The 72,089-nt window shown below is 27.3% G+C and overlaps 1 protein-coding gene and 3 long non-coding RNA genes across 8 annotated transcripts; all 4 read left to right on the forward strand.

Moving 5' to 3' along the window:
* The first annotated feature begins 4,088 nt into the window (after nucleotides 1–4,088).
* On the forward strand, nucleotides 4,089–5,802 carry LOC136079471 (uncharacterized). Its single transcript, XM_065795210.1, has 2 exons — nucleotides 4,089–5,089; nucleotides 5,169–5,802. The coding sequence occupies exons 1-2, from the start codon at nucleotides 4,089–4,091 to the stop codon at nucleotides 5,632–5,634; spliced, it is 1,467 nt and encodes a 488-aa protein (XP_065651282.1). The 3' UTR covers nucleotides 5,635–5,802.
* Nucleotides 5,803–18,996: 13,194 nt separating this feature from the next.
* LOC136079872 (uncharacterized) lies at nucleotides 18,997–31,500 on the forward strand. Its single transcript, XR_010638292.1, has 6 exons — nucleotides 18,997–20,412; nucleotides 29,305–29,548; nucleotides 29,768–29,852; nucleotides 30,267–30,341; nucleotides 30,485–30,681; nucleotides 30,757–31,500. It is a non-coding gene; the product is annotated as an uncharacterized LOC136079872 (long non-coding RNA).
* Nucleotides 31,501–31,964: 464 nt separating this feature from the next.
* Nucleotides 31,965–39,794, forward strand: LOC136079873 (uncharacterized). Its single transcript, XR_010638293.1, has 5 exons — nucleotides 31,965–36,812; nucleotides 36,946–38,557; nucleotides 38,739–39,017; nucleotides 39,487–39,583; nucleotides 39,656–39,794. It is a non-coding gene; the product is annotated as an uncharacterized LOC136079873 (long non-coding RNA).
* Nucleotides 39,795–42,363: 2,569 nt separating this feature from the next.
* Nucleotides 42,364–45,905, forward strand: LOC136079874 (uncharacterized). 5 transcript variants are annotated; one of them, XR_010638295.1, is made up of 5 exons: nucleotides 42,364–43,487; nucleotides 43,573–44,381; nucleotides 45,034–45,178; nucleotides 45,477–45,530; nucleotides 45,616–45,905. It is a non-coding gene; the product is annotated as an uncharacterized LOC136079874 (long non-coding RNA). The 5 variants fall into 5 exon arrangements; XR_010638297.1 differs by having other exon boundaries at nucleotides 42,366–42,711; nucleotides 43,430–43,487; nucleotides 43,573–45,178; XR_010638296.1 differs by having other exon boundaries at nucleotides 43,095–43,487; nucleotides 43,573–43,746; nucleotides 44,283–45,178.
* Nucleotides 45,906–72,089: the final 26,184 nt, after the last annotated feature.

Genomic DNA, 72,089 nt, shown 5'->3' on the forward strand with positions numbered 1-72,089 from the left:
AAAAAATTGTTATTTATAACTTAAGTCGTGTATTTTGAAAAAAATTTAATCTAAAGTAATAATAAAAAAATACATTTATTTAAAAATATTTAAATTCAATATACAAGAAATAAACGTTCAGCAGTACTTTTAACTAAAAGATTGCTGGCTACACCAGAACCCACGTCAATATATTTACCTGCAGCTACCCATCACACACCTTTTTTTCGTAAACCCCCCTCCCTGCTTACATAACAATTTTAAATAAATTCTTTGCTTTTTTTTTTTAACGAAAACTTGAACTAGTATAAATAAAGTAAACAACGTTTGAATTCACTGCTAACGTTAATTGATTAAAAAATTTAAATCACGCTGATTTTCTCATTGAATTTAAAATAAGGTTTTAGAAACATCAGTTCTTTCAGATTCTAAACTAATTTTCCAAATTTAACTTTAATTTTTGTTTGTTTGTTTAATATTTTTTATTAATTTAGTTCAGATTTTCTAACATCAATAACAGAGCGCATATTTTTCAGCTGGTGGGACACTATGTTTCCCACCAGCACTGTGAAATATAGTGTCCCACCAGGTGAGTGAAGCATAGAGTCCCACCAGCTGAGTGAAATGTAGTGTTCCACCAGCTGAGTGAAGTATAGCGTCCCACCAGCTCAATGAAATATACAACCAGCTCAGTAAAAGTGTACAACCAGCTGAGTAAAACATAGTGTCCCACCAGCTGAGTGAAGCATAGTGTCCAACCAGCTGAGTGAAGCATGGTGCTGAGTGAAATATGGTGTCCCATCAGCTGACTGAAATATAGTGTCCCACCAGCTGAGAACATGCATTGCTCTTTTATTATAATTCTTCTATTCATTTTAAAAAAGTAAATTATTAATACAACAAACTTACGCAATATTATTTATAAAATGGTTAACTAATATTATTTCTGAGATATAAAATTGACATATAACTTTTAGTTGTAGTTTACAGAAATAAAATTAAAAAAAGGTAGTAAATCATAAAAAAAAAAAAAAAACGTTCATTAAAACAATGCAATACAGTAGTATATTTAATAAAACTTATTAAATACTCTTTAACTTTGCAATACAGTGTTATATCATTCATAAAATAAAAATATTTATTTAGATCATTCTCTTTTAATCTATTGAACAATAAAGTTGTTCTACATTTTGAAAATATAAGGATAAAGAAAATATTGAAGATTTCTCCAAACTTTTAAAATTCTTATATTTTTAAAAAGTTGTTAAAAATGGAAAACTCTCTGTTACTTATAATTTTTGTAATTGTAAAAATGTAAATATATTGTCATTTTAATTTTATTTACTTTTTTAAAGTTAACTTATAAAGTAAGTAATTATAGATAATTATAGACGAAAGATTGAAGAAATTATTAGACAATGCTTTTTTTTTAAAAAAAAAACAAAAGCAAATTAGAAGTGGAATGATGTAATAATTTAGTTTTTCAAATATTTCTATGTACAAGTTTATCATAACTTATATAACATTAAAGTCGTACTAATAGGACCGGCGGGAAAACGTATTTTTTGGAGAGTATGAGTATTAAAAATACCAAATGATTATTATTATTTTTTAATCACTAATCAATCTAGTATAATAGCGTTGATTTCAAAGAGCCAAGTATAAAGAATATTTGCAATAGTAATATGTTTCCGACTAAATCTTCTTCTTATGACTTCAAATACCTTCTTTTTTTTTTCTCGAGTCTAAAAATAACCTTGTAAACATTAATTTTTCCGTTGTTTTACTGACGCCCAATTTTGTCCAACATATCTTTCATAGCATTTAGAATGATCAAGTTTTGTAATCGATCAGCGTGCATTGTGGATCTGAAACAATTTTTTATCGGTTTTATATTCGATCTGTAAAATGTATGATAATTAAATATCGTCTTCGAAATGGGGCTCATCTTGTACATGATGTTTTTCATAAAGTACAAGGATACTAAAAACTCAAGTCTAACTATTCCTTTAAACCTTTTTTTTTCAAGAAAATTTTAGATATAGAGGATTTTTTTAAAAAATTGACGATTGTATCCCTATAAAGCCCGTGTTGTCGGCCCTGAGCTGTAGTTCTAGTATTTCTATCTAAATAAAGGTCAGTTGATTTTCTACAAGGGTATTTATAATTGATTAAATAAACACCTTTAAAAATTTTATTGGATCGGTTCAAGTTGTGCATCTTGTCTTAGACAAATTTCTGAGATGTAGAATTTTTAATCAGTGTAAACTTTGTTGTAAATGTCTATATATCTGTATTTGTGCTGAAAGCGCAGAAAGAAAGTTGATAATTTAAAAAAAATTTAAAGTAAACCAAAATTTACCCTGGCGGTCTCAGGAGTGCACAGTGATAAATATATACTATATAAAAATAAAAATAATTACAACATTTTTACGTTAAATTGTTACATTGTAATTGTATCAAAATGTAATTTCAACATATCGTTTGATACTTGAAATACTTTTAATACTTTTTTGAACGTTTTGCTTTTCATCTTTAGTACAGCCACACTGTTTCATCTTTAATGCAGCCACACTGGACTAAAACAGACTACTTTATGACAGCTAATGTTCATTATGCTGTTTTAAATCTAAAAACTAAATAATACAAATGCTTTGATTAGAAACTTGCAATAATTTGATTTACTTAGATTAGAACCCTCTCTCCTCTTTACTTGACTTTACTTGTAGATTTATGTTTTACATTTACATTTATTTTTTTTCTTCGCAATTTTACCTACGAAAGTCCCTATAGCATGTTTTTAGGTGCCGACCAATATTCTATAATCGAAACCACTTTAACACATTTATCGTTTTTGATAGTGAAAGCTTAAGTCTAAAAACATTGTGTAAAATAAAATTTTTAAAATTAATTCATTTTGAATTGGCGACTAAAAATACTAGAATTGAGTGTTTGGAGGATGGAGGGAGGAGAGAGGGTTCTAATCTAAGTAAATCAAATTATTGCAAGTTTCTAATCAAAGCATTTGTATTATTTAGTTTTTAGATTTAAAACAGCATAATGAACATTAGCTGTCATAAAGTAGTCTGTTTTAGTCCAGTGTGGCTGCATTAAAGATGAAACAGTGTGGCTGTACTAAAGATGAAAAGCAAAACGTTCAAAAAAGTATTAAAAGTATTTCAAGTATCAAACGATATGTTGAAATTACATTTTGATACAATTACAATGTAACAATTTAACGTAAAAATGTTGTAATTATTTTTATTTTTATATAGTATATATTTATCACTGTGCACTCCTGAGACCGCCAGCGTAAATTTTGGTTTACTTTAAATTTTTTTGTTTATTTACTATTATTGGGTTAAACAAAGTATTTTAAAATAGTTTTTAAAATCTAAACTAACTTTTAAACATAGAAATTTTAGATTTAATTAATTGAAATGTCTAAAATAAATTGCGTCATTATATGATTGCATCATCTATTCTATTTGGTACAAAATGTTGCAATACCGATGAAAATTATTATTACGGTTAAAGCGATCATATAACACTAGGGTGTTTCATTTCCGACAAATTTTCGAAAATGATTACGTTACAAGCATAACGGGGTAAATAATGTGCCAAAAAAAAGTCTGAAAAATTTTCAAAATTTTAAAATGTCATCTAGAGGTCGCCATCTTGAAAAAACAGCGTTTTTTACACTTTTTTCAACTGTAAACTTGAAAAACTTAAAAAAGAATTAAATTTATGTTACGTTACTGGGTGTATAAATAAAAGGTTATTATATGAACATTTGGTGAAATTTTCAGAAAAATTGGTAAATGTCTAGAGGTCGCCGAATTATAAAGTTTTATTTTTTCAACATATTTTTTTGCTGAATAATTGCTTAAATGCTTTCACCTTAAATAAAATGCATAATTTATGTTTTGAGCATAATTGACCACTAAATGTTGTTGCGTGATTAAATAGTTTGCAAAATAAACATCTGGACGTATGTATATAAATTTCATAAATTTATTTTAAAAAATTCGTTCTTATTTCAATTAGCAAAATTGAAATATTAAAACAATTTTAAAACTAGTTGGAAAAGCGAATATTTTATTGTAACGATGAACCTAAGAAAAAATAATCAAGATTGGTTAATTGGTTACCCTGAATCCAATAAATTATCAAGTTTCAGTCGTCTACCAACAAAAAAACATGTTTTGGGTAGATACTCTCATTTACATTTTTATTCAAAAGGCGACACTTCTGCAAGAGATATTTTTAAACTTGTTCTTGGTGAGCTTAAGGAAGTTTGGGAAAAAGCTGGAGTACCAGTTCGTTCAGATAACTCTTGTCTTTCATTGCTTACCAAATTGTTTGTGGAAATGGTGAAAATAAAAAAAATTGATCACGCAAGTCGAGATGTTAAAGCTGGAAAAGAAAAAATTGTCACATTTTGTAATGAACTTGAGAAACTTTGCGACATTTCAGCAGTAAATGCATATGAACAGTTATTAGTATCACGTAGACCAAAATGGAAAGAAGATTGGGCATTTTATGAAGATCAAAAGAGTAGCAGAAAGTATCATATGGCAGGTAGCATCGATCTAGGTGTTTCAAAATTTTTAGAACGTCGAGAAGATAGACTAAGCATAGATTTTCGGAGAAGTTCAACCGAAGATCAAAAATCGAGTGCCTTTGATGTCAGTGAAATAGTTGAAAGTGCTGACGAAGAAGATCAAAAAGATACAGAGTTTACTCCTTTACCACTAAAGAAAAGAAAGGTGTCTTTAACAAATTCACTAGAGATATCATCAAAGAAGCTCTCAGAAGTAACGGCATCTGTGGCTGATCGATGTTGTTTATCAGTTCGCCAACAACTTCTATTTCAATCCACTATCATCTGCAAAAGCGGAGGCAAACTTAATGAAATTTCTATGTCAGTATCAACTGTGCATCGTCAAAGACAAAATGCGCGAAAGAATATTGTTCTGTCAATTAAAGCTGACTGGGAGATAAACAAACCTAAAAAGGCCATTTTGCACTGGGATTCGAAGCTTTTTCATTTAGACATAGCTCATAATGAAGAACGTGTAGCAGTTCTTATTAGCGGATCTCTTAACGGGTACTTATTTATTTATATAAATCCTATGTATATTTTTTATTTTTGTATTCAAAGAAACTAACTTAAGTTTTATTTGCAGGCCGAAACTTATTGGTGTACCTTTGATTAAAGATTCGACAGGTAAAACTCAATGTGACGAGGTCGTGAAACTTGCGCAAGATTGGAACATTTTGGAAAACATTGTTGGTATATGCTTTGATACAACAGCAAGCAACACAGGTAATAAAAAAGGAGCAGCAACTTTAATTGAAATTGAGTTAAAGAGACCTCTTCTATGGCTCGCATGTCGCCATCATCATAATGAGCTACACATTAAGCATGCATTTACCGCATTAAGAGGAGGTAGCAAAAGTCCAGATGAACCTATTTTTCAACGTTTCCGAGCCGAATTTTCTAGAATTGATATTGATTACTCAAACCTGAATTTTTTTAAATGGCCTACTGATATTAAATCAGAAATATTTAATCAAGCAAGTTTAGTTCTGAAATGGGCTTACCAATGCCTCGAAGAGAAATATTTCCGCGAGAAGATTATCTTGAGTTAATTGAATTAACTATTATCTACCTTGGGGGGAAACTATCAATGGAAAGAATATTCAAAATTCACAAACCAGGTGCAATTCACAATGCCAGATTTATGTCACATTCCATACATATTTTAAAAATGGAACTCTTATCTAATAAATTTATTATGTCCAATAATGAGCAAATTATGATCCTCCGCATGGCTAAGTTTATTAGTCTTTTTTATTCGATGCAATTTCTCCGCTCGAGGATTTCCGTATTTGCTCCAGTTGATGACTTCAAATTTTTTTTTGCAATGAACTGGTATCAAGAAGAAGATTCAGATATCGCAACCGCTGTGATTTCGTCGATTAACCGTCACCTTTGGTATTTAACAGAAGAGCTTGTTATTCTATCTTTATTTAATGAAAAATTGTCAGAATTTACCAGAACAATAATGGCAAAGAAACTTTTTTCTACCCCAAGACCAAAAACATTTTTAATTGGGAAACCAAAATTTCCGACATTAAGTTCTTCAACCGTTATTTATTTTTTAATTGGACCACGGTCGTGGCTTCTTTTTGATTTATTAGGACTAATAAACAACCAGGAATGGCTCCAGATGAATCCACAAGAGTGGAAATTCTTCCAAGATTATCGAACTGCAGACGATTTTGTTATACAATTAGAGGTAACAAATGATTGCGTCGAAAGAGGAATAAAACTTATTGGTGATTTCCGCGAGTGTGCACAAAATGAAGAACAACGACAATTTATTTTGCAAGTTGTCGAACAACACAGAAAGCAAAATCCATCCGATTCGAAATCAATCTAATTAATACTTTATAGTATTTTGTATGTTACTAATATCTTCTTTATTAATTATTATTCTTAGAAAAGCTGAAGCCTAAAAGTAGCCCAGTTAAATTTTTTTTAAGATTTAAAAAAATAACAAGTTTTTTAGCTTTATATTTTAATACGGCGACCTCTAGACATTTACCAATTTTTCTGAAAATTTCACCAAATGTTCATATAATAACCTTTAATATATACACCCAGTAACGTAACATAAATTTAATTATTTTTTAAGTTTTTCAAGTTTAAAGTTGAAAAAAGTGTAAAAAACGCTGTTTTTTCAAGATGGCGACCTCTAGATGACATTTTAAAACTTTGAAAATTTTTCAGAATTTTTTTTTGGCACATTATTTACCCCGTTATGCATGTAACGTAATCATTTTCGAAAATTTGTCGGAAATGAAACACCCTAATATAACACTTATATTTTTTGTCAAAAAATGGCCGACGAAAAATGTCTAATTTGTGCATGTTGCTTTATTTCCTTTGGAAAAGGATCACATAAACTTATTAAAGTAACTCCCGCATTACAACTTCACATTCAAAATTTGATTTGAAGAGAATATGATGTAGAAAAAGAGTGTTGTCCGAAAAACATTTGTAATTCTTGTAAAACAAATTTATATGCATTGAACAGGGGTGAAACATCAAAATTAAATGATTGGATTGAGAAAATATCTCAAATAAACAGACAAAAACTCAGAAGATCATCTGATATTAGTGAAATATCTGAACAGATCACAACAAATAATCAAGATATCGTTGATAAAATTGTTAAAAAGATATGTCCTTCTTGCTTTTCTATAATAGGTATGATTTCCTTAAGTAAATTAAAAATATTGTATAACTTATATATTTTAGCTAATAAACTATTTCTTCAATTATTAAAAAAAATAATTTAAATTTAGCATAGAGTCTATGCTAGTCAATACATAGTCTATGATAGACTTATTAAATATTAGTGTATTATTTTTATATGTTTTACAAATATAATAATATCAGAGTTTTTCCTACTTTAAATTTCTATTTAGGCAAAGGAATTTCTCACTTTTGCTGTAAAAGTGAAGCTGTAAAAAACCTAATTATGATGGCTGAAGGTCTTGGAAATGTATCCAGTGAGCAAGTTGCTTCTGGGATTCTCAAAATAAAAATGAAAAGAGACAATATTAAATCTGGAGACAAATTTCCTTTAAAAACCTTTGGAAACAATCTTCTTCTTGTTGTTGGCACACCTGATAATAAATGCAGCAGAGCATCCGTTAAAAAGTTATCTCTAGAAACTATAATGGAAATCTCTAATACTTTAAACCTGAGTAAAAGAAAGACTAACCTACTTTGTAAACATAAGCGGCAAAATTTAGGGAAGAAAATGTTAGAACCAAATATAGCAACTCAGATAGAGGAGCTGCATAATATATTTTCAGATTTTTATGATGTCAAAACTGAATCATTCATTTCAGGGGATGAAGAGATAAGTCGGAGTTTGGTATTTGTAAAAGACACTTCTGATTTAATTCTTCATATGATTAATGAAAGAAGTTTGAATCCTTATAGCACTATTGCTAGGATTTCCATTGATGGTGGACAGGGTTTTCTTAAATGCGTTATAAATGTTTTTGACCCACTATGTAAACATACAACTTCAGAAATTCTTGATGATTGTGGTGTAAAAAGATCATTGGTTTTGGCTTAAGTTGAAGATGTTTCAGAGCATAATGGTAATCTTAGCAAACTATTGAAACCACTAGCTCTGAGTGATGTAAAATATTCAATAGCATTTGATCTAAAATGTGGTAACTCTTTATTTGGTTTAAGCAGTCACAGCAGCAAGTATGCATGTCTCTGGTGTGAAGGGGAAAGTACTCTTGAGAGCGAAAAAAAAAGAACTTTAGGTTCAATTGATATCAACTACAATAAATTCATTGAAGATGGATGCAAAAAGAATCACATGATGGATTTTAAAAACTGTATTTCTCCTAGGGTTGCGTATCTTGATGAACCTCTAGAAACTTTAGTAGAACATCTCATTCCTCCACCAGAGTTACACATTCTAATTGGTATTACTTCTATGTTTGTAAAAATATTAATTACATTGTGACCTGATTTTGATTCGTGGCTTAAGTCGAATTATATAATCTATAGAGGTTACCACGGAACTGGTTTGGATGGTAATAATTCACAGAGACTTTTAGATAAATTAGATAATTTAGAAGTTAACCTTCTAAGTGCAGCCTCTATATTACCAAATATGATATTTCTCCAACCTGTAGTTAGCTGTCTTAGAAAGTTTTCAGTTATTAAAACAAAAGGTTTTAGCATGTTTATTGGAGAATCTATTGCTGAATCAGTTTTAGATTTTAAAAAAGCTTTTGAAAATCTGCAGCTTCATCTTCTGGAAAAGTTTAACTACCAATTAAATATTAGCTGGAAAGTTCATATTTTAGTATGTCATCTTTTTCCTTTTCTTCAGCATAGTCAGTTTGGGCTTGGTGTATATGCTGAGCAGGCAGGAGAAAGTGCTCACCACTATCACTATCAAGTATGGAAGCGATACAAGCGTCGTTTGGAACACAATGATTATGCAAAACAGCTTAAGAAAAGTGTGATTGAGTTTGGTATAAACAGTTTCAAGTAGTCCTTTTCTCTCATTTTTTAAAATTGTGAACTTTGAAATGATTGAATTATTTTATAAGGAATTTTAATATTTCATGTTAAACTGCTACATTTATTGCCTTGATGTTATATTGTTAATCTAGAATTTATCTTAATTTTATCATAAAAGATCTCATTTTTTCATTTTAAAGTTGTATTTTTTGTAACAAAAAATGTTTTAGAAGTGTAATACTCCTATAAATTTTGAAAAAAATCACCGCCCTTCTCATATTACCCCCTCCCCCTCCATATGTTATTTTAGGTAAAAACTAATTTTGCAAAAAAAATGTTTAAAAGTTATTTTAGATTTTAAAAATTATTTTAATATACTTACCTAAACCCAATATTAATGATTAAACAAAAAAAATTAGAGTAAACCAAAATTTACCCTGGCGGTCTCAGGAGAGCACAGTGTTATATGTATGACAATGTATGCGGTTCTTGATGATTCTTTTGGTCATCTGCAAGTTTCCCGCGTTCATCTTACAATTCGTATATTTACAGAAGTTTGTTTATTATTTATGTTTGTGATTATTTAAATTTATATTTATATTAAATCTTAACGAATCTTTATTATGTAATCACGAAAATGTATACTATGGAACAAAAATAAACTAAAAAAAAAGAAAAAGGAATGAAAATAACAAACGGGTAAATTCTTAAAGATAATAATATTCTGTTTTAAATTTCTTGCTTAACTCTTTGTTCACTTTTTAACCAGAGCCCTGGCTATAACATATCTAGGTGATGTTTAAAACAAAGAAAATTAAAAAAATGAGAACGCAATGATTAAAACGAAATATATAAAATTTTGATCGCATGATAAAAGTAATATTCCAGAAACTTTACATAATGATACTCGTACATCAGTTCATTGAAGTATATAATATATGGGCTAAATAATTATTACTATTTACGTATTTAAATGTACTTATACAAAAAATAAAACATTCAAGATGTAGCTATTTCGTCAAAGTTAAAAAGGGCTCCTTAGAAAGACTTTTAAAAAAATATATGACTTTTACGTATTTCAACATAAAATTCTTAAGTATTCGCATAAAGGTTAAAAATTTAAATCATAACATGAAATAAATAAAAGAAGTATAAAAGTTTGTAAATTAAAACAAAACCCAAAACGTCAATTTTTTTTAGCTGACTCTGCATTTCTTGAATTCTTAATTTGTATTTTCAAAAAAAAAGGTAGCATCATGGATTTAAAAGTCAGAGATAACAAAATTCTTCAAACTTATCTCGTAAGTTACCTTTGCTCTTTAGGTTCTATGTAATATTTATACAAATATTTCTACATAGAACTTTTACTGATATCCATTTGTTGTCTACTTTAAAATTATTTAAAACTTCAATCTTTGTACATTTCAGATCTGCTTTTTATTACTTGACTATTTTTTATTTAGTACTATTACACTCATATATTTTTAAAAAAAACCTTATCGCCTATCTCTCATTAGAAACGTATTTAAAATCCTTAAACATATGAAATATAAGAAATTCAAAAAATATAATAAGTCAAAAAATAAAAATAGATTAATGTAACTAAAAGAAAAAGTAGTTAAAAATAAAATTGAAAAGTTACCATTAAAAATAAATCCTCTATTGGCTTTTATCTCTATTTACAAGTTAACTTAATAATAAATTAAATAAAGTTTCTTACAAAACATCCAAAGATATATAGGGGAGAATGTGCCATCATAATACATGGGGCATCGTGAATCAATGTAATTGTAAAACCATCTAAAGAGTTGTGACAACTACTTTCATATGGTAAAACAGTTAACTCTACAGCTATGCTTTGACTAAAAAAATTATACTTTTTGACATTATTAGGTCTGCAATGGATCAAACTTGGTTGTTTTTGATGACGAAGTATTTTTTACTTTTTAAATTTGCCAAATTTAACACATGTTATTCAATGCGTCAGTCGGTGCGTAACTTCATTTCATAAACTACAATCCATTGGCTCTTTCTTCATTTAACAAAATCAATGAAAAAATAAGCTGATACTAAAAGTAAAGCGATTCTTTATTTAAGAAAGTATCAGGCAACTTGATACAGCATTAGTAAGGGCCCTAAAACTGTAGAACAATTCTCCATTTTATTATAAACAATTCTAAATGTTACTTATATCAATTTTTACTGTCAATTTTTAAGAATTTTATGTAAATATAACACTATAATCCAATTTTAATACAAAGCCATTTTATTTTGTGACGCTCAATGACATTTAAAACGATATATTGTCTGGAATTTTAAAACGTGTTTCGGACCGTTGGATGCATTATTTGCGTTATAAATAATAACTTAATTGTCGTTCTAGTAATATTTGTATTTTCTTGAAGTTTTATACTTTTTATTTACTTTTAAATGATGCTCATAACCAGCAAATATGCTATAGCGGATTTTCAGAGGACCTATATAGGCAATTGAGGGAAGTAGTTTTTCCCATCGCTTACTTAGTGGACCATTAGTAGCAGCCGCCAAAAGTTGCTTGCCAATAATTAACCACCATTAAAATGTTGGAAAATTATCGGCTTGCCATTTATAGTATTATAGTATATTCCACTAAGTAACCGATGAGCAAAACTCCAATAAACCGCTAAAAAACGCCTATATAGGTCCACTACAAGTCCACTAAAACAATGTTTGTTGTGTAGTTAGTACTCATAGCAGACCATTTTTTAATGAACTATTTATTTATATTCTTTAAGAGAAAAGACTAAATTATTATTATCTGCAAAAACAAATACAAGTATTGCAATATTTCGACTGCAAAAAACAATGCATTGTTAACATGCCCAACTTATACAACCTTTCCCTGCTTGTTTTTTTTTTTTTTTAATTTTTTTATTTCGTCATTCAAAAAAGAATACAATGTCGTTTTATATAAGTAAAATCTACATGACCGGGGCTAAAAGAAGACAATATTTGCCTTATCACTACGCTCCGACGTGCTTTCATCAGCAAGCGTGTACAATTATTAAAATGTAAGCATAAAATCACTTTGTACCATATAAAAAATAACTACAAATTTTCCAAGTAAGTTAAGATCAGTTACTAATCTATAATCAAAAGAAAATCGTAAACAAAGATGACAAAAAAAAAAATAATAATAATTACAACTAAAAACTAAAAATATGTTAATAGGATAATTTAAAGAAAATTTAAATTATAGACCTGTCAATAAGATAGTTGTTAAAACATATAAAAAATTAAAAATTAAAAAAAAAAAGAAGAAAAAAAGAAAAAAAAGAATCATAAAAGAATTTAATTCAATAACATCGTTAAGAAGTTTTTTGTTTGAGTTTATTTTAGGAAAGAGAAATTTTGTTGCTAAAATATTTAAATTTTTGCCATGTTTTATTTTTACTCAAAAAGCAATTAAAATCACTGCAATTTTAGGATTTTAAACTAGGTAATTTTTATGAAAAACACTGGGTAATTTGAGCATGCTCATATTACACAAAAATAGTTTAAAATAGTCAAATTAAATGTTTTTATGCATTATTTTTTTGCTAACATACTTTGCTTTATGAAAAATTAAGTTTTATAATTTTAGCATCGAAATTTAATGCCACAAATTTAGTCATGCGTGATAATAATATTTCAACAACAAAAAAAAATTAAATAGCGTTTTAATTAGATGATACCCGCTCAGTGCTTCATATAAATTTACGCCAATTATATTAATTTCAACTATCATTACAAAAAGTCGGTTCAAAAAATAAAAAGCAACTTTAACTTCACTTCTTACATCTTAAAAATCTTTTAGTATGCTTATATTATGAAATCTTTTGTATCCTCATATAATTTAAGTACGCTCATATTATGAGCATACTGAAAGATTTCTAAGATGTATGAAGTGAAATTAAAGTTACTTTTTATTTTTTGAATCAACTTACAAAAAACATTAAATTTCATTAATCATACTTTTTCGGCATATAATGTGGCCAAATCGCTGTCTTTATCGTAACGACAAGTCGTTACGATAAAGACAGCGATTTGGCCACGAGGATCGCTAGCTTTTTAATCTAGCATATCGCTAGCGATATGCTAGCTTAAATAGCTAGCGATATGCTAGCTTATTTAGTTAGCAAATAGCTAGCGACAAGTCGTAACGATAAAGACAGTGATTTAGCCACGAAGATCGCAAGCTAAATAAGCTAGCGAACAGCTAGCGACAAGTCGTTACGAAAAGGCATCGGTTTAGCCACGAGGATCGCTAGCCTGATAAGCTAGCGATTCGCAAGCTAAATAAGGTAGAGAATAGCTAGTGAAAACTCGTAACAATAACATGGTACGCATTTTTGTTTCCAATCCACAAACTTTTCTATACATGGCCTTCACTATAAATTGAATGCCTTCAACAGTATTGGGTTCAACATTTGCTTTCAGAATAAAGTTATTTATTTGGTCTATCCCATTTTTTTGAGACGGTAAAGAAAAGAAAGAAGATGAATGCAATAGTGGTTGAATTTGTGAAACAAACTGCAACTCTAATGGAAACACTGTCTGTGTAACTGGCGAGTCATCCATTGAGGCAGAGACAGACAGAAAGTTCTAAAACAAGATTAACAATGATTACAAATGCTTATAAATGCTTATAAATGGTTTAAAAACTCTATCACAATATTCTAATTATACTGATTTTTTCATTTAAAAATGGTAACTAAAAAAACAACAATTAAACCATTTAAATAAAAACAAAAAAAAATTCTTAATTTCACAAATGGGATGAAAAATAGTTAAAAATGTATACTGAATTGGAATCGGGGAGCTTTGGTGGCTCCCACGATGGCCATGAAGGTAAAGACGGTTCTTCAAAAAGGCTTTTTCTTTTCTCTTTCTGTTTTGAAGATTTATAGGAGTTCTCTAGTTGTTTTTTTGATGCATTAAAATCAATTTCTACTTCTGATTCTGCAGTAAGAATATGCTACAAAACAAATAACTTTTTTAGTATACGTATAATCATAGTTTTATATGTACAATAAACATATACTAAAATCTTGTGTCTTGATTACAATATAAATAATTTATTAAGTTGTTTAAAAACACTCACATTTAAAGGTGGAATGCTCTGCCTTTTGCTTTGCCCCACACGATCAATAAGTCTGAGGAGTCCATTTTTAGGAGTCAAATTTTTTTTTGCTTCAAATTTTTGAATTTTTTGAATAAGCGATTTCTTATCAATTCCAACTGAAACGTATAAAATAAATAAAAAATACAACTTTGTAAGATTAATTAACTTTTAAAAAATGTTACTACTGAAACACTTCTTGATTTTTAATTCCAACAGGGTATAAAATACTTATCTGTATTATGCATGCCGCATTTACACCATCCTTATGCATTGCCTTTATTTGAAGGTCATCTTCTGTTAATGTTTGACCACAAGATCTCCAATCATCCATAGACCAATTTTTTAGTTTCTCTGACATTATTATGTCGCAGTTTTTTAATTCCAGAACTTCACTGTCACAATACAAATATACAATACAATTCATCTGAAATAAAACATTTATAAAATGTAACATAAAAGTTATACATTAATTATTTAGAAAATATGCAGTTAAAATAGTTTAAAGACTTCAAATGAATTGATATATTTTTAAATCAATACAAAAATTTTTAAAAAAGTTAAAAAAATTAATCAAGTCCTGTAAATAATTTAAAATTATAACCCATAACAACTTTAAAACTTTAGTTTAATTTACAGACCAATGGGATAATTAGAAAGTAGTTTTCCGTTGAAAAAATCACGACAAATTTTAGAACGGGTCAAACATTATAAGCATGTGTGCGACTTTTCTGATAATATCCAATTCTAAGGACTTTTGATGAGTACGGAAATGTATAAAGTGGCTTCACACAAGATAAAAGAAAACAGTCAAGACTTGTACAAGTACATAAAACAATCGAACCATCAGCAATAACAAAAGCACAATCTGGCAGATCAGAAGAAATCTTTACAGTGTTCAAGTGATTAGTAGTTACTGATCAACTATCATTTAAGCAAACAATTGCGTGTTGAAAAATGTTTCTACCTGTTTTAATTCGCCTTTTTAATAAACCCAACATATTTTCGAATTGAAATGCAGAAAATGAGTCCAAAGATCCATATTTTGCTACAAACTAAGCTAGATGAATTAATATATGCACATTAAAGACCATAGATCTTTAACTAAATAATATAGGCATAAATTCTACGAATTTTTAACACATTCAGATGCAATAACATGATAAGCAAAATATTCATCAGAAGCCAAAACATACATGCTGAAGTGCAACATAATAAAATAGTCATAATACCGATCTGGCAAATTATCATGTAAGAGAAATGGTCCAAGATATAAAACAAACTGTCAAAATTCAGAGGCTTTCCAGTTTTTAAATTTAACCAAAGAACTAAGTTTTCTGTGGAATTCTGATGGTAAATACTTCCTTATATCATCAATTTCAGTGGATAATTTAATCAGTAAATGTTCTGAAAGTCTACAAGATAAATGCAGAAAATAATTAACATGGCCCTTCACCTCTTTTTTTCAAAAGAGGTGAAGGGCCATGTTAATTATTTTCTGATATATTTTTGTAACTTTCATCAGAACGTGGTGCACAATTCTTATCTGTAAAAACAATACGATTGTAACAATACTCACCTTTGATATTACAGTACCCACATCCATAATATGCAAATGAGCGTGCAGGTGTATTGCAAATAAAATCAACATCAGAAAAAACCATTCGTTGTCCTTTCAAATCAAAAGGAACACTTAAAATTTGCAACTCATCAACCAGCTGTTTAAGATAAAAATTCAAATTTGGTTTTTCCACACCACAGTGCAATGCTACAAGAAGTGCACCAAATGACTGTAATACCTAAATTACATTAGAATTGGCCAAAAAGATACTTTAGAATATTTAAAAACAGGCAAACCATCAAAATTAAAAAACAGCCGTAATTTTACTATACCACTGTTGCCATCTTTATTTTTTAAATTAAATTGTAAATTATGATGGTCCATACAATACAATAAATTGTCTTTCACGCCAATATATGACATCAAATTTTTTTTCTTCAATTCTTTTTACCCAATTTTTAGACTGGTTGTAGGTTATTGACTTAGCTTTAAGTGTAGTAACAAATAGTGGCAATGTTTTATCATAATTGATGTTTAATAACTTTAAAAGAGCTTCCATAGCATTTCTAGTCAGATTATATCTTAAATAAAAGTCCAAAAGTTTTTGATTTATGTCATAGCATTTTGATGTCATGCAAATGTCATTGTCCTTATCAGATGACTCATCAGAACTAATTACATTGCTAAACTCAAATGAAATATCATTATTAGAACTTGCATTATATTCATAATCAAGTATTTTATTTTCTACTGCTTCAATGTTATCAGATGACTCATCTGAACTAATTACATCACTAAACTCGGATGAAATATCATTATTACAACTCGCATTACATTAATAATCATCAAGTATTTTATTTTCAACTGCTTCAACGTTAGCATCTTCAATTAAAGATACTCTAGCATTTTCAAGACTTTTTCGACGAGCTGTTCTTAACGACCTGATGAACTAAAAATGTAATTTTATATTTGATAATGCTTTAAATATATGTAAAGCATTATCAAAAAAATATATAATATATATATATATATATATATATATATATATATATATATATATACATATATATATATATATATTTATATATATATATATATATATATATATATATATATATATATATATATAAATATATACATATATATATATATATATATATATATATATATATAATATATATATAATATATATATATAATATATATATATACATATATATATATATATATATATATATATATATATATTCTTATTATTATTATTATTACATATATTATAAAATATGTAATATAAAAATAATAAAAGTTATTTAAAAGTAATATAAAGCAATATAACATATGTAAAGCATTATCAATAAAATAAACTAAATTTTTATGTTTTTAAATATACATATATATAAAAATATAAAAATTTAGGTCTGATATGATATTATATATATAAAAAAGATCTTATTTTATATATAAAATAAGATCTTTTTTATATATCTTATATTTAAGATATAAAGTAAAATGGGGTAAAAGTGAATAGCAGGGAAAACACTTATAAAAAACTTTTAAATTTGAGTGAATTAGGTTTTAAACAAAAATATTTAACAATTATTTTAGCTGTATATTATAAAGAAATTTGTGCTGTTTCGAATGACATAAAATAAACAAATATCAATTGTCAATAGTAACCTGACCGCGCTTATATATCTTACCAACATCTATAAATAATTTATTTCCACAAGTCTTGAACAGTCAGCCGAAACTACAACTGTATAAAACATTTCGACTTAATCGGTATCTAAAAAGCGCAAGAATCTTAAGCGGTATCTATAAGTCGCAATCAAATCGACAGCTGCAAACTGCGATATGTAGATATCGTTTTGTGGCTATTATTTAGCTAGCTACAAAGCTACAATTTGTTACTAGCGATAAATTGAAATTAAATCAATAGATATTACCAAGATGCTTATATTACAATAATCTACCCTAAATGCTAAAAATTTATGATTCGTATATGACATTACATATGAATGCCAAAATGTATTTTTCAAGGTATTTTGCAAGAAAAACGATTTTCATTCTTTTAAGTCCAAAACAAAAACTTTGCAATGCAGTGTTTACAAATATATCGGGTTTATGATAAGTTATTAAATTATTATTTACAAACTCTTTTTCCAAAAGGGTGAAAAGTGCTTGTTAACAACTGTTTACAAGTATTTGTAAGATAATGAATATATTACACGAACATATTATTAAATTGAAAAAATAAATGTTTTGGAGTAAACATTAACTGTTTGATTTATTTTTTATTAGTTTTCGCCGGTTTTAATCAATGCAAGCCAGAAAATTTTTGATGAACTTTGAATACCTGGCAGGCTTTTCGTCTATGGGAACAAAATTTTTTTTAAATAACTGCAATTTCAAGTAACTGAAGAATGTTTGCATGAGTATTTAAAAACTCTAACTGCGGGGTTAGAGTTTTTAAATACTCATGCAAACATCCTAGCTGGGATTACTAGGACTGGGTTCGGGCTGGGATTTGTTCTGGGTGCCAGATGGGTCCCGTATATTGTGTGAAAATAATGCTGCAAATAAATCTGGATTTTTACCGGGATCGGCATGGGGCTTCCGTAAATGGTTTGCGGCTGGTTTGTATTGATGAGACGCGTGGTTAAATGGTAGCATGTATTTTCTAATCAAAGCTGTTTTTTTTGGCATCGTTTTTATTAAAAAGTTTTGTTGAAATAAAATTACAAAATTCTTTTAAAATGTCATATGCAGTAAGCATTTAGAGTAAATATACACAGGAACTTCATTTGGTTTTTTTATTGTATTTTTGTAAAAAAATATTTACATAGTATGTAAATAAATTTTAAACTGATATGTTCAAGCAAATTTCAATGTCACTTTACAAAATATGGTAATGTTTTACTAAGTAACACTGTCATATCTTAACTTTACATGTTATTTATAAATACATAACGTATTACGTTTTCTTTAAGTTATATAATTAATAATATATTACTTATATTATAAATACTGTAACTGATATTTTAAGTTACAGTATAAGGTTTTATAGGAAAAAATGTTTAAATTATAATGTAAATTATTTGTAAATAATAGTAAATAATAACAAAAATTATTAGGTGTTTTAACGTTTAACTTTATTTGCCTGTACTAATAAAATAATTATCACATTTTCTTTGAATATTTATTAAATACTTTTTTTAAATTCTTTAAAAAAATATATAAATTTAGAATATAAAATCATATAATGGATAGTTTAATGCCTTTTTCATATAATTATCGCATTAAGTGGAACAAAATAAACACTGCTATATCACAAGTTCAACATCAATTTGAAAACCAAGTTTTGGGTAAAAGTTACCATAATGTCTCAAGCTCAAATGATCATGAATATAGCTGCAATGTACCAGAAAGTATTTGTAACACACATAAAACTATTACAACAAATACAAACTTTACAAATTATCAAAATAATTTTATCCATGAATTTGCAACATTAAATAAAAGCATGAATTTAAAGACTCAGTTCCATGCAAGTGTAATAAACAAAGTAAATAGCTGTTGTTCAGACAAAAATGAATGTTGTGCTTGTGTATCAGATACAACTGATGAAGATTATGGTGATAGTGATTTAACTTTTTTTCTAAAAGTAATGACTCCAATTTAACTAGTTTCAATGAAAACTTAGCAAATTGGGCAGTGTCTTTTAATATTTCACAGCATGCAACTACACATTTACTGAAGATTTTGAAACCACTTGTCCCAAGTGTACCAAAAGATGCCAGGAGTCTTCATCATACTCAAAGAAAAATTGATATAAAAAATGTTGCAGGAGGAGAATACTTTTATTTTGGTATTAAATATTGGTTATCAAAGTTTTTAATAATGTTTCCTCAAAATCCAGAATTAAAGGAACTTAAGTTGCATATTAAAATTGATGAGATACCAATTTTTAAAAGCTCTAATTCTTGTATTTGGCCAATTCTTGGTAGCTTTAGGAAATTTCAGATAATGTATTTCTGATTGCCTTATTTTGCGGTAACAGTAAACCTAATCCAGTAACTGACTATTTGAAAGACTTTGTAGCAGAATTGAAATATCTAGAAAAGTCACCATATGAGGATAATAAAGGTCATAAATTTATCGTAAAACTAGATGCAGTAATATGCGATGCCACTGCAAAAGCATTTTAAAAGTGTATTAAACCTCATACTGCATATCATAGCTGTGAGCAATGTTTACAAAAAGGTCAATGGTTTGGAAAAATTATTCTTACTAATTTATCAGCTCCAGTTTAGAACTGACGAAAGTTTTCATATGCAAGCAGATAAAAAGCATCACATTGATAACTTGGTATCTCCATTTTTAGATTTATCATTTGGAATGGTTTAATTTTTTCCACTTGATTATATGCATTTAGTATGCTTAGGAGTAGTTAGAAGAATGATTAATCAATGGGTGCATGGGAGTAAAAAAATCAAAGTTTATCAAAAACATCATTAACAACCTTATCTGAAAAACTAGTTTTATTTAAACATCATTTACCAAAAGAATTTTCACGCAAATCTCGCTCAATATGGGAATTTTAACACTGGAAAGCTACTGAATTACGTCAGTTTCTTTTATACACTGGTAGTTATAAAAGGTACCTTGCCAAATAATGTTTATTTAAACTTTATGGATTTATCTGTTGCTGTACATATTCTTTTAAGTCCTTTGTGAAAATTATCTTGATTATGTTAAAAAGTATATTTATTTAAAGTATATAGTATATTTCGCTTATCGTAGTATTCAAAATAATTAAAAATAATGCATACTTGAATTGATATACAATTTTTTATAATATATCCTTTAAAAAATTATTGATTTACAAATATATACTTATTAATTTTGTTAAAATCTTTTTTTGAAAGTTCGTATTTGTCTGATATTATTGTTAGTGCACTTATTAATGTTATTACATTGGTGATTGGTATCCAACGATAATTATCTCTTTTCAGCCAGAAAAACTGTTCAGATGGACCGTGTGGATTCATAAACTTCATTTTTATATCATTGTATTCTTCATCTTTTTCTTCGACAACTGCAATCCACCAAAACGAGTCATATATACATGCGTAATATTCGTACTTCTGCATTAGCTCAAAATTTATTAAACTTAAATTTTGATAACTTGATTTTTTAGTTATATTAATAAATTTTGGATTTATATCGTTACTAGTTTTTTTGAATAACATAAATGTTTTCAAAACTGGTATGCAATGGTGAAATCCTCGAGTATCTGGTATATTTTTTCCCTTCTCAAATTGTTTATTTTGCATAGCTCTAACATTAACCATAGTTTCTTTATCAATTTTAAAGAACTTTATTGTGAGCATTTTCTGAGTGCAAAATTCAAACATTGCATCGATTGTTAGTATTTGATTTTTCTTTGGACGTTGCAAACTTTCTCTTGCTATTGTTCGTTTTACTGTACTGCTTATTGCATTGCAAGAAGATTTACCGTGACTGGTTGCAAAAAATATCCATTCAGCTTCCAATAAAAAATCTTCTGAGTGATGACATAGATTTACAAAATTTTTATAATTTTTATACTGTCCTCCACATCCATCAGAAAAGTAATACAATTTGAAAATTAAAGGAAGGGTTTCTTTGATATAATTACATAAAATAGTCAGAATTTGATAGAAAAATCGTATCGTATCGTCAGAAAATGATTTGTGTAAAATAATGCCATCTACTTTATAGAATAAAACAACTGGGTAAAGGGTGCATCCAGATTTACACCAATGATAACTTTGGATCTCATCTTGCACAACAAATTCATAATTTTCTGAAAAGTCGCTATCGCAGATAGCGACTTTTCAGAAAATTATGAATTTGTTGAAAAACAAATTTTTATGAAAAAAGAGTGTATCGCACGATACACTCTTTTTTATTCAATTTGAGTTTTAAATCTTTAAGAAACTTTGTTTGAAATTTAAAAATATACGAGTGAGCTGTTAGTTCATCAATACACTTCACTGCTAACTGTCAGTACCTTGCCATTGATTAAAACTTAACTTGTCATCAAAATCAAGTTCTTCAAACTCTCTAAGAAGAAATAGCTGTAAGGCATCTGTTCCTGGGCAACTCAAACATCTATGAACCATACACTCATTTTTTGAAATGTCACAAACCACCTAAAAAACAAGTTTATTTATCATAATTTACTGTTACATTTTCATTTATAATCATTAAACAATTATAATAATAACTAAAATCATGATAATAATAATTTAAAATTAAAAGTAATATCAAATATAATTTCCGTATAAACTGATATCATTTTTTAGATTTCCTAACTTATAATGTACATTAAACACACTTATAACTGAAAACGAACCTTTTTCATTAAATGTTTATAAGTTAAATCCCATTTCATTGCATATAAAAGAAAAACTGCATTTTGATGATAAACACCTACACTAACTGAGTGAGCACCTGAGGCTCCAACACTTACACACCACTTAGGACGCAGACTGCAAAATTTAGAAATTCCAAGATTAATCCCTGGATTTATAACTTCAAATTGGCTGTACGATTCTTTCAGGTTACACAATTTCAATCGTTTTTGTACTTGTATTCTGTTATTTTTTCTTTTTCCAACACTTACATAATCTTTTTTACCAGACATTGTTCGTGAGTATTCATCATCTTCATAAAAAATTGGAACAATGGACACAACATTGAGTGGAACACTTTTTCCAATTTTGTCCAATGAGAATGAAAGTAAGCCACTCTCCTGTTTCATACAACGTGCTGTTCGAATAGCATTCACACTAACTTTAAAGTAGTTAGAAGCATAGTCTCTAGACCAAGAATCAGGAGTTAAAGTGAGATTTTTTAATTTATTTTTATAGTCAGAAGCATTTATCTTTTCTTTCATCAATAGTGTCAGTTTATTTAGACCAGATGCTATATTTTGATCTGTTTTCGAATAAGACGCAGTAGAATTATCTATACAATGCGATTTACTTATTCCATAATGGGTTGCTTAATCTTCACCAATCTTTTTTATTGATTTTTTATATTTTTTCATTGCAGATGCAACACGTTGATGTAAAGCAACAGAATTTAAATTAATAGGAGATTCTCCTAAAATTTCCTGGGATAAATTAATATGAGTAAATGGCTTATCTTCTTCTATTGATATTTCATTTACTTCATTTTCACTAGGGTGTTCTACTGATAAAACTGCCTTTGACTTACAGCTAGTACAAAACTTCCAGCCAGGTAAAACTCTTAATCCTAATGACTCAAATTGTCTAGCCAACATTAAAGATATTGTAAATTTACCTTAAAAAAAAGGATATTTAAGATACGTGTTGTATACTTTTACAGATAGTATTCATATATTTGAAATCAAATTACCTTTTATTTATTTTTTTTATGCACTTTATAAACATTACAACAATTGCCATTTTTCTTTTCAAATCTTTTTTGAAAGTAGTGAAAATGGTGATTACAAATGCTGAATAGTTTTTCACAAGCACGCAACTCAGATCTCCATAAAATGTTTTGACGAGTATCAGTGTCTAGGTTATGTAGTAAAAAAATCTCTTTATTTCTAGAATATGAGGTTTTATGGCATTCTGACTTCAAAACTTTACCAATATCACATGAAATCATTTTAATAATGAATTTTAAAATGTTATACTTGCAAATTTAAAAATGCACAAGTAATAATTACATTATTTATGTAGGATTATTACAACATTTAAGTTAGATGAATATGTCTGAATTCAGCAATTAAACTTTGATAATTAAGAAAGACAAGGAAACAAAAAAGAAATAAAAAAATACATTAAAAAAACTTTCATAACTTAAGAAACACTTCGATTTAGATACGAATTATCATTTTTCCTAAAGTACTATGGCAATATATATACATTTATACTACAAAAGTAAAATATTTACAAAACTATGTATATGGCAGAAATGATTTTTTCGCACAATGTTCTTCAAACATACAATGATCTAATTTGAAATTTTAAGCTTAAAAAATTTACCGCACACCTAAAATTTTTACTGGGGCAGGTGTCCATTCTTTTAATGTTTATAAGTGATATTTAGGTACTTTTTAATTATAAAATGAGTTTTTTATTTGTATATTCAAATTCCTCACCTTGAGATTAGCTACGTCACTTATTTTTAGAATTCACATGTAGAATTCACATAAAGACTTGGTTTTATAAGGAGAAATGTAAATTTAAAAATGGCGGAAAATGACCGAAACAATAATAGTAGCCAAAATTTAAACAACCATTACTCCCGAACCGTTGCGAGTTAGACCTTGAAATTTTGGGATTTATCTTATTTTATAATGTACTAACTATGGTAAAAATATAAAGAAAATCCAAGTACATAGGGCTGCATGGTCTGGTTGTTTCGACATGGAATTACTCCAGATGATGTTAATCGTTAGGGTGCTTTAGATAAAGTCTTTTCTTTTCCGTATGAAAGTTATCTTGGAAGATTAATAAATGCGACGACCTCAGTTTTTGTGCTTACAAATTGTGAGAAACATTTTTTAAGGGCATTTGAATCCCACTAATCAAGTTTGTAATGAAAAAAAATGTTTTTAAAAAGCTTCACACTGAAGGTCCAGTTCCTATATCATATCGTCACTGTTTGCAATATAAACAGTTTAATAGTGGTAAGTTTTTTGCTTTGATTAATGATTGTTTTAAAGTAAACGGTAAAGTTGGTGTTATAAGGAATTTTTTACAAGTTCCAAATAGTGAATGCAATGAAGCCTATATTGTTTTTCAAAAATATGAACTTTTACAACCATTTTTACAAATCCAATGAACTCTGACTTGCTTTCAATTTTTTTTGCAGAGAAGGTATCCTTTTTTAATAAAATATTCTCGATTGCAGATTTAGATTGTAAGTATGTAAAGTTACCATTTAAAAATGGGTTTGAAAGTATTCCTCAGATGCATCTATACTAACTTTAATAAAATTTTATTTAGGGTTGGCCCCTCTTTTTTGTAGCGGAATCTTGCAACACATTCTCCACTACCTTTCAGACTAGCTAGAGCTATGAAAATTTCTGTATTTATATAGTTTCAATAAATGAGCATTTTAAAATTAAAAAAGAGCCCAAGAAACTAGGGGAAGGGGCTGAGGGCATGTGCCCCACTTTTTTGAGCAGAATCTTGAGATGGATTTTTCACTATCTTCCAGACAAGCTGCAGCTCTGAAACTTTCAGCATTTGTTATCTTAAATTTAAAACACAAATGTGTCTTAAATTTAAGATAACTTTGAAAATATTGTATTTAAAAATTTTTATTGCTTTATACTTGTTCCGTTTTACTTCATTATTTACAAAATAAAATACAAAAAAAAGAAAGTCAAGATAATGTTAAGATTATCTTAGATGCATCGACGGTCAAAGTATAAAAACGTCCATTTGTTGTTACAGGTGCATCAATTATACAAGTTATGTTGGTAATTGGCACCCAACACTCATCTACTCTAGATGGCCAGAAAAATTAATTAAAAGGACCGTGCGGGTGCATGAACGTTACCATAACATCTTGCTCTATATTATCAATATAGAGCAAGATGTTATGGTAATCATACCAATCCAATCAAACGCATCATATTTACACATAATGAATTCACCCAATTTCAAGGCATCAATGTTAATTTGCTGATCATTTTGAGAACTTTGAATTTCAGAAAAAGAAAAAATGCCTGTTATATGAACATCTTCACTTGTTCGTTTAAAGCTAATAGTATCTATAGATTCTGGTTTAAATTGATGATAGCTCCTAGTTCCAGGAATTGTTCTACTTAGCTCAAAACGTGTTTTCAAAGTGGTGCGCAATTCTGTCAGTCTTTCTTTTTCAATCTTGAAAAAAATAATCCCTATAATATTGTTAGTACAGTAGTCAAACAATTTGTTACAATTCAATATCTGGTCATTTATGGGCCTTTGTAGACTTGCATTTGTAGTTAATCGTTTTACAGTGCCACCAATACCATCACATGGTGACTTACCATGGCTTGTAGCAAAAAATGTCCACTCTGCATCAATGTCAAAATCATTTTTATGGAGACAGATATTGTAAAGGTTTTTGTGATTTTTATACTGTGCAGCACAACCATCAGAAAAATAAAGAACCTTTGAAATTTTAGGATGATATTCTTTTAAATAGTTAACTATTTGTGTTTGAACTTCATACACAAAACCAGTGTCATGCTCATTATCTTCTGACATGAAGCAAAACGATTTTTCTTCAAATTGGTCATTTTCGTTTAATAAATAGAGGGCAACGGGGTGCAATGTGCATTGACTTTTGCACCAATGGTAACTTTGGATTTCATCTTGAATCACAAAAGTGAAGTTTTCTGCAAAGTCAACTAAGACAATACAGCAGTCTTTTGCTAAATTTTCCTTTTGTTGCTTTAGATATCTTGCTTGACAATTTGCAATGTAGGAATGAGCTGTTAACTTTTTTATTGCCTCTGATAACATCAATTTGTATTCTTCCATTGTTGTTGTCTGATAGATCAATGTTGTTCTGTCTGTTTTCTGCCACTGATTGAATGGCACCTCCTCGTCATTGTCAATTAGTTGTGCATCCAGAAACTGCTTTAAAGAAACTATACCTGGACAGTTCGGACATCGATGAACCATACACTCATTACTTGTCACATCACAAACAACTTTTGTCATCAGATCTTTGTAAGTACATTTTATTTGCATAGCATTGGTCAAGAGTATTGCATTTTGATGGAGGGTACATACACAAACAGAATGAGTGCCTGATGCTCCAACAATCTTAACATTGTTTTTATAACTTTACTTTTAGCAACAGATAACCGCTGATGCTTTGGAATGCTATGAAGTTTTATAGGGGATACACCTATTGTTTCCAAACTAACATTTAATGTCTCTCGTGACTTTTCAGAAGTACCACATGATATAGATTCTTCAAGTTCACAATTATCTTGTTCATGAAATTTACTGATTATAGCATCAAAGCAGCTCCGACAAAGTTGATATCCAGGCACAACATTCGGAAAGTTAATTCTTAATTGTTTTGCCATGTCTAATGTTATTACATGACTCCCTGAAATGAAAAGAACAATTTGATTTTAGTAATTACCTATCAATATGAAAATTATTTGTACTTATTTCAATATATAATGCATAACCAGATCAGCTTTTTTTCAAACTTTTATAAACTAGTAGATTTTAATTTCATTATTCAAAAAAGATTTTACAATAATTTTTTATCAACAATATTTACCTTTGATTGCTTTTTTTTTTGATTTATGCTTGTCCAATAAATTACAACATTTTGCGTGCTTCTTTTCAAAGTGTGTACCAAAAATCTTTGCATGATGAAGGCAGATTGTTAAAATTTTATCATCTGTTATTCCAGATCTCCAAATAAATTCTTCTCTGGCATCTTCTCTATAGCAATCAAATTTCTTTAAATCAATCTTTCTACAATAACTTAGTTTATGACAAGTATCATTTAACTTTTTTCCAAAATCACATGAATCCATTCTTACTGTAACACTAAAAACAATTTGAGATTAATTTAAAAATGAGAAACCTATCTTATCTTACTTTGGCAAAAAAAAAAGTTTCCTTTTCACAAAGTTTAATTATACTCAATTTGTTAATGTTAAAAATGTTAATGATGACTTTAATAGGTAACAAATTTCTTCTATACTAGTGTAATGACATGATGTTTTTTGTTTCTGTTAACAACTTGCTGTTACCATTTTAGAATTAGCAAAATGTATTTTTCTTTTTTAATTCAAATTTTAAATTATACAAAATAAAATTCTGTTAAAATCATTACTTTAGACTGTTTTTAATCTTATACATGCAAACCAAAATTCTTATAAACATTAAGTTTCTTAAAACATTTTTAAAAGATTATTGAACATAGAATGGTCAAAACCAAATGGAACAAATATAAATCACAAAATTTGGGAAGCAATGTTATCAATGTTTCCTAAATTTTTGGGAAAACATTGATAACATTGTTAAACATATGAAATGTTTAACTTTGTTCAAAATGAAAATCTAAAAAAAAATTTGAAGACAATAGTTTTAAAGTTATCTTAAATAAGTTTTAAAGAAAAAAAAAAATTTTTTTGAGAAAAAAAAGTGGGGCATGGACCCAGGTGCCCCAGCCCCATGGACTATCTGGTCGTCTGACCTGAAACAATTTTAACGCATGTTCATCAGGACTACACAAATGCTGAAAGTTTTCGGGGCTGCAGCTTGTCTGGAAGATCGTGAAAAATCCATCTCACGATTCTGCTCAAAAAAGTGGGGCACGTGCCCCCAGCCCCCTCCCCTAGTCTCTTGGACCCTTTTTTAATTTAAAAATGCTCCTTTATCAACACTATATAAATACAGAAATTTTCATAGCTCTAGCTAGTCTGAAAGGTAGTGGAAAATGTATTGCAAGATTCCGCTACAAAAAAGAGGGGCCTGTGCCCTGTTATCCATATATGGAAATCCATATACTTGCAGATCAAAATTCTTATGTTTTGTGAAAGATCATAAAATTTAGAATAATGTGTAAAAAAAATTTTTTTGATATCATCAAGGCCACGTAGGTTTCTTGAGCACCAAAATCAGGTATATAAAAAATTGCCTATATTTATTTAAATTGATAATTACAGGTACTTAAAAATATTTTTTTATATTTTTGATTATTTCATTGGATTCTTCAACCCTGAAAATAGCCAGGTACAAATTTTTAAGTCAAAATATCAAATATTTTTCAAGCTATGTGACTTGGAACCTTTAAACAAAGTTCTCAATTCTGAAAGGACAAGAGGGGCCTGGCCAAGATCAGTTGAAAGTAAAATGATCATATTTCAGGATCCTCTTGGAGCTAGAAGCTAAAATTTTCAAGAATTTCTTGTTTTACTAAGTACTCTCAACTGTATAAAATTCAGCAAAATCTGAGATGTATGGTGACATGGCCTGGCTCAATTGACATGGAATTACCCTATAATATCTTGAAAAATCTCTAGGGTCGAATTGTTTTCACAAAATAATGCTGATTAATTTGCACTAATTGAGTTTGCCTTATACATCAAGTTTCCTAATATTAAATAATAATTAATAGGTTGTTAATGTTTGGAATAACTTGCCGTCTTACCTCGTTAATGCAAAAATCATCAAGAGCGTTAAAATTAAAATTAAATCACATAAAAAAATGGTTATTGACTTTATAACACTCTTAGACTTATATCAAGAAGTTTATTAGGTAAAGTTAAAACTAAAAGCAATCCTGTTAATAATATTTCAAAACAATTTAAAGTACCACTTAAACATATACACTATTTAAGGTAGTTGTTATTAAAATTTTCTTTTATGATACCCGGTGCCGGGTACTGCAGAATTACGGGGTCCCCAGGTCTGAACCGGGTACCAGGCACATCACTAATGTTTTATAAAAATTATGCTATTGTAATGTTGGTTGATTGTGATGCTTATTTTATTAGATTAAAATGTCTTGAGCAATTGTTTCATTTGATGAGAGTAATGAAACAGATTTTCTTCCATTAAACTGGATTGCTGCTGGTACCTTACTGAGTGATATTCCTATGCGATTTATAAAGCATCATTTAGTCAAGATTTACTGGCCTCCTCTAAAAAATCCAGAAAGTGTTTCAAAGGCAAAAAGTCGATGCTTAGAGGCAGAGTTAAATTGGCCTACTTATACTGCACAAATTTTGGCTACTGCTGGTAACTGTTTTTTTTTTTTATAATTATATAAATTTTTATTTTGCATGTCTCATACATATGGTTAAAAAATGAAGTTGTACTTTGATATAAATTATTTTTCAAGTTGTTAATATTTATATTTTAAACATGTCATTTCACATTTAAACTGATGAAACAAGTCTATAAAAGTCATTCCAAGTCATGGACAAACATTAATATTAAAAAATAATGTTGTTTTAGATTCACTTTCCGAGGCTCGCCAGAAAGCAATATTGGTTGAAGACACTTAGAACCATGAAGTTGAAAATAACAAAAAACGAAGGAGGTGAGTTCCATAAAATTTTTTTAGTTTAGTCTACAAAAACTGTACTAAATATTCTTGAAGAACATAGCAGTTAGAAAATAGTAAATAAGGAAGTAAGCAGAAAGTTTCCTTCCTGCCTCTTTGATCTTACAAAGAGAGACATTGTAGTAGTCCAAATAAAAGTTAGTTTTTTTGTAACTAATAGTTGTCTTGTCAACCTGCTAACCTAACAGACTACTTCTTTTTGGTAATTTCTGTCTTTTGAGACTTACAAACCTGCAATACCATACCGCCACATCTTTATATATACATACATATGTTTTATATATTTGGTATATTTATACTTATATATATATAGTGCTATATGTTTATATATGCAGCAGTGTCTACTCAAATAATTTATTAATTTCTTTAAATAATTTTAAAAATATTTAGAATAAATGTTTTACAAGCTGATAAAAGCGACACAAGCGAAGTTGACTCTGATAGCAGTGAAGAGTTTATTGAACAGTAATCTTTTGTATTAGTGATGTTATTGTTAATATTACCAAATACATATATATATATATATATATATATATATATATATACATATATATATATATATATACATAAACTTATATATGTATATCTTTCTTTCTTCTTTTTATTAGGAGCAAGAAAGTTATTCCTGTGCACAAAAAATTGAAACATATAGAAAAATCTACTTTTTTACCCAAACCAGAATGTTCATCTCCAATTCAAATTATACCAAAGCCAGCTCATCCTTCATTTTTATCAGTAAAACGTTCTGATATTTTCAGGCAATCTGATTGGAATGAGTGTGATATTGAAATTACTTGTCATAATAGTGAGTTAATATGTTTTAACAATTATGTTTGTTTTTTAATTTATGTTTTGATTATGCTAGTTACACTTGATTTAGCAACTGTTTTTGAAAATAAGACATATATGCCAGCTTCCAGTTCCTCTGCTAACAGTATGCTTTTATGTTTTTTTCTATATTTATTGTTAAGCCAATTTTTTAATAAAACTAAAAAATACTTTTTTTCCATAATTTGTATTAATAATGAAAAAAAATTACCAGAAAAAAAATTTATCTTTCATATCTTCCTTTTTATTTTAGTACAGGAAAAAAAAGTTAATAAGTTATTGAACTTGTTTGTTATTTATAAGTTATTAATGAGTGTCATAATTATCAAAATTATCTAATCTAAAAATTTATTTTTCAAAAATAATGCTTTTTTGTTATTTTAAAGCTGCAAGTACTATTCAGACTAACACAATATTAACTGCAATTTTGACACAAATGGAAGACATAAAACAAACTTTAAAAGTCCATTCTGCTATTTTACATAGCCTAGGGCAACGAGACCAAGACATAAATGCAAGTTTATGTCAGCTTCCATAGGATATTATATTACCTATTTTGACACATGAGGATTTACTGATAATGGACAAGAAGTTAGTAGATCCTCTAGTGAAGAAATGCATTGTTAGTAAAATTTATGTTTTCAAATAATATACTTTTTTTCATTAAGTATTATTTTGTATTATTTGAATTTTTGCAATAATTACACAGGTCAACAAAAAAAAAAAAATTTCTGGTGCCGAGCAAACAATTTGTTTTTTGTATAGCATTTCTCATTTTGATTTCAAATATGCAACTCTTTTTTTACCATCAGGTCAAGTTGTAAAGATATTTAGGTTCAAGTCTTAAGTATTTAGGGTAAAGTCCCTAATATTGTCGGGAAAAAAGTTATTCAAAAGTATGTCAACCTGGGTCTCAAAAGAAGCGTATTTTCATAGAGATTTTAAAAATGTTATTCATTTGTAATAAAAATAAGTATTTTGTGTATTTTTGGTGAATAACAATCTGTTGACTTTTTTTTAAGAGTCTTTAGCATTTTTTCACATATTTTTTTGTCAATAAATTTTAAGGAAAAATATATTTATGTTTTCTAAAATCTCTATGAAAATACGCTTCTTTTGAGACCCAGGTTGACATACTTTTGAATAACTTTTTTTTCGCCAATATTAGGGACTTTACCCTAAATACTTAAGATTTGAACCTAAATATCTTTACAACTTGACCTGATGGTAAAAAAAGAGTTACATATTTGAAATCAAAATGAGAAATGCTATACAAAAAACAAATTGTTTGCTCGGCACCAGAAAAAAAATTTTTTTTTGTTGACCTGTGTAATAATTCAAATAGTTTTATTTTAGTTGGCAAAAATAATAAACCTGCCCGCTAAACAATTATTCTACTCTTCAAAAAAAAAACATAAATTATTGGAGCCTATGTTTGGAACAAAAATTCCGGGGAATGAAACTATTGCTTGTAATTGAATAATTCGTAATTTTGAAGTTTTTTATAGGTGGTGTAAGCAACCAAATTAACGAAGAACAGCTTTAACGGTATAAGGAAACTGAATTATCATTATCACACCAATATCAATTACATTAAACAGAGAAAACGAATTTAATAGATCATATAGAGTTTCTATAAGTATTTCAGAAAAATATAAAATTTTTAACCCTTCATTATGGGATAATAATATCATTATTAAACCGTTTCGGAAAAGGCGCATATTTTCTAATGTGGATCAACATTTTGTATCTAACTTGAACCAGAAAAAAGATTCCTAATTAAAATGGCTTTAAATAACATATTAAAGGAAGAAAATCTTCTGAAAACGTTTAGTTTGTGTACATTTAATTGTCAGGGACTTAAAACAAATATTAAATATACTGAGACCCTAATAATTTCTCATGATATAACATTTCTGTGCGAACACTGGATATCAAAACTTGAATATTCTTTAATCAAAAACATCTGTAAAAACTCCTATTCATTATATTTCAGCCAAACAAATAAACATGAACAGGGTCAATCTTTTGGTGGAAATGCCTTTTTCATACGAAAAAATCAATTTCAAAATATCATATCTATTTATGAAGATGATAATATATTTGCAATAAAATTATATCAACATTATTGTAGTTGGCATTTATCTAACCTCTTCACGAAACAATCAAACATCATTGGAAAAATACAAAAGTCAATTAGATATACTTAAAGGAATTATAAACAGTCATGAGGGTGATGGCGAAGTAATTATTCTTGGAGATTTCCAGTTATTTCCGCACGGAATATACGATCTATTAGAAAGAACTAGATCTAAGAGAAATAATTATTCTTTGATCTGAACAAATTGAATCAAAAGAATTAGAATTAGGCGATGTAACTAAAGGGTCTGGTCCTGCAATTACTTGTCGACATCTTACATTACCAAACTCATCGTATATTGATTATATAGCTATTTTAAAGCATACATCTCTTCTAGTATATAAATGTACGTTATTTCTCCTTCTTTTCAAAATAAAAGTGATCACTTGCCGCTATCGATTTCAATTGGACTTAAAGGTCAGTAATCTCAAGAAAATACAAATAAAATAACAAAGGATTTTAGCATTCCAAGATATCTCTGGAATAATCTAGACTTTATAAACTTATATAAGGATCACTTAAATACCAGTTTTAATAATCTTAACCTTATTGGTAATTTTAAAAATGAACTCTTAGAGAACACTTAAAGTCAAAAAAACAATCTGCTTATTCAAAATCCTGGTGGACTCCCCAGTTAACTCGAAGTAAAAAAATTCTTTCACATTATTTTCAAAAATGGAGGGAAACGGGATTCGTAAAAGACTCCACCTCTTCTATCTTTAATCGATACGTCTTTGTTCGGAAGAATTTCTGTAAAGCCGTCAAAGCAGCCTAAAACAATAAACTAAATCAACAATACATAAAAATTGAAAAACTAAAAAACTCTAATCCAAAAAACTTTTGAAATGTTTTTAAGTGAATAAAAAAGAATTCAAATCCAAAACTTTTTGCTGTAAACAATAAAAAGGATAAAGAATTGATATTTGCTACTATATTTGAAAAATGATTAAACACTGAAAGGTTAAATCATAGTTCTATTTATCGTCAATTTCCACCTTTGAAAATCCTGATGAAATAGTAATTACTGCTGAAAATATAAAAGTCGCTATTTCTTGCCAAAAATTAAATAAATGCCAAGATCATTTCAATATATCAGTAGAACTTTTAAAATATGCCCAGTGTAATGCACTAACGCAATGGATAAAAAGTTTTTTTCACTTTTCAATTAATCATGGATAGACCCTAACAGCTATGTCAACTATTTATTTATGTTTGTTAGATGCTGAAAAAGCTTTTGACAGCTGCAACTAGGATATTCTCTATGACAAACTTTACTTTGATAAAAACTTACCTCTCCAAATAGTTAACACTATATCTTCTTTATACCACAAAAGTAATGCAACTGTCTCTTACTTAGGTTCCAAATCAGTTTCATTTGCTCTTAAGCAAGGAGTGAGACAAAGATCCATTCTGTCCCCCTACCTATATAACATATACACCAAAAAGTTACTCGAAACTATATAAAATGATAATGTTGTAGGTACTTCTATACATAGAAACTTCACAGGTGTTGTTGCTTATGCTGACGACATCATTCTTCTTAGCTCTACTTTATCTGGTCTTGGAAGGCTGATTAGAACGTGTAATATTTACAATAACTTAAATGGCATAAAGCTCAATGCTGTCAAAACGGAACTGTTGCTTTCCGCAAAAAGACAATTAACTAATTGCAAGATAACCCAAGACAACCATCAAATAATACGAAATGAAAAACTTAATCATCTAGGCTTTATTTGAGGTACACAAAAATCTATTTTTTTCTCACTCAATATAACAAATATTAACAATAGGGTATCAAATTTCCAAACAACAGTGCAAACTCTGATTCAATCTGGTATCCGGTTTGTACATCCAATATTCACATATTTAATTATATGCATCTTTAGCAGTTCCAACGCTAGAGAGTCAACAATTCAAAGACTTAATAAACTTGGAAGAAATACAGTTAAGTCTTTTTTTAATATCTCTAAGTATAGCAAAAACTATATAAACTCTCTATTTAAAGTTCGGGAGATATCAACATACATGCATCAAAACAAAATAAACTTATTTGTCCGTCTATTAAATAATAAAGTAACTTTTGCAATCGGCAATTCTCAGCTTAACTATTGTTCAATAAAATATTCATTTTTAGATGATATAAAGGAATTATGTAAGATCCATAAAATAAATATGAAAAACTTAATTCAGGATAAGAAGAAAGTGAAAAATAATTTTTCAGAAAATATAATTCCTGAAGATACTTATCAAATTTTAGTACAGGCAATTCAATGTTGGAATGCAAAGCAACAGCGAACAATTTTCAAAAATACTCTTGAAGAAAACGTTCCCAAGTGATATACTTTATTCACTCTTTATATATTTTAAACTATTTTTACCTTGTAAAAACATTTACACAGGGTGTTTAATTAAATAATAATAATAATAAAACTGTTAAAAAAAAATAAAGCTAAATGAAAAATTAAAACAAAAAAAAGTAAACGATTTAAAAAATTAAAAGAAGTGATCCTTTCTGCTTTATCTATATATTAATACGGTAATGAATAGTGCGCATAGTTACGCCTAATGTTTCGCCTATTGTTCGTATTGTTATTTACGGTTCTGTATTCTGTAAAATACACTATTTCTTAGTTTTTAAGAAGTTTCTAGACTTTTTTATGCGCGGTTACATTTTCCATGCGGTCTTTCAAGTTAAGTCAGCTTGCGAATTCGAGATGATGTACTTTTATTCTCAAGAAGAGTTGATGTTGTTCATTGTTTAAAACAAAAATTTAAATAATCGTTTGTTTGTTGTTGGTTGTTTTTATTATTCTAATTTTTATAGCCTGTTTTCATTTTTTAGAAGAAGTTAGAAATAAAATGTCTGGTAAAATAGTTTTTTTAGTACAATCTAAACATGAATGCTGTAATTTATCTAATCTTCTAAATATGAATACTGTAATTCAATAGTGTTAGTGACGTTTCACTTTCTTTTTTAATAAAGAACTTTCTAGGCTTTTCTAAAAGCGTTTCTTTACTCCACGCGGTCTTTCAAGCAAGGTCTTCCAGCCGATTAGAGCTGATAAGTTTTTAGTTTCAAGTGGAACTGATGTTGCTCATTGTTTAAAAACTAAAAATTGTTTGTTGGTCGTTGTTTTTATTTTTCTGTTTTTTTTTTTAGAAGAAGTTAAAACTAAAATGACTGGTAAAAAAATTTTTTTTAGTACAATGTTCCTTTTTTAGTAAAGTGTTTCAGTTTTGTCTTCAGTCTTTTTAGATCATTTTAAGCAAGTATTTTTCATTTTTTTTAGAGCAGTTAGAAGGAGCTGAAGGCCTTTTTAGTAAGTATATAGTGTATAGTAGTTTATTTATAGTTTATATTAGTAACATAGTTATATTAGTTTATTTATAGTTTATATTAGTTTATATAGTATATAGTAGTTTATTTATAGTTTATATTAGTTCAAGTTTATTTATCGTTTATATTAGTAAGTTTATTTATAGATTATAGATTAGGATTAATGAGAATACAAATTTTTTTTTAGACAGGCTAGCTGACAGCGACTTAAGTAAGTTTTATCATTTAGATTTTATTTGAGTACAAATGTAGCATTAGCAATTTTATTGTATATAATTTTATCTCAATTTATATTTTTAGACAGACAGGTAGAACTCAGTAAGGACTTAGATTTTGTAGATTTAAAAACTTCTTTTGAATATTCTTTTAAAGCATTGAATATGTTTTAAATATTTTAATAAATTTTGTCATTTAGGTGTGGTACCATCATCAGTTGGTGCAAGTGGTAGTAATGTCTTTTATTTTATTTTACAGCAAATAGTAATGTTTTTTAATTTATTTTAAAAGGAATCAATAAATATTGTTTATTTAAACATAATCATCAGGATAAAATAGATAAGATAGATAAAATAGCTTTTTTATTTAATATTTTTTTATTTAGTTATAACTTCAGTTGCACCAGCCACAACAGGTAACTTCGTATATTTATTTTAATATACTTGAATTACATTTGTTACTTAACTTTTCAAGCAATAAATATTGTTTATTTCAACATTATCGTCAAGATTATATAAATAAACTTTTTATTTGATAATTTATTTTAGTTGCTTCTGGATCAACTTTAAATATTGGTAACTCATTAATTCATATTTTATTATATATAAATGTAGATAAAAAAATGTGAGTTGGAAATTTTTGTAGATTTAAAAGCAGTAAGCTTTTTTCTAAAGTTTCTTTCTATTTTTGGAATAAATCCACTATCACTACATTTGTTCTATGTTTATATAATGTACTTTAATAATTTTTGTCATTTGAAAAAAAATATATCAATGTTAAATTACACCAGGTTGTCGAAAATAGTTATAGTTTAATGATAATGTTGTAGACTGTTAGAGCAGATTATAGATCTTTGATCTATTTAATCTATTTAATAACCTACTACCAAAGGGAAAATTTACTATCAGTTGTTTGTTTGTTTTTCTGTTTAGTTGACAACAATGAAGAGAGAGGTAGTATGTTTAAAAGGATTTTTATTTTTTTATAAAGTAACTAAAATGTTTTTTAAAATATTGTTGTTGACTTAAAAGTAAAACAGTAGGTTTTTATATTTTTATACAATAAGCCAAAGAACTTATAGTTCTTGGGCTTAACTAAGGTAATACTTAAAATTATATTTTCAATAATAGAGAAGAAATTTAAAATTCTCAGTAAGACAGCTTCTTATTATTTTACCTCAAGTTAGTTTAATTAAAATTTATTTTCTTTAGTTGATCAAGAGAGAGCTAATGAAGGTATTAGTTACATTAGTTTAGTGAATTTATTTTTAAAAAGTTAAGTAGATATTTTAACGTCTATACATTTAAGTGCTTTTATTGTTTAGACACAGAATTGAAGACTGAAATAAGTCAGTGTTTTTGCTATTAAAATAATTGTTAATAGGAATTTGTTTATTTGTACTGTAACTGGAATTTTAAAACTTCAAGTACTAAAGCTTTATTTTCTTTTTTCTTTTAGGAGAGTTGGAAAAAAAACTAAGTATAAATTATGTGATTAGTATAGTTAAATAAAGCATTTATATCTGTACACTCAGTAGTCCAAGTCAGTTGTCACATTTTAGAAATTGTCCAGGAGAGAGTAAATAGTAAAATAATTAGTCTTTATTGGCTTTTTTATTCTTGATGGTTAAATTTATGTTTTATTTAATTTGTCTTATTTAATTTGTCTTGAGGCACATGAAATATAATTTTGACAAAAATAAAAAGTTAAATAAAAAAAGTGAAAAGTCATTTCTGAACTACAGACGTTTTTCCTTTGAACATTGTGGGGACACCAGACCCTTTATATTGACCAAACTTTGTTTCACATTGTTGCAGGAAAGCAGTCTTTATACCTATGTAGATACTGAAAAAATTAAAAAGGTCTCATACATAACTCATTTTCACAAAAAACTGGATAACCGACCTTTGTCTTCTGAGGTACAGATATTAAAATTTAAAGTTTTTTTTAGTTTTGGTTTAGTTTATAGTTAATTTTAGTTTAGTTTTAATTAGTTTTAGCTTCAGTTATCTTTTATCTTACTTTAGACAACTTCATGGAAGAAATGAGGGGAATAGGTAAAAAAAATTATAGTTAAATATTTATTTATACGTAAATATAATTCTATCAATTATTCTGAGGTATATTTTTTGTCTTTAGTGTCTGGTAGAAGCATAACTGGTAGGGCTTTGTTTTAAATTTTATATATTTTTTACGGAGAATTATGTGCAATAAGTGAAAGAATTATTTATTATAAATATGACATTTTTAAACTGTTTGCATTTTACTCATATTTTTATTAAAATTAAATTTCTCACAAGTTTAACTCTTTTTAATTTACTTTTTTTTAATTTATTTTTAGCATCCTCTTCATCCTGTGAAAATGGTGAGGTTATGCTTTATATTTTGATTTTAAAAAATTGCAAATGTTTTTAAATTTTATTATATCCTTCTATTTGTAATTTTGTCGTTAACATTTGAGGAATATGAAAGATATCGCTCCCAACACCCAGGGCCTCTCTCGGAGAGGTCCTTCAATAAGTGGCGAAGTAATGGCGGTATGGATGAGCCATCCTTCAAATGGAGGGCTCATCCATACCGGGGTGTTGGGAGACACCGAAGAAAAAACAGCAACCAAAAGGTTGTAAATGTCTTCTATCAGTGAAGATATTTATAACTTTTTTGTTGCCGTTTTTTCTTTGGTGACTTTTTTTTTGTTTTTTTTTATTTTGTAATTTTTTTTTTAATTTGTAATTTTTTATAATATACTATTGTTTGTATTTGGTTTGTTTTTGTCTTTTTTAATTGAAATTTTATTTGTTTTTCACCAATTAAACTTAAATATAGTTAAATTGATTCACTACCCAATCATCATAATAGGATGCTACATTCTATTTGTTAAAAATAATTAATTGGTAGTTTAATTTATTGAAAACACTGCTTTTAAAATTTACTATAAGCCAAGACTATTTAGCTATATAAATGCAATTTATTTATATCTATTTGATTTTTTATCTTTAATGTTTTTAGTTTGGCTCCTTGAAGCATTTTTTTTTCTTTTTAATTAAAATATTTAAATCTATTGTAATGTCTTTTAAATATAACTAAAGTTTACTAAAAGCCAACGTGAAATAACGTCATAAAACAACACCGACAAGTTGCATCATGACAGCAGTTTAAGTATGACAAGAGGCTACCAAAAAGCAGGTAAATTGTTTTCCAGTTTGTTTGTTTTGTTTTTCTTTTATGTCTACTTATCTGTTACAATTTTTATTTTAGGTTTGTCATATGACGCATTAATGCAATATAAAAGATTTTACATATTTTTTACAATTTGTAATACACATTAGGGTAGAGCGATTTTGAAAATTTTTGAAATTTGATTTGCCTGAGCAGCAAATCAATATCTTTTGGTGAAAAAAGAACCTTACTCTTTTTTTTTATAGTTTAGATAAGTTCCCCTTGAGGTTCCCCTTTGGATTCTAAATTTTTGATGGGTCCTAATATTGTTTAAATTTTTTTTTTCTTAACTATATTAATTTGATACTTAAAAGAAGCAAAATAATATACTGATTTTGAAAAAAAAATTAAAATTAAAAAGTAGAGTAAAAAAAAAATGTAGAGTTGTTTTTTTCATTAAAAACCCCCGTCCTCAACAAAACGGGAATTTTAAGGTATATTTTTGCAAGTATTTTTTTCACTAAAAAATTTTTCTAATAAAATTATTATTTATGAAACAAGCATTTTTTTCTGCTTTTTTTGAGTCCAAGGTTGATATGGTTTAGAAAAAAAAAATTCAAAAATATTAGGACCTGTCAAGAATTTAAATTCCAAAGAGGACCCTCAAGGTCTCTCATCAAAATCAAAAATATTTTTTACTTTTATCTTATAATTAATAGACATTGATTCGTGTCTCAGTAATATTGGTTTTTAAACTCTTTTTTTTTTGCTATGAAAATCGCTCCACCCTAATACACATGTTTGATTGTAAATCGACTTTTTTTTGTTTGAAACGTATTTGTACTCAGTTGCTTAGTTATTTATAATAAATTTATTTAGTTGTGTGCATTTATCGTTTTAAAGACAATTTCCTTTTGTAAAGAAACATGTATCAAGGGGATACCAAAAAATTAATAACTCATAAATAAATTACTTCACTTCATATTCTTATTAATTAAAGATCATGTTATAAAAAATATAACAAGAATTTAGCTTTAATCTTTCGTCAATTTAAGGCATGATGAAGTGTTATTATTTTGTGTCAGTAACTAAAAACGTATTGTGTTGAACTTAGTAATGTCTAGGAAAATGGTTCGGCCATACACTGATATGACCTATGTCAGTTGTAAATTACTCAAATAACGTTAAATAATTGGTAAATTAATTTATTTTAATTTGAAGGAGTTTTTCTTACAGGGTATTAGTTAAGGTATCGCAACTTTAAATTGTGGAAAACAGCCACTATAAATTAACAGGCCGACCGTAACCCGTATTACGGGTTGCTTTCTGCTAGTATCTAATAAAAATGTTATATATAACTATTTTCTATACTTACTTCAAATATAATATAATCTTAATGATGATTATTTATCTTAACAGGATTCTTAATGTAATATTTCTAAACTAATTAATAATAAATTCCATATATTAAAAACATATTCCATAAATAATTTAATTCCTAAAGGTAAAAAATTTTAACTCGCTTAAGAGATCCTTCTTCAATGACCGCGTGCTTTTAGAGAACGCGCTTTTTCAAAGCTTGGTAACTAATAAAACGACGTTAAACGTTTTTTTATATTAGAAATTTAACGTAATTAAATGTTATTGATATAAATCTAAAAGACGGCCAATACGTTATAGAAACCAACGAAGCGTTTTTTGCTATCTAAAAATTGATGCTACTGCAGCGTTTATTTCTTTATCTGTTTTTTTAAAAATATATTAGCGTTATTGTCTGAATATCCAAAGTGATAGTATTTAAAAATTAATAGCGATAAAATAGTATTAAATTTTCTCTGTAAAAAGAAGTAACTACTGTAAAAAATTACGTCAGGGTTAATCAGGAATAACTACATTTAACTTGATATTTATTTCACAACGGGAGTTTACAAAAATAAAAACAATTACAAATATGTATATATTTTCAACACTAAGTGATTGGCAATAATCAAATATTTTAATTAAATTAATTCCATATTTAACAGTATCCTGGTATTAACAGTTGTGATCAGGCAAGACTGTTGCAAATGGAAAATATTTTAATATTCTAAAAGAATATTTTTTAGACCACCTAACAGAAGTACCCTCTAGCCAAAAAGTCATATAGGACCTATAGGAATTCGAAACATAAGAAAAAGACAAAACTTTGATAACTATTGGTAAACTCTTTATAACTTATGTGCTTTAATTGAATTAAATTAAACCCCATTAATGGGGTTTTTATCTATAAAATTTGTTTGAAGTTTTTATATGATCCTATAGGTCTTTTTGACAAGGGCAAAGTTGTGTATCATTTTAAAAACGTTTTTTTGGTAAATAATTATAAATATTTATAAACCACAGCAAATAAATCCTTTTATGATAAATTTATGCAATTTAATTAAAATAAACGCAATTTTTAAAAAAAGAAATGGAATAAAATTACAAATTGAGACATTTAAAAAAAAATTTTTCTCATACCCTATGATACCAATTTATAACATTAAAAGAATTTTTAATGTTATAAATTGGTACCATAGGGTAGAAAAAATTTTTAATGGTATAATTTTTTTATCATGAAAATATTTTTTTTATAGGTTTATTATTTGGGCGCGCACACAAAGAAGAACTCAAAGTAATATTAAATGATAGAAAGTATTAAAGGTATTAAAATGTGTTCATTCCCAGTAGGCGCGCAACGTTTTATTCACGTTTCAATCACGTGTATTTTAGGTGACTTCGTCCAGGTTACTATTTTAGGTGAAAGTTACGTGCCAAAATATCGCGTCTAACGGAACTTTTTTTATTCTTCATAAAAACCTGTGATAAGAAATATGAAATAATATTTTTTATTATATTATTTATTTTTTTATAGTATAGTTTTTGTATTCATTATATTAGTTATAATTATTTTACTGTTATGATGATATAATTAATTTTTATTGTAGTTTAATCATAATTAAAAAAAAATTGGTCTATATAATAACTTATAACGCAATGCATTTAAAACATAACTAAATAGTCCAATATATTTTAAGTTGTAATATCTAATATCCAAATTACATCAAATTAAGTTAAATAAATTAGTACCAAGCGTCCCTATTCGCCACACAAATAAGATTAAACTCAAATACAAGGTATGCTTTTTTTCTACTTTATGATATAATATTTTAGACTGGCGAATTTGTCCATTTTGCTTACTTAATTTAGTACAAAATAAGTAGGTTATAACGAATTTAATATCAAATTAAGTAAGCTGCATGGACAAATTATAAGTTCTAGCAGAACTTATTCTTGATTTTTGAGCAATAATAATGTCTGTAGAACTTCTACATACATTATTGCTCAAGAGTCGATTAGATAAAAACCAAAAATAGATTTTCTTCTATTATTTGGTTTTTATCAACAAGATTAAAGAATTTATCCAAGATAATATCAATAAACAAATGTGTTATATTATTTATTATTGATATATGTATATATTATCATTAAATACTTTATCTTTTTTGATCTTGTTCTTTACTTTTTAAAAAAGGTTAATACTTATTTATTACATTTTTTTATGTTATTTAAATACTATATGATTAATATATATATTTGAATTGTATTTATGAAATTATTATTGTATATATTATATGACTTTTGTTACTATGTACAATATTGTTATTATGTACAATATAAAACAGGTTATTAACGCAGATTTGTTTAATGTTTTTCCCACAAAAAGATGATTATGATGCTATTGTATTTGAAACTGCATTATACTTATCTTTCAATGTTGACAACCTTCCAAGATGTAAAGCAAGTTTCTCTCAAATATAGCATTGCTTTTTTAAAAATTGTTTCATGATTTAGATCAAAGAAATAGCAACACCAGAAAATCTTGTTGCCAAAACAGTTGGCGACTCACCATGTAAGACTTGTGTTAAAAATATGTGATTTAAGATAATTTTTTAATAATCATATTATTATTTAAGTTTTTATTTGTTTCTTTTTAGCTAAATTTTGTGTCGCTAGCTATTATTGGAGAAAATATCGACTTGTTCATTAGATAAAGTTTGATGCATGCTCTTACCCAGTTTCCTCCTTCACGTTTCAATCATGTATATTTAAGGTGACCTCGTCCAGGTTACAATTTTACTGGATTAAAGCATGAAAGTTACGTTGCCAAAGTATTGTGTATTTTGGAACTTTTTTTATTCTCAATAAAAACCTATGATTAGAAACTTGGAAAAATATTCTTTATTTTATTTACTATTTTTTTATAATTTAGTTTCAGGGATTATTTTTTTTGGGATATTCCCGGAATACCGGTTATTTTTCTGAAATTTATCTTTTTCCAAATATCCAAAAAGTTTTCCATACATGCAAGTTAAAGTATATATTATTGTCATCAACTTCGCTGAATGCAAAATTAAGGGAAAAATTAGGGGGAAAATATTCTGAATTTTTTCAGGATATTTTCCGCAAACAATTTTCCAAATTTTTTAAATATAATGATTATATGAAATATGTAGTTTATATATTCATTATTGTAATTACTTTTTATTATACTTTTATAATAATATAATTAATTTGCATTGTAGTTTTCAGGGTATAAGATATCTTATAACATCGCAAAGCATTTTTGACAAAAATAAAATGTCACATATATAATATTTTATCTAAACATATTATATTATTTTATATCTAAGTTTTATCAATTTAGGTTTAATAAATATATTACAAAGCTTAGTTCAAAATCGTGTAACGTTATGGTAGATAATTCTCATATTGCAACATGCAAAAGATCAAACCCTAATACAAGGTATACTTTTTTTTCTACCCTATTATATAACATTTTAGACTGTCAAATTTGTCGATGTAATTAATTTAATAATAAATAAGTTATTATAACTTATTTAATATTAAATTTATTAAACTACATGACAAATGATAAATTCTGTTTAAAATATTATTGACAAGGAAGATCCAATGGTATTGTTATGTTATTGTTTAGGAATATCATTCTGTAGTAAGACACAATAACCTTTTAACTTTTAAAGTTTGAGAAAATTCACCTTTCCCTCTCTTCGTCTTCTTTTGTAATCGCATCCTGTAGCAAGAATTTAATTTAGTTCATATCTTGTTGGAGAATGCAACTTGATTCTGAGTTGAATTTTCAGCACTTGGTATTTATTGGTGACCTAATTTGACAATACTTTATTATATATACTTTTAGTTTTATACTTAATATATTATATATAATTAGGGGTAGATGAGGCTCCTTAGCCGTGGTGAATGTTTCCACAGCAAAAAGAGCCTCAAGGTTAAAATCTCATCATGGGTAGAAAAATCATGATATAAAATCCCCACTATAATGTTGTGTGGTTATGTGGTAACTATTACATTTTTAAAAAATTGTTATAATTTTTTTTTTGTGCATTCTAAAATTACATTTAATGTTCAAAACTTTGTAGATTACTTATTTAAAGCACCTTCGTGGGCTGTCACCTTTGCATCTAGTGAGTTAATGTATGAACAAGTTAATGCAGAAACAAGTGCAAATATTAGAAGATAGAAAACAAAGAAAACAAATTATTTAATCAGATGTTATCACATAAGGTGAGTACAGGTCTTTTTCTAATCACGCGCATCAGTTATTAACTTTATTATAGATGTATATTTATCTATAGACAGATATTAGATATAGATATATATAGATAAACAATATTTTTTTAGACTTGTATTTTTTATTTTGTACTTCTTTTTTTTATTTCTCTGTCGACTTTTTTGTTGTCTTTTTTTATTAAATCCTTATTTACTTTTTAGCAATAAGAGTATAAAATTAGAAGGCAAATGACTTTTTTATTTTTCTACATTGTATGTAGTATTGTTTTCTTAAAATTATTTAATGATTAAGATAAAAGAAAACAACTAGAAAATCTTGTTGCCAAAATGGTTGGCAACGTACCAAGTACGATTTGTTTTAAAAGTTTGTGATTTATGATAATTATTAAATAATCATATTATTATTTAAGATTTTATTCGTTTCTTTTCAGCTAAATCTGATTCATTAGATAAAGCTTGATGCGTACTCTTATAAGAGAAAATATCGACTGATTCGTTAGATTAAGTTTAAAGTGCGCTCTTTGTGGATCGAAGCGTGCTCTTCGTGGATCGAAGCGTGCTCTTCGTAAGTTGCAGATCTATGACTTTGTACTTATTACTTATTGGATATAAGGAAGATATTTGAACAAAAGTGCAGCTTTTATTTTAAATTCAAAATATTTATGTCAAGAACTAATATACTGACTAATAAAACCATGTAATTTAACACGTATTAAATATTTCCTCGACGATGAGTTTTTTTTCTTTACACGAACCCAAACACTTCGTTTTTATAAAGCATAATTATTACTTAAATATTACGTGCCAAAATTAACGTAAAAAGCACGTCTTTTAGACAGTTCATGGGGACCAAAAAGTTACTTAAATATCACGTGCCAAAAGTAACGTGAAAAACACGTCCATAAATCACGTGAATTGGTCATTTCATGGGGACCAAAAAGTCACCTAAATGTCACGTGCCAAAATAACGTGAAATTCACGTTTTTGTCACGTCGCTGTGCCTACTGGGTTAGATAACCAAAAACAGTTATGAAAATTAAAACTATTATCGTATTTAAAAAAAATAATTTAGGTGCTCCGTGTCGTTAAGGAAATTTTTAAACTAACTCTTTTATTTGGAATAAAAATAATTTTGTCAGCGCATTATATCCAAACTAGAGCCTGAGATGTTATAATTTTTTTTGCGTTAAGTTTTCATAGTAATAAAAGAAACATTTTTTAATATAGGGGAGAAGTGAGACAGCCTGATATTTTTAATTAGAAGTAGTGCCTAAATACTGTTATTTAATGTCAACAATTAAATTTCTTCTCCTCTATTTAGAAAAAATTACTTTGTTTCCCTGCGTGCGCTAGAAGCCCTAATTTTGAAATGTACCTTTAAAAATTGTTTACATTGGGGTGAAGTGGGAAGAAAAAAAAAAATTTATGCCCCGCTTTTTCCCGTCGCCATTTGATTATTTTGATTGGTGAAAGCTCTTAAAAATTTTTATGTCGATTAAGTTATTTTATATTTTTATCAGTTTTTATTTAATAATTTGTGTTAAAATGTTATTTTAAATCTATTTGTCCCACTTCTACTCACACTTGTCCCACTTTACCCCAAAGGCACGGTTTCTTTTAAAGCAAAAATTAATATACTCAGTTACAATTGGCCGGAAACCTACGGGGATTGAATCGGTGCCTAAAAAGAAGGTTTTTTCGTAAAAACTTGTTTGGTTCAGTTTATGCATCAAATAAAAAAGATATTGCAATTACTATAAAAAAAAATATGTGTCCCACTTCTCCCCACTCTCCTCTATTTATAATTTTCAAAGCTTTTTTTTAACCCCTAACAGTAAACTTAAAAAACACCAGTTTGAGTGTTTGGACCAATTTTCCTAAACAGCGTTCACTTGATTTTAATTTTTTGAAAAATCCACTATTGGTTCTACTTCTAATCTGTTATAGTTGTAAAAATATAATATTTCTGTCTAAATAAAATATTTCTGCCAAAAATTTAAGAATTCAGACTGAGAAAGAGCTTTTAATTATAAAAAACTGCCACTAAACAATCACTAGAGATCATATTATTAGGCCACCATATTCATTTCACCTAAACAACATATTTCCCATTGGACACAGGACTAAAAATAGACGTCTTTTGAACGTTCAAAAGACGTCCACAACGTTTAAAAGACGTTCAAAAGACGTCTTTTTTACGTCCTGTGCCCACTGGGTTATTTTAAACCTTATTCAAATCTGAACGAGCAATCGTGATTTTTAAGGCTTAAAAAAAAAAGTCTTCGGTCTGGGTTTTATCGCCGAAAAAATTTTTATTTTATGTTTTAGCAAAATTTCAAAATTTTTATCATCTCATTTTTTTTTCTACTTTCATAAATCAGAGACGTAATCATTTAATAAAAATATGTTGTGGTTAGCAAAATATCATATAGACGCCGTAATAGTATAGAACCGAATGGAATTCTGTTCTTTTACGCGTACAAATTAAATACTCATTTCAAGTTTGTTTTATAATGCAGATAATGTTTTACACTTTGCGTTACGTTGACGTGATATGCATGTGAAAAATTAAAACATATTCCTCAAGCTTAAATTACCAAAAAGTTTTTTAAAGATTTTGGAGCTTCTAGTACAAGTAATAAAGAAATTTCTTGTATAAAAAAACGCGTATAATAAATAAAATATCAACATTGACTATTAATGTTTGAACAGACTAGGTTTCAAAACACTCAATTCTAAAGTTAGAGTCGTCCCAAAAGGGGGGATCCAATGTGTTTAATCCCTAACAGCAAATAAATTAGTCGACAAATTTGGACACTGAAGTCGGCAAAATTGGATAATTAGCCGGTAAATGCTATCCAATGAGGCCTTTTTTATCATATTTTAGAGATCTAAGTCTTCAAAAAACACTTTCTATGCCTTAATCGATAAAAAACAGATGCTCTCCCTCCCTACTCTTTTAAGATCTCTTCTCAGACAACCCTGCCTACGGTGAATTTTTTTTTTTTGTACAAAGCCTCCTATTCCTTTTTTAATTTCTTTTAAATAACTAAACAGCTTTTAAAAAACGACTAAAACTTTATTTACTTCGTTTGAGAATTACTAAAATTAATAGTATAAATAATATATTTAACAAAAGGGTTTGCCACATTTATTATGAAAATAATTTTAACAATAATGTGTAATTTAAAAGCGTAATTTTTTAAGGCCGAGATTGCAGGCTCCGAAAACATGATCAAACTTATTTCAAAGTAGATAATCAGTGATGCAGTTTATAATCTCAAACGTTATAAAAATTCCTGAAAAATAACATCATTTTTAGTAACCATCAGAGTTTTGATTTTCCTTTAATAACAAAGAAAGTAAAAACTCTTATATCTAAACGGATTTTATCCTATAAAAATTAGATAATATAATCCGTTTTGATATAAAAGTTTGTGTTTTATTCATTATTAATAGAAAAACAAAACTCCGATAAAAATAGAACTTTTCATGAGTTTAAATTCTAAACGCATAAGAAATTCTATTTTTTTAACTTTAGAAAATTCGATTTACCTTTAAGATAAATGTAGAAGTTTCTACTTTATTTGCTATTGTTCCATATAAAAAGAAAAAATTTAATTCTTCATCATAATCTACTTCTCATCCTATCTTCACACAACCGGCGTATCGCCTTTATCTATTAATTTCGATACCTTTTATATTTTCAATAGTCAAATACTTATTACTAATTCGATAATTAAAAGCTTTGTACAAGAATAATTTCTTATATAAAAATATTTGTATGTAAAGAGTTTTAAAAGTTATAAAGAGTTAAAAAGAATATTCAGATTATTTTAAAGAAATTCTTACACGTATTTTCTACACGTATTTTCTTGTCCACTTTAAACAAATTTTTAAATATGTTTTACATAAATCCGCTTTGGGCGAACATTTAAACATATTTTAGGTAAATCCACTTTATGTTTACGGTCAAATATGTTTTAAATTAATCCACTTTAGGCGAAGTTAAATATTAGTTAAACAAAAACGGACATAAATATAAAATGCACAAACAGTTTCAACTAGATATTCGCAGATTTAGTTTCTCTTACCGCGTTGTTAACATGTGGAATCAGTTGCCTTTCGATGTTTCTAATGCAGGTAGTATCAACATCTTTAAGAGTAAAATTAACTCAATTGATTTTGAATAGATATGTCGGCGTTGACTGCGTATCTTATTGTTTAGTTGAATATAAATTATTTATTCAATGTTACATAATTTATTTATTATGGGGCATGTTATTTGTGTTCATCGATACGGACCTGTGTGTCCTTTAGAACATTTATTATTTGCTCTAAAAACTACGATCTAATTTAATCTTAAAGTTTTCAAACATGTATTAAATAAATTAAATAAATTCACCACAAGCTAAACTTCAATTATCTTTTTAAGAAATCTACTAATTTTCAAATTCATTTTAAATAAAGACCTATAAAACGAATTTTTAAACATGCTTTAAATAAATTCACTTAAAGTGGACTTTTTAATAACGTTTTAAAATAAATCTACTTTAGGCAAACTTTTCTTAGATATTTTTATAAAAGTCATTTAGGCAAAATTTCGAACATCTATTAAATAATATCTTAGACGAATTTTAGAACACATTTTAGATAAATCCACTTTAAACGAATTTTCAAACAACTCCTAAATACATTCACTTTATGTTAAGTCTCTTAAATGCTTTAAAAAAATTTATTCTCGGCGAGTTTATAAATTCACTTTAGGCAAAGTTTCAAACACGATTGAAATAAAACCACTTTAGGCGAAGGTTTAAACATCTTTTAAATAAATCCGCTCTAAGCTAATTTTCATACATGTCTTAAAAATTTTAAATTAGGTGAGTTTTTAAACGTGTTTGAAATAAATCCACTATAGAGAAAGTTTCAAAGATGTTTTCAAAAAACTTATTTTAAACAAATTTTTAAATGTTATCATTAAATCCACTCTAGACAAAGATTCAAACATATTTTTAATAAATCTTACTTTAAAAGAATTATCCCACCCAGTCTCCCTTTCATACCATCACTATAATTCCGTGGTTTATTCATCTTAAGAACTTTGATCCAATCCACGTTCAAAAATTAAACTCTTTCGATTATTGTATAAAATATTAGGTAAATCTGGAATATTCCACTTTAAGTTGATGTAAAGTTACTATTTTCTTTATTTGGAACCTATACTGATTAAAAACGCAAGTAGGATTTTTTTTTTTAATTTTAGTTTTTTTTTTTTGACATAATACATTCTCCTTCGCTTAACATACATTTCACATTACTTTTTAACTTGATTTTATTTAATAAAAGCATTTTTTTTAGAAAATTTCGAAGTTTTTGTAAAATGCCACTTGCAGTAAAGTTTATGATAAAACTCCACCTAAAGTCAATCTAGCATATAAATATATATAAATATATACAAATACTCTTAATAAAATTAATAATTTATTATTAGAAACTTTCGCTCAATTATGGTTACCAGCATCAACAGCTTGTAAAAGTTATACAATTTTTTATTTTATTTTAGTAACGTTAGAAATAGTTTAAAATCATCTGACCTCAGCAGTTGGATGCCCTCTTTCTTGCTTACATAAAAATGTTAAAAACGGAATCCAAAATTTAGTTTTCACAAATTGCCCGTTATATAATTTAGTTCTGCCATGTAAAGGTGAACATTAGAACTTCTGTATTTCAAGAGCTTCGCGCACTTTTCAATCAAATTTTTTTGCTTCAACTTTATTTGTTATTAGGCTTTCCCACTTTGTTTTTTTTGAGCGAAACCAATTATGGGTGGCTATTGCAGACTGAAAATTTTCCCCCTTGCTTAAACTCTTTAGATGTTGTTGAGTTCGTATCCTAGTTTAAAGTTTAGTTTCGACTACGAATCTTTTTGAGCAATTGCATTCAATCAAATAAGTTGCGGGTTGACTGTTATTTGGCAATTTAGATTTTCCTTTTGACGTTAGTTATAAAGAACTTTGTAACTTTGAACTACTTAATAAAGAAAATTCAACCAGTCTTAAACAAAAACGAAACACGTCTTAAATATATTTTGATTTTATAAGAAAGCAAATTAATTGGAGATTGACAAAAGCTAGGTTCGATTTAACTTGAATTTTCAAATTTACTTCCTGCATTTGGAAAAATATTTTGCTTTCTCAAGATAGGCTTTTCAAGTCTATTTTAGTATAGCTTGAGTTGAAGTTCGCTCTTCGCATTTCTTTAAGTAAACTTTCAGATTTAAAGTATGACGTCATGTTCGCTTTTTGCATTTTACCTTTATAGTTTATGTCTAAATGTCATTTACATTTACTGTAAATGTGTGTATGTGAATGAGTATGCAACAAAATTAACAATCAAATGCTTTTTCACACACCAGAATCATGGGCTGTGAATAAGATAGCTTGTATAACATACCAATGTTTTGAAAACAAACTTTAAGTTATTTTGTTAGGAATTCAATCAAATTGGTATTATTTGCAAAACGGAAAATGACATGAATATTTTATTTTTTATTAATCTATTACATATCAATTTTTTTCAAAAGAAGCTATTGTTTATTTTTAAAATTAAAAAATGTCTTTTACATTCTTTTCAAAAACTTCTTTCAAAAATAAGATGATAACATTTTTCACCAAGGTGTATTCAGATTTTAAATAGGAACTTAAAGTGGTAACGATAGTGTCCGTTGTTCAAGACCCGCATCTTCCCTGATTTTTTTATTATTTTTTTACATAGGCATACATGTGATTGTTAATAAAATAAAATAGTAATCACAAAAAAAAATAGTATATCACAAAAAATTAATTGCAAAATTTGAGTTTTAATAAATATAAAAACCTTGGGTTTTGAAAGTTTGGTTTCTAATTTTACTTATTTCATAACTAGAAATTTTGAAACTACAATAGATAACTCCTTGTCTAATTATTGCTTTTAATCGTAAAATTGAGTTCTCTACCTCTCTCTTCTGGTTTAATTGTAAATTCAAAATTTAAAAAATACAATAATAAAGAGTTATAATGTTGTGCAAATTACAGTTTAAATAGTGTGCAAATATTGTTAATATAACTTCTCCGTGAATGGGGCAAGTCCTGATTTAGCTAAGTTTACACGGTTTCGCACAATCGATCGTATTGGAATACAGTGCTTATGATAAATAATTAAAGTGCGGCACGGATTTAATACAGTGTAATTCAGAGTATTTTTAAAATGCCAAATTAAAACATTTTCGCTTCCTGCATTTGTTGACTTAAATTTTCCTAAATCGTAAAGCATATCGTTACTGAAATCTTTTTTCATATGAAACGCAAAAGCATCGTGGGAGCCAATATAGGACGAACTAACATTGCACGTTGCATAATTTTTAGAATTGCAAGAGTCATTATTTGATGACGAGTGGCGAGTTAATGCATACATAATATTAGATTTTTGAAGGTACTGAATAGTGTTATTCCACCCTGGTCCGAGATATATGTCCATGTGCATAACAATTACCGTTTTATTAAATAAGTATCTTTCAGCATAATCAAAAAACGATCTAACCGTTGGATCCATGCGCGTAAGATGCAAAACAAGTTTGCTTGAATTGCTTAATGGCAAACTTAACAAATACTGTGCTACTTCAACATAATGAATTAAAATGTGCACATTTTTTATCAAGTTGTTATTCAAGTTATTTTGCAAACAATCCTCAATTTCTTGTTGCCTTTCATCTAATTGAACTTTGGTTGGTTTAATGCTTGCTTTATAATTTGAACTATTGACGTAAATGCTGCTTGAGAGCAGCACAAAATAAGTCACAACGTGAAATCCATCCTCTGTTTTTGTTGTTGGCTGAGAGTTACCATACCATTCTCTTGAAAACTGTGCGTTATTTGTTTTAAAAAATTTTTCTCTATCGTGAAACTTGATAGAACAAGAATTAATGTCTGCTTTTGGTTTTAGGTTGCTTAAATTTTCATAGAGCACATAATGATACCAAACAATTACCAAAAAAAAGGCAAAGACAAACATATTGATAACAAAAAGTTTTTTTGTCATTATTGTTTTCTATAGTTATAAACATACATATATAAATACATATATACATATATGCATATATATATATATATATATATATATATATATATATATATATATATATATATATATATATATATGTATATATATATATACATATATATATATATATATATATATAAATATATATAAATATATGTATATATATATATATATATATATATATATATATATATATATATATATATATATGTATGAATGTATATATATATACATATATATATATATATATATATATATATATATATATATATATATATATATATACATATATATATACATATATATATATATTTATGTATATATATATATATATATATATGTATATATATATATATATATATATATATATATATATATATATATATATATATATATATATATATATATATATATATATATATATATATATATATATATATATATATATATATATATACACTTAGGTGGTTAAAAAAAAAGCAGTTCCATATCTTAGAGGCACTTATATTTTTATGTTCCTTTTGCTTTGTAAATACACCAGAAAAAGTTTAAAAAACATCGGACAATTTTTAGAACTGCCTAATTGAGCTTAAAATTTCAGCATTTTTTGGAAATTTCAAGAATATTTCAAAATGTTGAAAGTTTTAAGTTAAGATAAAAATATGCAATAAATTTTGTATTTTTATAGTAAATTAAAAGAATGTTTTATTTTAATACTTTTTCATTAAAATTGTTCAGTTTTCACTGTTTTTCTATGCGTTCAGTTAACTGTTCAGTTACAACCTCTGTTCAGTTACAAACCTCTTTCTCTACAACTTTTGACAACTTTTTGTGCATTGACAACTTTTAGTGCATTAACGGTTTTCTTTGCGGTCTGATAATATGGAATATCCAACTACTTTTCAACATCCTTCCTCAGAAGCGACATGTCTAACTGTAAGGCATCTAAAAAGAAATGTGAAGATGGTCCAATGAAATACTCCAGAGATCTTGCACTCAGATGTCAACCAGAGTAAAGTTTTTTCAATTTTTTTTTTTAAATTGTGCACACATCATTTATTTGACCTGTGTTTGCTGCCGTAGTGTCGAAAAAAATTGCAACTCTTTGGATTTGCAATTTCCAATCAGAAATGGCAACCATTTTTATATTTGCTATAAGCTCACCAGTAATTGAGTCACTTTAGGAATTGCCAAAAGTTTTTCTGTTCCTTATCTAGAAACTGGAATTGCCTTTCGATCAACTTTTTGGGCTCACATGAAATTGCTGGCATAAGTTTTTGATCAATATGAATAACCAAAGGTCCCTCCAAACCAAAGGCTGCCTTAACTTTAGCATAATGCTGAAAGCGATGCTTTATTCGGCTTCTCCTAATGTTACTACGAGATATTGGTAGTTTCTATATATCACCGTCACCATACGTTGGGATGACTACTGTAAAAATTATACTGCTTTTCTGTCACTTATATTTGTAGGATCAATCATAGATGCAAATGCTGAAAGAATAATATCTAAAGCAGGTAACTTTTCACGTTTTGAAGCTGATGAAGATTTTTCCTAACAGTGTTCTTCGACAAAATTGTTATGTAGCTAAAACATATAGTCTTCATCGTTAGGTATAGCATTGTCTGCTTCGCTTGAACTATCTAATAGAGACAATAATTCCTTCTTCTGTTTCAAGACATTCTTTGGATTTTCTCTTTCTGTCCTCTTCTTTGATACCTCAATGAACTTCCGTTTGCATTCTTGATTTTTTACTTTCTTCTTTTTTTGCCAAAATTCTATCTACACCTCCCATGGCATATTTTCTTTCTGAACGTTGGTCTGCAAGAAATACTTGATCTTTTTTTATCAGCTTCAATACATCGTGGTGAACAATATCAAAAAGACAATTTACTGATTTCAAAAAATTTACTTATTTTTCCTGCTGTGCTGGCCCACCACGACAATTGTTCTTTGAAATATTTCTGTATCTTTCCAATAAAGCTTCAGTTTTACAAACAATGCTTTTATGTTCAGCAGTTGAAATCTAGCTTTGGGCCAGATCTCAAACAACGGCTGGAATACAGTGTTTATAGCATTTTTAAGAGTTTGACTGTTTTTTTTATAATTAAAAAAGTATATACTTAAAACTTCCAAACTTGTGGGTAAAACTATGCCACTAAAATGTGGTTCTGGTTCCCCAGTCAAATAAATTCAAGTTTTTGGTTATTTTTTCCAGCAATTATTGCTGTCTCCCAACAACCACATGGTTTACATATAGCTCTATAATCTAATATTTGGTAACTCTAAGTAAGTAAATAAAAAATGTTGGTATTATTTCACTAATTTTAAATTTGCTTTAAAATTGCTCTCTGCAATCAAGCATCCACCATTTTGATTATTTTGTTTTGATTTGTGATCTATGATCTTTGGTAACTAATAAGTAAGTAAATAAATACTAAATACAAAATCTTCGCAGATAATAATTGTTATTACTATTTAGCTTTTGGATGTAGGTACAAAAGTAAATATTTTAAAAATAAAGCCCGACAATGAAAAATCTGCAAACTTTAGATCCCATGAGGCAGTTAGATATTTTTTGATTCCAATAATATTTCATACCTTTTGTTTTATAGGTCAAAAGAAACATAAATATCAAAGTGGCTATGTAACTGGTTGACTTTAATTTTTTGTCTACAGAAGTAATATATATATATATATATATATATATATATATATATATATATATATATATATATATATATATATATATATATATATATATATATATATATATATATATATATATATATATATATATATATATATATATATATAGATTGGATACAAAAACTATAGAAATTAATTAAAAAAAAAATAATTAAAAATTGAAGTAATTAATAAACAAAAAATAAATAAAAAAAAAGAATAATTAAATAAGTGAAATTGATATTTTTTAATTAACTCTTTAAAAAAAAATAGTCGACTAAAAAACTATTTTTTAATATTTATGTATCCGTTAATTCAAAATATAATTTGTAATTTTTTCTTAATTGCCTATTGTTAAACTTTTACTATAGTTTATTTTGAAATTTCAGCTCATTTCTAATTTTATTTATTTCTCTCTTTCATTTGCCGCATATATACCTTTGTGTAAAATTTTAAGGATGGGTTTTTCTTATTTGTTTCTTTATTTCAAATAATATTTATTTTGGTATTTTTTTTTGTTTTTAATTTTTATTAATGAGCAAGAGTTTATTATATTTTAGCAGTTGTAAGTAATTTTTTTGTTTTTAATTTTTGTAAATTATTCTTTAGTAACTAGTTTTCTATTATTATCAATCATTTTTATATTGTTATTGTTTTTATTCCTCATTTTGTTATCATAATTAAATTTATTTTTATTGTTTTTCTTTACTTATTAACAATGTTATTATTACTTATATCATTTAGATTATTTGACTTTACATGTTATTTATATTTAACAGATAATTTACATTATACATATGTGAGATCTTAATCAGAAATGTATGATTGATCTCTCTCTCTCTCTCTCTCTCTATATATATATATGTATGTATGTATGTATGTATGTATGTATGTATGTATGTATGTATGTATGTATGTATGTATGTATGTATGTATGTATGTATGTATGTATGTATGTATGTATGTATGTATGTATATATATATATATATATGTATATATATTTATTTATTTATTTATTTATTTATACATTTATATACACTCCTTGTCGATGTTTACTGGGGCAAGTTTTTTTTAATCCCGAAAACGTAGAAAAAATAAGAAAAGTATTTTTCTAATTTTTCATCATGTTTGTATAACTATTAAGTTTTTATTTTATTTCTTGTTTTATTTGTACATATATGAATTTAATATTTAATAGCCAAAATTTATTTTTATATTTAACTTATTTATTTTTATTTATTATTATATAATATATATTTTTTTCATCTATTTGCAAAAACGATTAATTACAGTATTGTAACCATATTCAAACCGTATTTCTAACCTAAGGCTGACTTTGAAACTGACACAAACCGAACCCTCAGTCGATGTAGCAGCACTCCGTCGCGAGTCAGACTACTTGATAGTCCATGTTTATACTTTTTACTCATTATAAAAGTTACTCACTTATATATATATATATATATATATATATATATATATATATATATATATATATATATATATATATATACATATATATATATATATGTACATATATATATATATATATATATATATATATATACATATATATATATATATATATATATATATATATATATATATATATATATATATATATATATATATATATATATATATATATATATATATATATATGTATATATATATATATATATATATATATATATATATATGTATATATATATATATATAATATATATATATATATATATATATATATACATATATATATATATATATATATATTACTACTTGATAGTCCATGTTTATACTTTTTACTCATTATAAAAGTTACTCACTTATATATATATATATATATATATATATATATATATATATATATATATATATATATATATATAATTTATATACATATATATATATATGTATACATATATATATATATATATATATATATATATACATATATATATATATATATATATATATATATATATATATATATATATATATATATGTATATATATATATATATATATATATATATATATATATATATATATATATATATATATATATATATATATATATATATATATATATATATATATATATATATATATATATATATATATATATATATATATATATATATATATATATATATATATATATATATATATAGTATTGGGCAAAAACATTTGCAACCAACATCGAACAATACACACAGGCAGAATTTCGTTGACAAGTGCCATTTTGCAGCGGACAAAACAAGTGCAACTTTTTTAGTTTGTTTCATTTTCTTAAGTCTGGTCCGTGTCGACGTCACGGAAGTTTTTTAATAATTAAATGAAGTATCCAGAAGTTTCCAGAAGTTTCCAGAAGCATGTAGAAGCTTCCGGAAGTTTCCAGAAGAAGCATCTGGAAGCATTCAGTAGCATCCACAAGTATCCAGAAACATTCAGAAGCATCCAGACGCATCCAGAAGCTTCCAGAAGCATCGAAAAGAAGCATCTAGAATCTTTCAGAACAGGCTCACACAGGTTCATTTTACTATATAAAAGACATGTAAATCGACATGTAATTCAGTCAGAATATGAAAGTCAATCAGTCAGTATTATCAAGACAGTTTATCAAAGTGAGTTTTATCAAAGTGTTTTATCGAAGAACATCAATACAAGAAGTGAAATACAACAAGTGTTTCATTACATCAATGCAGTCCACATCCAACCAAGACGTTGTGTTCCACAGAGCATTATTGTATCGTCACAAGGTAAATGTAACAAGGTAAGCCTTGATAAGCGTGATTATTTATTTTTATTATTTTTATGACTTCAAGTGCAAAAAGGGCTCCCAACAGTCTTGGATTGGAACTAAGAAAGAAAATTATTGGCGATTACGTAAATGGAATGTCACAAAAAAGTATTTGTGATAAATATCGCGTGAAAAAATGGACCGTATCAAGACTATGTTCTAAATATCGTTCTACGGGGAAGTTAGCAGCAGATAACAAAGGTGGAAGACCGCGTTCCACCACTTCAAGAGAGAATTCTATGATCGTTAGATCCGTCAAGAAGGATCCCTGGATTTCATCAGTCGAGATACAAAAGTAATTAGTGCTGCCTGTATCGGACCGAACAATCAGACGACGTGCTGTTGAAGTCGGATTGTTTTCTTGACGCCCTGCAAAGAAACCGCTAATTTCACTAAAAAACCAGAAGAAAAGACTCCTGTTTGCTACATCTCATATTGACTGGAATGTGCAGAAATGGCGAACGGTCCTGTTCAGTGATGAATCGAAGTTCAACATTATTGGGAGCGATGGCATTTGCCGTGTACGTCGACCGGCCGGAAAACGCCTCGATTTACGTTACTGCCAGAAGACCGTGAAGCACAGTGGAGGCAATGTAATGGTCTGGGGTGTTTTTCTGCTAACGCTCTAGGTCCTATACATCGAAACGATGGAATAATGGACCGTTTTATGTATAAAAATATCCTGAAAGATGTTATGTTACCTCAGGCTGAATGGAATATGCCAATAAAATGTGTTTTTCAGCAGGACTACAATCCGAACCACACTGCAAAAGTAGTCAAGCAGTGATTTCAAGACAACCACCCATCGGTGATGGATTGGCCGCCTCAATCTCCGGATCTCAACCCTATCGAGAACCTGTGGGAGATCGTCAACCGCAGAATTAATCGTGAAGATGTTCGTAATAAAGATCAACTGTTTGAACAAATCCAAAAGGCCTGGGCAGCGATTCCACAAAGTTTCATTGATCACCTGATCGAATCTATGCCTCGAAGATGCAAGGCTGTGATCTACAACAAAGGATTCGCCACGAAATATTGGTAGCGAAATACAGCTTGGTCAACATTTTGTCGAGTTGCACTTGTTTTGTCCAGAAGGAAATCAACTTTTTTTAATACTTTTGATTAATTTATTAATTTTCGTGTACAAATAATGAACTTTGTGATGAACAAAACTTGAAGAACTTTGTCTCTAAACAGTTACATAGTTATTTCTTTAAATTGAAAAAATGCAGCACTTTTATATAAAGAAACTAAATTAGCATTTTTTGGTTGCACTCGTTTTGTCCGATACTGTATATATATATATATACATATATATATATATATATATATATATATATATATATATATATATATATATATATATATATATATATATATATATATATATATATATATATATATATATATATGTACGGGGCACTATATTCATAAATCTACGGAGCACGTTGGCCATGTGGCCAACTTGCCCCATAGATTTATGGAACAATTCGGGTAAATTTGTGACGGAAAAACTGTTTTTGTTATAAAAGTATTAAAACTTGTAAAACATATTAGATCAGAAACTAGTCTCATAAACAAATTGGCATTTGTTTTTATACGCTTTTTTGGGTTTTATACGTCGATTATAAGAAAATATTACTGGAATTCATAAGATTTAAATTTAAATAAATTATCTTATTATAAAATGTAATTTTGTCTTAGATTTACATATGTCTAAACTTAAATATTGTATATATTTATATATTTTTATTATATATATTATTCAACATATAATATAACTTTTATATGTAAATTTAATTGATATTTAAACTTTAACATACTAGTTATACTTACATATATAAATTTAATACTTTATACATAATACACTTAACTTTTCATGCTTAACACTTAAATTTGTATATGATGTATAAATTTAATATGGCATGAGTTATGTAAATTATTAATGATTAAAAGTAAATAAGTATTTAAAAAAAAATATATAAAACTTGTTTTTTTAAATATATAAGTATGCAGGTATATAAATAATTAAATAAAAAAGAAATAGTTAAATATAAAACATGTAATAAAGTAATGTACTTTTGGTTTTTGCATTTTTTTTAGACCTACCTAAAAATGGTACGAAAATATATTTGCAAGTCACAACGTGGAAAAGCGTCAGAAGAAACAATGTTATTGGCAGTGATACAAGTTACAAAATATAAAAGATCAATTAGAGCAGTTAGTAGAGAATTTAATATACCATGTAAGACTCTAGGAAGATATTGCATATCTAAAAGGTTGCCATCTACACCTAATACTTCATTTCAACCTGAAGTACATCTTGATTGCCAAGTTATTCTTTCAAATTCTAACAATGATAACAAACTTGAGTTTGATGTTACTGCAACAGTACATAAACCTAATGCAGAACATACGCCTGATAACGCAGCTATAGGGAGAGATTTAATATAACCTAAATTATATAAAAAATCCTGGCACAAGTTTGGCTATGTCAAAAGATTTCAGGTATTTATATTTTCTCCAACAAATTTAAATATAGTTTATAGTTATATAAAACAAATTTAAATATAGTATATTGCAATTTAATTAAACATTTAATAAGATACTTTAATATAAAGTACTGCTTTGATATATTTAAAATTTTGAAATTTTTTAGAGACTGGGACAGATACCTAATATGATTTTAATGTTTATGTCTAATGGTAATATATGTTTTATATTTCTTTAGGTATTTGAACCTGAGCAGGAAGTTTTGCTTTAAGAATACCTAATGAAAGCAAGTGATTTTACTTTGGTCTTTCTCCTAAAGAAGTTCGACGGTTTGCTTAAACATATGCTGTTGCTTGTAGCAGGAAAATTCCTCACTCATGGATAGAACTTCAATCTGCTGGTAGTGATTGGTTCTCCGGATTCTTAAAAAAGCACCCAAAGCTTCCTATTCGCTCTCCTCAAGCAACAAGTTTTGCTCGGTGCACAAGTTTTAATAAACATAATGTAAATTTATTTTTTGACAACTTAAGCAATGTTTTGAATAGGTTAAAATTAAGTGCTTCAGACATTTAGAACATTGATGAGACTGGAATCACAACAGTGCAGCGGCTTGATTGTGTTGTTGCACGAAGAGGCTTTCGCCAGATAGGTCGTGTAACATCAGCAGAAAGAAGAGCATTAGTGACTATGGCTTTGGCGCTTAGTGCGATTGGCAATAGCATACCTCGATATTTTATCTTTCCCAGAGTTAATTTTAAATCTCACTTTATTCGTGATGGACCAATAGGATGTGATGGATCAGCACATTCTTCAAGATGGATGACAGAGACAAATTTTCTTAAATATATAAAACATTTTTCTATCCATGCACGTTGTTCCAATGATCGCCCTTGTCTGGTATTGATTGACAACCACAGCTCTAATCTTGATTGCAGCTCTAATCTTGATTGCAGTACTTAATTTTTGTAAAGAAAATGGTATTGCACTTTTATCTTTTCCAGCACACTGTAGTCATAAATTGCAATAATTAGATAGAAGTGTTTATGGTCCTTTTAAAAAGTTTGTGAACTCAGCATGTGATGCATGGGTAACTGTAAATAAAAACAACCTATGACTATCTTTGACATACCTGGTATAGTAAAAACAGCACTTCCTAACGCTATAACTCCAAGGAACATAATTAGTGGTTTCCAAGCAACATGTATTTATCCATTTAACAGAGATATTTTTGCAGAAAGTGATTTTTTGCCATCATATTTAACAGATAGACCAGACCCCAGCACTAAAATATCATCTGTGGATTTTAGCATCACTAAATAAACACCTAGAAACGAAGTTTCGGTTGTAGATTGTAAACAAACACCTAGCAACGAAGTTTCATCTGTGGATTGTAAACAAAAAAAATTCAAAAAATTTAATACAAATGAATCATAATCTAAGAAAGGAAATTTTCCAAATTTAGACAGCGCATCAGGTGCTACTCTAAACTCTTCACTTATACCATCTCCTGAAGAAGTGAGGCCTTTTGAAAAAACTCAGCCTAGAAAAAACAATTTAAATAAGCTCAGAAATCGGAAACGAATTTCTGCTATATTAACTGATACACCAGTTAAAAAAGCCTTGCAACAGGCACAGAAGCAGCAAAAGAAAAAAAACATAAGGGCTCAAAAAATAAATAACTATTTTCTATCAAAGAAGCAGGTCCTAGTAACTCTAAAACGAGGAGGATTTTTGCCAGTCAACCTGTAAAAGAAAAACGCAACAAGAAAAACAAAGATGGTAATGAGGAAGATGTCTTATGTCTTACTTGCTTCAAACCGTTCTCAAACAGCCTTCCAGGTGCTGTGTGGATACAGTGTTCAAGCTGTCAGCGTTGGGCCCATGTGAGTTGTGTAAAAAAAGATGCAAAGGCATTAGATTATGAATGTTTATTCTGTTGTTAACTAAAATGTTATTGTTGTATTTTGTTTTTACTTCTTTTTTTTTGTAGTTTATTGTTTAAAAGTTTAAAAGTTGTTTCAGTTTCGTTTTATTAAGTTATAAAGTTGTTTTTGCTCAATGAGCGTTTTCTCACTTCAAAGTCTGCCTAAGTTGTATGTAGGCCAACCTGCCCCAATCCTTGGGCCAACCTGCCCCGATAACGGGGTAGGTTGGCCCACCCGATTTGACCTAACAAAAACAGTTTTTAATGTGTTAAAAAGCTATTAAGAGCTTTTATTATTGTTTTTTCCGGATAGTCTAAGGACTAGTCAACCTTTTTCAAAAAAAAACAAAAATAAAAAACAAAAAGCTAAAAAGTTACACATCAAGGAAAAAAAAGCGGGCTTACGTGCCCCGTTCTTCCCTATATATATATATATAATATATATATATATATATATATATATATATATATATATATATATATATATATATATATATATATATATATATATATATATATATATATATATATATTCAATTCCGAAAGTGAACGTGATAAGACGTGTTTTGTAATTGCGGAAAAAATTAAAAATGGCGAAATATACTGTAGTGCAAATTAAAGACTTATTAGAGATACATGAAAATACATTACTAAAAATTTTTAACGAAAAGTTTGAAAAATTAGAAAGCAAATTAGTGAATTTGCAGGAAGAAAATACATATTTAAAAAAAGAAGTATATGAGTTAAAGAAATCTGTTGAATTTGTAAGTGAGAAATATGAAGCAGTAAACATCAAACTCACCGAGCAAAAAAATACAAAAACAAGCACAGTCGCAAATATTAACTCAACCGCAAGTTTTGAAAATGAAAACAATAATGAGATTAAAGACAAAATTGCGGAATTAGAAGATCGAAGTAGGCGGAGTAATCTAAGATTTTCAGGAATTGTAGAAGATGAAAATGAGACATGGGAAGTAAGGGAAAAAAAAATCAAAACTTGGATTTGAAAAAAATGTTGAAATCGAAAGAGCACATCGAACGGGAAGAAAAGTTTCTGATGGAAAAAAGATTAACAGAACAATCGTAGCAAAGTTTTTAAATTTTAAAGATAAATCGGCAGTGTTGGACAACTTTATTAAACGAAAGCTATGAAAAGTTATATGTAAACGAAGATTACAGTGAACGAACGATTGAAGTAAGAAAAAGATTATTTAAAGAAGCAAACGAGTTAAAAGCAAAAGGTAAATTTGCCAAAGTAATCTATAATAAACTTGTTACTCGTGATTTTTAAATTTTAAAATGAAATTCTTTTATTCAATTGCTATAAAAATATAAATGGATTCAAATTACCACAAAAAATTTGACTCAATGTCATGTAATTTATTTCAAACAAATGAATTAGTAATTGATATTGAGTCAGATCCAGATTTAAATTATATTCATGAATCAGTTGCACTGCAAACTAAATGCTTTTATTTTTACAACAAAGAAATAAAAAAATTTCTAGAGCGGGATCATTTTAATGTTGTTCATATTAATATTAGGAGTTTGAAAAAAAACTTTGAAAATTTATTTATTTTTATAGAAGAAAATTTAAATATTTTCAACTTAATTTGTTTAACTGAAACGTGGTGCGATTTCATTATTAGGCCTGATATGAGTATCTCTAACGACAATATTGAGGTTTTAACATTAGAAATTAAAACTGGTAATTCTAAAAAAATATACTTTTAAGTTGCTGTTATCGCCCGCCATCTGGTAAAACCGAAAGCTTCGCATCATTTTTGTGTAACGACATTTTAAAAAAAGGTTTAAAGGAAAAAAAGTTTCACTATTTAATAGGTGACGTAAATTTAAACTGTTTTGAATATCACACTAATAACAACATAAAAACATTTTATGATAATTTATTTCAAAACGGTGCGGTTCCATTAATTAGCAGACCAACAAGAGTGACAGCTACGTCAGCTTCTATAATTGATAACATTATAACTACTGATATTTTCAATAAATTTCTTAAAATTGGTATTATAAATAATGACATTTCTGACCATTTCCCGATTTTCTTCTCAATAAATATTGTCCCTAAATTACTACCACAACAAAAACAAATTTTTACCAAACGTTTTTTTAATAAAACAAGTTTGAAATCATTTAATGAACAGTTATCCTTAATTAGATGGACAAATATCGACTTTAAAAGTGACGCAAACATAGTCTATGACACATTCTACAAAACCTTTTTTGATATCTACGACGCAAATTTTCCAAAAAAAGAAATATGTAAATCTAATAAAAGTTTAAAGTCACCGTGGATAAATAAGGACATAAGGAAGTCTTCTAAAATAAAACAAAAACTGTATGTAAAATACTTAAAAACAAAAACCGATGAAAGCAAAATTTTATACAAAAAATACGCTAAACAATTCAAAAGTCAAAAAAAAGCTGCAAAAAAAAATTATAATTTAAATATGTTAGAAAAGCATAAGTTTAATTCAAAACGCACGTGGCAAATTCTAGCAGAAATTACAGGTAATCGCAAATTAAAATCGTGTTCTTTGCCTAAAAGTTTAAAAATTAATGGTAATAATGTTGATGACCTAAAAGAAATAGCTAGTGAGTTAAATAAATTTTTTGTATCTGTTGCCCAAATTTATCTAAAAACATTCCAGACATGCTAAATCCTATAATTAATTGTGTTTTTCCACTTAAAACAAATTTAAATGCTTTTGAAGTATCATTTTCAGAATTTGAAAGTGCCTTTAAAATGCTAAAATCTAATAAAGCAGTAGGTCCAGACGACATCAGTGGAATCATAGTCATTAGTTCATATAACAACATAAAAGATATTTTATTTAATTAAATAAAATATCTTTTATGTTGTTATATGAACTAATGACGTTTTTAAATGTTCAATAAATCAGGGAATTTTTCCTGAACAACTGAAAGTAGCTAAAGTTACTCCTATATTCAAATGAGGTGAACTAAAAAATGTAAATAATTATCGTCCAATCTCAGTTCTTTCTGTTTTTTCTAAAATATTTAAAAGAATTTTATTTAACAAAATATTTAATCATCTCTCTGTTAATAATATACTTTATAACAATCAGTATGGTTTTAAAAAGAATAACTCAACTGAACACGCAGTAATTCAACTCACTCGATGCATTACAAATTCCTTTGAAAAATCACAGTTTACTTTAGGCGTTTTTATAAACTTATCTAAAGCCTTTGATACCATCAATCACGTCATTCTCATAAAAAAACTGAAACAATATGGTATCACCGGTAAATTCTTGACATTATTAAAAAACTACTTAAAAAATCGTAAACAATTTGTTTACATTGATTATTCTACCCCTTCAAATGTTTTAGAAATGTGGAGTTCCACAGGGTTCCATACTTGGACCACTATTATTTCTTATTTATATAAATGATCTATATAGAGCATCAATCATTTGTTTCATGATATGAATATTGAACTGAAAAAAATTTCAGACTGGTTCAAATCAAATAAACTTTCGCTAAACATTGAAAAAACCAAATATATTCTCTTTCATCCAGTTTCTAAAAAGCATATTCTACCATGCAAAATGCCTGTGCTTATTCTTGATAACATTCCTATAAAAAGAATCACGTACACAAATTTTTTAGGTATCATTATAGATGAAAATCTTTCGTGGAAGTACCATATCGATAACTTATGCCATAAAATATCCAAAAGTATTGGAATTCTTTATAAATCAAGAAGTATTTTAATGAGACATACTTTAATTAAGTTATATTACTCTTTGATACACTGTCATATTAGTTATGGCAATGTCGCGTGGGGGAGTACGCACAAAAGTAAGTTAAAACCTCTCCATTGTCAACAGAAGCATGTAGCACGTCTTATAAATTTAAAAGATCGTTTTACTCATGCAAAGCCTCTTTTATTTAACATGAACATTCCTAATATTTATGAGGTTAATATTTTCAACGTTCTTTGTTTTATGTTTAAATGTAAAATTAATTTATGTTCAGTTTCTTTTAGTAATTTATATTCATGTAAAGAAAAAAACAAATATATACTCCGAAATAATAATTTTATACGACAACCAAAATGTAAAACAAATATCGGCAAATCCTGCATTCCATTCCGTGGAGCATTTTTATGGAACAAAATAGTCTTAAAAAATTTTGATTTTACTCATGAATGGAGTTATCCAGTATTAAAAAAAACTAAAAGAAATAATTTTTAAAATTGATGATATATTTCTTTATTTTTGAATGCTTGGTTTTAATGGCTTCATAAGATAGCTTTATATTTTAGTTTTGAATATATTTGACCACTAACGATATTCAAGTCAAGAGTTTTTATCTTGTAACTTTATTTTATTGTATTTATCGTTCTAGCGGTTCTCGATGACAAGACCTAATAGTCTTCTGCGAGTCTCCGCGTTCTTTATATTAAAAAAATATAAATATATTTTAGTATTTATATAATATATTTTAACGATTTATTTTAACATGTAACACGAGTTTTATTCAGATTGTAATAAAAAGAACAAAAAAAAATATATATATATATATATATATATATATTTTTAAACTACAACGCGTATTAATGACAAATATAAATATATGTAAGTATACTATGTGTATTAATGAATATATATATATATAAATATATATATATATATATATATATATATATATATATATATATATATATATATATATATATGTATATATATATATATAAATATATATATATATATAAATATATATATATATATATATATATATATATATATATATATATATATATATATATACATAAATATATATATATATATATATATATATATATATATATATATATATATATATATATATATATATGTATATATATATATTTATACACATAATTATATATACACATAAATTATAAACAGTAGTAAATTAGGAAAAGGTTGTCATACTTATTTAAAAGACCTTACTTTCTTCTTTGGCTATATTCACTTATTTTAGTTACAGCATATTTAAACCTTGTATGTAAAATATGTACGAGTAAGTAAAATGTATTTGGTGATCAAAGTATAAAGTTCTTTGAAAGAATTAAATGAAAAAATAAATTTAATTAAGTCTATTGTAAGGCATAATATAAGAACTTTGTTGACATGCGTGTAACTAAGGCATGCACAGTTGGGCAAAATCAAGTTTTTTGTGCCAAAATTATTTTCGCAGTTTTTTTTTTTTAAATATCTATATTTATATATAAAATACATAAATAAATTATTAAACATGTGTTATATAATACAAAAAAAAGTATTTTAAAAGTTAAATTTTGGTGAAAAATACGACATATTTTTAATGGACAAGAAAACTTTTATCAGTTTAAACATCAAAAATATTACTTTTCAATGCTTGCATTTGTCATAAAATAAATTTTTTAGATTTATATTTACAGAACTTATATATTATATCAGTAATGAAAGATTTTGTAGGTATTCTTTGTGTACAAAACATCTTTTTTACATGTTCAGTATTTCTCATCTCATTCTCATTAACCGAAGACCAATGTTTTGTTATAAATTTTTATATTGCAAAAAGTTGCCAAATATTTATGATGCATGGGCTATTCACATACATTTAGCATGAGATTTACATAAGCAAATGTTTGGAGGATAATGGAGGTTGGTTTATCTGATACCTAATAGCAAAGGTTACTAGCAAATAATATATCGAAAACTGTCTTTTTTCGACGCATAGAAACTTATGATTACACTTACGTTAAATTGTTTTTAAAAGCCTGAACGAAAAAAACATTGCTAATTCAAATAATATATTTTAAAATGAAAGTCAGTAAAGTTAATTTAAAACAATAGTAGCGTAAGAAAGTTGATATACAAATAATGCCAAACAGCGTTTTTGAACACATGTCAAATTAGCGTGTAAATAACCGCATAAAATAACGCCTAAATTATTATTAATGTTTTTTTAACTAGATATTTCCTCTAATCAATATGTCTTCACCATTATGACAAATTTTCACCGTGCCATAACGACATTAATTTTAGGTATATTTTGGCACACTCTGTCCCACTGTGGCATGTGAATTGTATTAAAAGGTTTTTTAATAATTTTCCGAATTGTTTATAAAAAGCTTATTGTTTTAATGTTAATTGTACAAAAACTCTTTCATCTTTCTGTAAAATGCAGTAGTACGTTTATGTTTTTTCAAAGACATTTTAAAAGGTTAAAAGAAGTAAAATAATGTTTTTTAAGTACGTTATAATGAAATAATTTTTCTGGGAAGGACTATTTTTTTTGATATGTTTAATTTTTATAGGTTTGTAAAGTTTAAATTAGTGCAAAATACCCTACTTAACAGCCACTTTTTTGGTATACAATGCTCGATATAAATATTCATGCATAATTTTTTTTTCCATAAACTGATAAAATCTTAGATTATAAAATCTTTTAAGCAAAATAAGAATAGACGCACCTTACTTAAGTAGTTTCCGGTCATATGACCGCAGAAAATCTAAAATCGTTTAAATATGTTAAATCTCTTAATGCAGTGGGACTTCTGAATTTTAGGATGGAAATAAACCAACTCGGAACTCAATTTTTTTAAATAAACTCTAAAAGCGTTGAATAATCTGAATAAATAATATAATGTCAAGTCATAAATAAAAAAACGTTACATGTAATCCTTAAAAAATAATCTAAATTACGAAGACTTTGAAAAAAAGTCAACAAGCTTTTTTCCACACGTTAACTTAGTTTACACGTTTATTTAAGTCTACTCTTTTTTAAAAATAATTTTGAATATTTCAGGCCCTTCTAAAATTAAGAAATGTTGCCTTAAGACTGCAAAATCAGTGCTTAAAAGATGCGTGCGCAGAATAAATCTAATTTTCTTAAAATCGCCTTTTAAAATACCTAACATTTTGAGATGCTGCACCTAACGTTTTGAGATACGAATTCAAAAACTATGCAATAATATTATTTTTTTGAATAAAATTTAGAAACTTCAAAAAAAATATTTTGAACAAAAAATATAAAAATAAAACCTAGGTAAATTTTGATCCAAAATCACCGAATAGATGAATGCAAGGTTGTATTCAGGATAAAATCAGTTAAAGGAATAAAGTCTACGGCATTATCTTCATCAGACAACTTTTGACAACTTTCCCATCTTCCAGCATACACTAAACCATTTGGAGTACCATCAACTCCATAGTTTATAAACTTGGGCGTTTCATCATGATTATAAATTCTAATGGTATCTTTTTCTCCCTGTCATACACCTGTTTCTAATTGATTTGCATCAACGATAATATTACATTCTCTAAGTCCTTGAGCTGATTTGTTAAGATGGTTACATGCCATTTCTTTTGCGCAGTTAAGGGCACGATTTATGGATAGTGTTCCTTGTATCATTTTGATAATATGTCAACTCTCAAACATTAAAACAAGGTATATGCTTAAATGTTTTGAGCTTAGTAGAGTCTTAAAAAACATCTAATATTCTTATATCTCTATACCTGTAGAAATCAAATCTTATTTTTTGTTTAATAAACATTCTTGGTTTGAATGTGTAATTATTTTAATTTATTCTTGTAAGCATAGTACGTATTTTTTGAAAATGTTTTTAAATGCAGGTGCTGTTAAAAGGATGTAGCATTTCAGTATAAAATTATACTTTTTAATTTTATAGGATTGATTATAATTGCCAAAATGTTTTTTCTGTTTACCTACTGTTGAGCCAATATATTTTTCTTAAGGCAAACAACACATTTATACACTACTTTATTTGATAAACACTTTCCATTCATTGGGCAACTGCTTTTTTGTTTACAATTATACTTTAATGTCGTTTTTTTTGTATAGGATATATTTTTGTTTAACAAAAACCTTATTATGATCATTTATAATTCTATTATATTTTTTGTGGAACTGTTGTTAACTTTCCTTGTAACTCTTTTTTTTTCAAGGTCAAACTTTAGTTTAAAAACTTAAAAATCACTCTTTTTTAGGGCGTTTTCGAAAATTTGCTTTCCTGTAGGCACACAGTCATCCATAGAACATTCAACTACGTCCAAAATGGTCCATTTCGACGTCCATATTGGATGCCTTTTGACGTCCATTTAACGACCAATGGCATACAATTAGGTGGTGTTTGGACCTCGAAAACACCTATAACTCGTCAATAGGCATCTAATTCAATGCTATTTAGACCTCTGAAATACGTCCGAGGGCGTCAAAAACAGTCCGTTTAGAGATCCGTAATAGACCATATTTGACGTCCTACGGATGTGCAATTGAAATTTTGTACGTTCCTTAATTTTATTCAGCTCACTCTCATACAACTTTATTTCTAAATATTATACAAGATGGAGTCTTGATTTAAGAAGTAAAGTCAATTTTTTACCACAGGGTTTAAATTTAATATGCACGTGTTTTAGGGATTTAATACGCGTGGTAACCCACATTAGGATAATATGAAGCAGAGGCGTCCTGAGGGGAGGTGAGAGATTATATCAAACCCCCAACGAAATTCATTAGGCAGCAAATTGGGCACAGGATTCAGCGAATTGAATTGATAGTTGGCAGCCAGCAAGTATAAGCCAAGACGGGTACTTTTTTTTTAATATCTTTGTAATTTAAAAAAATGTTCTAGGCCTTATTAGGTATATAGTATATTCAACTCCCCCACCTTTAAAACCCCATTGGGACGGCTCTGATAAAGACAATTTTCACAAATAATTAAATCCCAATATTGACACAAATCATTACAAAAAAATAAAAAGAATAATATTTGATTTAGTAAACATTATTAAAAGATAAATTACAGTCAAGTAAAAACATTATTTTATGGCTCGTTTTATAATTTTGCCAATGGCACCCT

Source organism: Hydra vulgaris, chromosome 04, assembly GCF_038396675.1.
Source record: "Hydra vulgaris chromosome 04, alternate assembly HydraT2T_AEP".
NCBI classification, from domain to species: domain Eukaryota; kingdom Metazoa; phylum Cnidaria; class Hydrozoa; order Anthoathecata; family Hydridae; genus Hydra; species Hydra vulgaris.

Excerpts from the sequence above, each read along its gene's own strand:
- LOC136079471 (XM_065795210.1), top strand. The coding sequence starts at position 4,089 with ATGAACCTAAGAAAAAATAATCAAGATTGGTTAATTGGTTACCCTGAA. Across the intron at positions 5,090-5,168 it reads ATTAGCGGATCTCTTAACGG|GCCGAAACTTATTGGTGTAC; the intron begins GTACTTATTTAT and ends TTTTATTTGCAG.